We start from the raw sequence: 72,089 nt of genomic DNA on the forward strand, positions 1-72,089 counted from the left end.
ATAATTTTTGGGAGTTTTAATGAAAAATCCGCCGTACTGTTCACTTTAACGAAAAACCACATTTTTACACTAAAAAGTCAATCCTAGTACTATTCACTTTACCTTTTATTTTTTCCTTATCGTTAAACTCAAAGTTTTTAAGCATTTTTCATTAGTTTTCCTATAATTTTTCCTGAATCCGCCGCTAAAGAAAATGTTATAGAATATTTGGATGCAGTATAATCATATTTTGAGCCCTGAGTATATTTATTATGAATTTCTAAGCAAGTATAAAAAAAGAAAATAAAAAAAATTGAAATTGATAGCAGTAAATAAAATCTCCGAATTGTCCTACAATATGACTACTACATAACTATTACAAAGTTTAAAATGCGGGTAGGAATTTACCCTTTATTCTGAAGGTGGCAGCTAGTGGAGGTTAATTATTTGGAAACATCAAACTAGGTAGAGATCAAATTAAAGCCTGATCAATCATCAATACAGAGAAGACTCAGAAGAGAGAAGTAAATATGATTACTGTTTTGTAGTGCATGCATGGTTGATTTTAATAGTCAGGCCTTGTCGTCGTTGCTGTATATATGAAAATCAGGCTGGTTGGTGACCGATCTAACCCAGGCCCATTTGTGGTCTCTCGTGTCGACTTCATTTTTAGCCTTGGCAACCTCTTCCAGTGGAATGTAAGCATAGTTTCCGTTGATGGGGCCAGACACAAATCCAGTATACCCTGCCATGACTCCGTGGATTGCTGAATGCGCTACCAGTGTGCAGTACAAGTTATCTGTTGAATTTGCAGCAACCGCGCGTATCATGTATGTCGGATCTATGTACTTGACAGTGAAGAGCTCATTTGGGTGCTCCCTCTTCCACCACTTGTTTAGCTCCGACTTCAACCACTGCCCAACGTCAAGGAACACTGGGTTCCCTGATTCATCCTTATTATTATCAGCATGATGATCATTGTTATTAGCCTCGATCATTTGATCCTGTCCAGCTCCCTCAGCCACTACTAACACTGCGTGTCCATTCTCCCTCAATCGCTGCTCAAGGAACTCAAATAGCCCTCCTTTTCCTTCCAGGTAAAATGGAGTTTCAGGAATTAGGCAGCAGTCCACGTCACGGCTGCTCAGTGTTGCATGTAGAGCAATATGCCCTGTACTTCGACCCATTAGCTTCACCAACCCTATTCCATTCACTGCACTTTCCGCCTCCACATGAGCTGCGCTGATTGCCTGCTGCGCCATTTCTACCGCTGTCTGGAACCCAAAAGACCTGTCAATGATACCTACATCATTGTCCACAGTTTTTGGAATTCCAGTCACCGCAATTTTCAGTTTGCGCTGACATATCTCATGATATATCTCAACAGCCCCGCGCATCGTGCCATCTCCACCTATGATGTACAACTGTTTGATAATATGCATATTAGTTATCTATGGAGATTATCAGAGCAGATAAAGTTAATAACTCAACTAGCTCGGGTCATTCATAACATAACCATTTACCATTACAATCATGTTTTGTTGGTACACATATATAAAAGCGATGGTACTCGGTACCTTCAAATATAAATATAAATATATATATGTGGCAACTGAGTTTATTAGAACACAATTCATGGTTTTGATAATTCTGATAGAAAGACACAAAACAAAAAATTAAGTTTTGCGACACTTTTAGTCATCACTTATCATCGTATCAGGCTAAGAAATTATTAGACAAGTCACTTATAGCTGTATTTTGTGACACTTCTAGCCATCACTTGTAGCTGTGTTTGGGCTAAAAGTTGCTACATTCTCTACAAACATAGTTTTAAACCTGTTATAGCAAATGCTTAGTTTTTGTGTAGTCGCATACAAATACGCCCCATCCTCTCGAACTAAAAATTCTTAATACCCATGCCTACTATTGAATTTGACATGAGTGTTTGAGATTAAAACACATCTATTTATAATCCCCCTTTGATACCAAATTGAAAAATGGGTGACCATCCATTTATTCTCTATTTTGATATCAAATCTTAAAATGGGTGCTCATGAATTCTTTGGTAACCTGATAACTAAGAGAACACTTCTGATCCAAATACATCTAGCATCAGCTGGGCATTAAACAAAGTTACTTTTACATGTGTAGCTAGGTTAGGTAGTAGATAATCATCATCAAGTCATAGAGAAATCACCACCACACAATTTTCGTTTAATTTAGAAATAAACTAAAGAGGGGTGGGGTTGCGTACTAGAGGAATATATAACTCAAATAGTAAAGGAATTAATTCAAATTGATTGGCATGAATGACAACCTGATTATAGCCGCGATGTTGGATGGCATCGACAATCTTTTGAAGATCAAAACCACCTCTGGAGGTCTGGAGATGGGTGCCACCGTTCTTGTGCCAGTTGTGAACAAGCTTGGGGTTGAGTGGGAGGGGTTCCGTAGAGTAAAAGCCACGGTAGCCAGCCTTGATGCCAAAAATGTGGCGGACTCCGTAGAGATCCCAGAGGCCAAGAACGAGCTCTCGGACGACGGTGTTGAGACCCGGGCAGAGGCCACCGCAGGTCACAATAGCCGCCTTGATCCTGGACGCATCGAACAAGATTTGGCGTCGTGGGCCGGCGCGGTGGTATGCCAAGGCACTAGTAGTAGTACTAGAGTAGCCTTGTTTTTCTTCTTCACCGCCACCTCCACCTGCTGCTGCAGCTTTCGGTTGAGGGTGTTTGTAGTCGTAGATGATGTGGCGGAGGACGACATCAGATGGGGCTATGTAGAAACAATCGGACTGGGAGAAGAAGGGGTTGTGTTCTAGTGGGTTGGTGTTGATGAGGTTACTTTGAACTAGGTCTAAATCTGATCCGAGCGAGAGATGATCAGTTAGGAGGGGTAGTTTCTGGAGCTTCACACGATTAGAGAAGGGCAAGTATATCATCACCCGATCTTCATCATCATCATCATGTCTTCTCGTTGCTGCTGCTGCTGCTGGGTCTGTCTGCGCCACGGCCATCGTCTTACCTAATTCCAGGCTAGTTTATAATTATAACCAAATATATCACAAACAATTAAACAGCCTCAAGTTTTCCGCAAATATCTCAAATGAAGAATGAATCATCTCCCTGAAAGATATATATATATTTAATAAGAGCATGCAACACTCAGCTGATGACGTCCTCTACCGTTCAACATCTCATCTGATCTGATCAGACAAAAACAAGACTGCACGTGGCGCCCCCTCTTGCAAGACAGTAGACACGTAACCCCTCCACGTTGTCAAATGTCAATTACATGATCACGATATTTACATTTACAAGGTTTGAGTCACTCAACGAATTTGGTTTGACAAATTCATTTTCAAAATATCTGAAACACAACTGCATATCGTTATTACAGCATGGTGATGCACAAAATCAATGAGAATTTTAGTATAACAAAAAACGTTAAGTTTGTGACTTTCGTTAGGTTGATTCGGTCACTTGTGTGAATAAGTATGTAAATGAATAGAGACAGGGAAGCAAACACAAGATGTACGTGGTTCACCCAGATTGGCTACGCTCACGGAGTTGAGGAGTTCTCATTAATTGTGAAGGGTTTACACAAGTACATAGGTTCAAGCTCTCCTTTAGTGAGTACTAGTGAATGATTTAGTACAAATGACATTAGGAAATATTGTGAGAGAATGATCTCTATTTATATAAGATAGTTTCTAGTTTCATTCTGACATTGACACGTGTCGTGTTGTGATTGGCTTCTGATGTTGACATGTGTCGCGCTATGATTGGCTTCTGATGTCGACACGTGTCGCGCTGTGATTGACCTCCTGGTTGGAGGAAAACTCTTATGGATTCTTGACGGTATAACATTGACGGGTGCTCACACCCTTTTAAAGAGCTTGTTTTAAAATTGTTTCGTTTTTATATCTTTCTTTTTACTTTTTATATTAAGAAAAGTGTTAGGGTGACCTCCTAGTACCATTCTTGTTTTAAAGATGGAAGAAGAGTGCATGCAAGAAATAGTAATATAAAGAAAATTGAAAAATGAAGGATAATTGATGATACTATGAGACTATGTGCAATGATTGGGGTTAAATTTTTAAAATATTGGGGTTAAATTTTAATTTTAAAAATTTAACCAAGAGAATTTTAAGTTATAACTCTTTTTTTTTTTTCCGTTCAATAAATATGACAAATTTTAAATTTGATATTATAGAATGATGTCGATATATGTAACAGCCTGTCCCGAATTATTATATATTTTATTCCCAAGTATGTAAAATGTCGATAATGCCCTCGTGGTTTAGTGACGAGGATGGATATATATATAGTTTTAAATTATTTTCTCGATCATGAAATTAAATGGTGCTCGACGTCACGAGCACAATGGCATGAATTAAGAAGTGGAATGGGCGATGTTTGTACCATACTTGACCAATCCCGAAACTACCGAGCACCGGCCAACGCTATACTGTCAAGGACCCAGAAGAGTTCCCCTCCGACCAGGAGGCCAATCACTACTCGACACGTGTCAAGATTAGAAGCCAATCAGAGCGCAGCACGTGTCAACATCAAGAACCAATCATAACATGACACATGTCAATGTGACAAAGCTACAAGTTTTTCTATAAATAGGGGTCATCCCCCCACAATATTGCCTAATGCCATTTGTGTTAAATCATTCAAAAGAACTCACTAAATTGAGAGCTTGATCCTTTGTACTTGTGTAAGCCCTTCACTACTAATAAGAACTCCTCTACTCCGTGGACGTAGCCAATCTGGGTGAACCACGTACATCCTGTGTTTGCTTCTCTGTCTCTATTCATTTACGTACTTATCCTCACTAGTGACCGAAGCAACCAAGCGAAGGTCATAAAACCTGACACTTTCTGTTGTACCAAAGTCCTCGCTGATTTTGTGCATCAACATTTGGCGCCGTCTGTGGGAAACGACACTTATTCCTACTCTCTTCAGCTGTGTCAAGCTGGTTTCTATCATTCGTACACTTTCTTTTGATCAGGCATCCCTCTCCAACATGGGAAGCGAAGGAAGCCACAGCACACAGAATGACACCCCCCTTGCACATAGTGCGAAACAACGAAAGAAGGAAGGAAAACGAGTTCTTCTTCAAGCTAAAGTCGATGAGTTGGAAGCTCAGAACAACAAGATAGCAATGAGGAATGAGGTCCTCCAGGAGCAATATGAGAAGCTCTTCGAGACACTCCACGAAGCTAGGCAAGCTCAGACACGCGAGCTTGTTGCCCCCGTGGAAGTCAACCATCAACTGGGTGCCCTCCAACATGGAGGGTCACATGCATTCGACATAGATATCCCTGATAGGGAACAGATTACCCCTCGACTTGATAATCAACATGAGGCTTCTCTTAACCCAGTTGCTTCGACCCGAACCATGAGAAGTGGAGGGAGACACCTCTTTGCTGAAGGGGCAGAAGGATCGAAAGCCGTCTTTCGCGATTGTCGGGATTTCCTGAAGCAACGTCGAGAGAATTCCATCCATATAAGCTCAAAGATTAATGACCCAAGGATTTCTGAGAGACTCGGTCCCCTGCCACGGCCCAAGCCGGCCACCAATTTGGGGAAGGGGCAACAAGTCCCAGAGAGACATGAGGGTACAGGGGACTCAGAGGTGTTCCGACAGACATACCCTGGAAGCCAGTACAGCGAGTCCAGGGAAAAATCACATGCCCTTGATCAAACCTTCCTAACTCCAATAAGAGATGGAGATTTACGAAAGAAAGCTCCAGTGACACATAACTCCGCTCAGGACCCCCTTGTCCTACAAATTCTTGAGGAAGTAAACAAGTTGAAGGCTGAACGTCAGGCTGAAATACCTGACTGGAACCAACCCAGGCCTGGCCCTCTTACAAGGAGGATCCTCAACACCCCCCTTCAAGCAAAGACAAAGCAAAAGCTTGGCTTGCAACTTTATACTGGAAAAGAGGACCCGATTGAGCACCTTAACCTCTTTGAGTCCACCATGGCATACCGGATGCACACCGACGAAGAACGATGTCTTCTCTTCCCCTCCACCCTCTCTAGTGGAGCTCTAAATTGGTATTGTCGTCTTACACCTGAGACGGTAGACTCATTTGAGGAATTGAGGAAACTATTTGTTTCCCAACACATTTTCCAAACCGATCGCTTGCACTCTGCAGATGACTTGTACACTATCCGCCAGAAGCCAGACGAGTCATTACGTATGTATGCTGGCCGCTTCAGCCATGAATACTCCCGGTGTGCCGAGGCAGACGACAAGACTGCCCTCAAAGCTTTCACGGCAGGCCTACGTGATTGTTTCTTTAAATACATGATCAATGCCAATACTTGGAAGACTTACTCTGAGGTGATGGCGCAGGCTTATAACCATGCCTCCGCCGAGGCAAAGACATATCAGGAGAAACCCCCTACAACCATCCTTTATCAACAAGTGGGAGGTGGAAGCCAAACTCACCTAAATGAGAAGACCTCGACTTTCCAAACAGCAGTGGCACCTCCCCGTGCCTTGCATAATGCTTCGCCGAATCAACAGACATATCAATTTCAAGGCAAGAGGAAGGATTTCCATCCTCACCACTCTCATTTCAGTAAAAAGAGTAAGGGACACTATCCCGATAACCAAGGGCATCGCCACAATAACGCTCGCCCCCAGGCAGTCAATGCAGTGGGTCAAACCCGCGTCAAGATACCCCCTACCCCAAGGTATGAGACATACACGCCCTTGAATGCCACATGCGCGGCCATTTACCCCAGCATAGCTCACCTGATACCAAAGCTAAAGCCGAGGCACCCAGATTACACGCCCCCGAATAACGCGGGCATGTTTTGTTGCTACCATGAGCATAACGGCCATGATAGCGAGAAATGTATCATCCTCCGTGATCGTATTGAAGCTTTGGCACGAGAAGGAAAAATTGATCAATTCCTCCTTCACCCTCAAAGGGATAACCGTAACCAACGCCAGGTGAATGTCATATATTCCATAAGCGGCGGCACACCCATATCTGAATCTTCCAATAGGGCCATGAAAAACAGTGAACGAATTCTGAGGCCTGGTCACCAAGTGTTTCACGTGGAAGACATCAGGGGAGGGAAGTATCAAAAGCCTAACTGGGATCCGATATGTTTCTACCCTGAGGAAGAAAGAGGCATCATCTACCCTCATAACGACCCATTGATCGTGGAGGCTCACATAGCCAACTTTGATGTTCGACGAATCCTCGTAGACACAGGGGCTTCGGTCAATATCATGTTTGCCGAAGCTTTCAGGGCACTCAGTGTAGCTGAACACTTGCTCGATCGCTCGATTTCTCCTCTGATAAGCTTCTCCGGTGATATCGTGCAACCCTTAGGGAGCATACATTTACCCTTTACTATTGGTACAGGCCCTTACACGGCTACCATTACCACTAACTTCCTAGTGGTTGACTGCCCAACGGCATACAATGTCATCTTTGGGCGCACAGGCATCAATGATCTCAAGGCTATGGTATCCACGCATATGCTGTTGATGAAATTTCCAACCCCCCATGGCAACGGCTACATCAGAGGAGATCAGCTTAGTGCACGATCATGTTACAACACTTCAGTTAAGCAACAACACTTGCCCGGACCCAAGGAAACCCTGTCTGTACATGACCAAGTCACAAAGACCAGTCTAGATGAAGCGAACTTAGATCTTCCTGATAGCAACAATCAACCAGATGATCCTCGAGATGACTCTTTCACCCAGCAAGCCCAACCTGCTGAAGAGTTGGAGAAAGTACCTATCTCAAGAGATCATCCAGACCGCATGGTGAATATTGGCACCACATTGTCACCACCCCTTCGGTTAGCATTGGTATCTTTTTTGAAAGAGAACACTGAAGTCTTCGCCTGGTCATACGAGGACATGCCAGGCATCTCTCCCGATGTCATCTGTCATCGTTTGAGTATTGACCCCAAGATCAAGCCGGTGAGACAGAAGCGAAGATCTTATGACGCTGAACGATACGAGGCAATGAAAGCAGAAGTTGAAAAACTCAAAGGCATAGGCTTTGTCCGCGAAGTCAATTACCCGACATGGGTAGCAAATGTGGTCCTTGTTAGGAAAAATCTGACCAAAGAAAGTCTTTCGCTTCAAAAGGTCTTGTGGAGGATGTGTGTTGACTACACCGACCTAAACAAAGGGTGTCCGAAAGATAGTTTCCCTCTTCCTCTTATTGACAGGCTTATAGACTCTACGGCAGGGTGTGAGCTCTTGAGCTTTATGGACGCTTATTCAGGATACAACCAAATCCTCATGAACCCCTCAGACCAAGAACACACGGCCTTCACTACTGACAGGGGACTATATTGCTATAAAGTCATGCCTTTCGGCCTAAAGAATGCAGGAGCAACTTATCAGAGACTGGTCAATTCAATGTTCGCCGAACAAATTGGGAAGAACATGGAAGTTTACGTTGATGATATGCTAGTCAAAAGCAAACATGCTGACCAACACATCACCGACCTATCTGAAACTTTCACCATTCTAAAGAGGTATCGAATGAGGTTGAACCCCAACAAATGTGCCTTCGGCGTGGGCTCTGGCAAATTCTTAGGCTTCATGATTAGCCAACGAGGCATTGAAGCTAACCCTGAAAAGATCAAAGCAATCCTCGACATGAAAGAGCCAATAACTTCAAAAGACATCCAAAGCCTTACTGGCAAGGTGGCAGCCTTAACCAGATTCATCTCTAAGGCCACAGACAGATGTGCTCCTTTCTTCAAAGCACTCAAGGGAAATAAGAAGTACATTACATGGACGGAGGAATGTGCCAAGGCATTCAGGAACCTCAAAGAGTACATGAGTAAAGCCCCTCTGCTCTCCAAACCAGAAGTTGGTGACACTCTCATCATCTATCTATCGGTTTTGGCTTCAGCAGTCAGTTCTGTTCTTATTCGAATGGACAGTGGTGTCGAACGGCCCGTCTACTACGCTAGCAAGGCCCTACAAGATGCGGAGACATTATACTCCAACATTGAGAAATTAGCTCTAGCATTGGTCATGTCTGCTCGGAAACTTCGCCCTTATTTCCAAGCACACGCCATCATCGTGCTTACCAATCACCCTCTTCGACAGATACTCCAGAGTCCTGACACGTCTGGGCGAATGATCAAATGGGCGATAGCATTGGGTGAGTTTGACATCTCCTACCAACCAAAGCCAGCTGAGAAGGGCCAAGCAGTGGCAGACTTCATTGCCGACTTCACATATCCGGTTGACATTGCTTCTACACCTGAAGCAGTGGCTTCATTACCCCCGGAAGCTCAGAAGGTAGAATCAACGACCTCAGCATGGAGTCTGTATGTTGATGGCTCATCCAACCAACAGGGCTGTGGAGCGGGACTAGTCTTGACTACGCCCGACAAAGTAGCAATGGAGTATGCTCTTCGTTTCAAATTCAAGGCATCAAACAATGAGGCCGAGTATGAAGCCCTTCTAGCAGGATTACGTTTGGCCAAACACCTCGGGGTTAAACAAATTGATATTTTCAGTGACTCCCAATTAGTGGTCAACCAGGTTACCAACAACTTTGATGCTAAGGACAGCTCCATGGCAGCATATCTTGCGCAAACACAACTTTTGCTCAAGCACTTCCACTACCAGATCACCCAAGTTCCTCGAGCGGCAAACAGTCATGCAGACGCCCTGGCTCACCTCGCCTCAGCTGTGGAAGACAAGATTGGAAGAAAAATTCATGTCGAACTGTTGGCAACGCCAAGCACCATGGCCGCAGAAGTATGCAACTTACAACAGGGGGATAGTTGGATCACCCCGATCTATAATTTCCTTGCTCATGGCACCCTCCCAAATGATAAAGTCCAGGCTAAGCAAATTCGATACAAGTCTACCCGCTACCTGATCATCAATGATCAACTCTATAAGCGAGGTTTTAGCCTGCCATACTTAAGGTGTCTTACGCCTGCCGAGGCGGAAATCGTCCTTCGGGAAATACATGAGGGAGTCTGTGGAGATCATGCTGGATCTCGGTCCCTAGCACACAAGACTTTTCGCCAAGGATATTACTGGCCAACACTCCACCAGGATGCCATCAAAGTATCCCGCTCATGTGACAAATGTCAACGATATGCGACTATTCCTCATTCCCCTCCATAGCCTCTTACTCCTATGATCAGCCCTTGGCCCTTCGCCCAGTGGGGACTTGATTTGATCGGCCCAATGCCGGCAGGGAAGGGCAAAGTCTGTTACGCAGTCGTTGCAGTGGACTACTTCACAAAGTGGGCCGAAGTAGAACCCTTGGCAACCATTACTGAGGCAAAGATAGAAGACTTCGTGTGGAAGAACATCCTTTGTAGATTCGGCATTCCCAATGCGATAGTCACTGACAATGGGCGACAGTTTGACAACAAGAAGTTCAGGTTGTTCTGCTCTAAGTTCAACATCAACTTATGCTTTGCCTCTCCAGCTCATCCCCAGTCTAATGGACAAGTTGAGGCCATCAACAAAATAATCAAGCGCACTTTGAAAACCAGCTTGGACAAAGCTAAAGGCTGTTGGCCAGAATTTGTACCCCAAGTTCTTTGGTCATATCGCACTTCATATCGGACTTCAACAGGAGAAACTCCATTCTCACTTGCCTTTGGCACAGAGGCGGTTGTCCCTGTTGAGCTCGAGCAAGCAACATTCCGAGTCCAGAACTACATTCAAAGTGAAAATGACAAACAACTCACCCTCAACTTGGATTTAGTCGAGGAACACAGAAACCAAGCTCACTTGAGGAATGTCGCCTACAAGCAGCGCATCTCCAACTATTATGACTCTAGGGTCAAGCCTCGTTCTTTCAAAATAGGAGACTGGGTCTTAAAGAAAAGATTACTCTGCGACAGAGTCCCGAGTGAAGGCACACTTAGTCCAAACTGGGATGGACCGTATGAAGTCATTGGCATCAGTCGCCCTGGCTCTTACACACTTAGAAGCTCCGATGGCAAGACCCTTGGCCATCCATGGAACGCTGATCACTTGAAGTACTACTACAAATAGACTCACGATGTACAAGTGTTGAGCTATAGCCGTTCGGCATCCTATGTAATGAAGGCCATTTGGCAATGAATTCAATAAAGAGGTAATTTAGCCAACTCAGCCCTCACTCTTTTACATTCATAGCAAGCGATGCCGGAACCCTTCTCAATCAGAAAGCAATCCGTCTTCCACAGTCATTACAAAACAAGCAAATGAAGAACGTGTCAAGCGCAAAAAAAAAAAAAAAAAAAAAAAAAAAAACAGCTTCATCCAAAAAGCTTCACCCGAAAAGCTTCACCTCCAAAACTTCACCCACAAAGCTTCACCTAAAAAGCTTCACCCAAAAAGCTTCACCCGAAAAGCTTCACCTCCAAAGCTTCACCCACAAAGCTTCACCTAAAAAGCTTCACCCACAAAGCTTCACCCAAAAAAAACTTCACCCGAAAAGCTTCACTTAAAAAAGCTTCACCTACAAAGCTTCACCTAAAAAATCTTCACCTAGAAAGCTCCCTCTACATACTTTCATCTACAAAGCTTCACTATCAAAGCTTCACCCAGAAAGCTTCATCTACAAAGCTTCACCATCAAAGCTTCACCTCGAAAGCTTCATCTACAAAGCTTCAACACCAAAGCTTCACCTACAAAGCTTCAACACAAAACCTTGCTCCAAATAAACAAATTTTGTTCACAAAACCCAAGATGCCCTTGAACTTGTACAAAAACACTTGGGTAAACATAAACATTTTTTGTTTTACACCCACAAGGGCCCAAAATTTTCCTTCTTATTTATTCACTTATATATGTTCCCAAACATATTATAATAGATCCAACAACAAGCCAAAGTCCCAAGTTTCATAATGGACAAAAGTACAAGCAATTCATCAATAATGAAGGTGCTACAAAAATTGGAATCTGCCCCAAAATAGAAATCCAACCCAAGAGACTTTTTCTCTCTCTCCCTCTTCCGCCTCCTTTCATCTATCAAATTTCTGCAACCTCTGCTCTTCTCCAATGGAGCTGAATTTTGGACACCCTATAGTTCTTGAGCATATGAACAACTTTCAAGAAGGAACCATTTCTGTTTGAGCGACGGAAATTAAAGTGTTGAAGCTCCAAACATGACAGTCGGATTCTTGCAGATTTCGAAGCTGCTGTGATGTTTCGAAGATCTGGAAATATTTAACCATTAGTTCATTCTGAATTTTTGATATGTTATGAAAGAGACGATGAGGAACAACTTCAATGAAGAAAGCATGCCGATCTGAACAATAGAAAATGGAGTTTCGAAGCTCACAACAAATCTGACGGGTTGACAGAAAAATAATAACCAGTCATTCATCATACCTGGATTTCTGGAGTTATACTGCTCCGAGGGATCTCAAATTTGGATATGTTGTAGTTCACGAGCTGAGGAACAACGTCAATGAAGAAAGCATACCGATCTGAACAAGAGAAAATGGAGTTTCGAAGCTCACAACAAATCTGACGGGTTGACAGAAAAATAATAACCAGTCATTCATCATACCTGGATTTCTGGAGTTATACTGCTCCGAGGGATCTCAAATTTGGATATGTTGTAGTTCACAAGCTGAGGAACAACTTCGATGAAGAAAGTATGTTGATCTGAACAAGAGAAAATGGAGTTTCGAAGCTCACAACAAGTCTGACGGATTAACAGAACATTGATGAACAGTTACTCATCATACTTGAATTTCTGAAGTTTTACTACTCCGATGGATCTCAAATTTGGATATGTTGTAGTTCACAAGATAAGGAAAAACTTTCATGAAGACGACTTTGCAATCTGAGCTATAAAGAAAGGTGTTATCTTGCATCCACTCAGGCTGATTAGTGGAAACGAAAAGCAATTCCACCAAAGAAAAGATGAAAAAGAGAGAAAAGCTACTAATTGCACTTGATCTTGTCTAGTCAATAGCATGCAGCATCAAACACACAAAAGTTGGAAATATTTTTAGATAAAGCATATACGAATGTGTGACATCGAAACAAGGATTCGTTACTTTGACAAATTAGTAACACGCGAGACACCTCATTCGGCAACTCTCTTCGCCTGAAGACTTGGGGGACTCCCACCATATGCTACTGCACCTTGATACTCGGCAGTCTCACAACCACTCAGTGACTTGGATTTTTCAAGTCTCCAACCGAGAAGTTTTCCTCACTCGGGAAATTAAGGGAACACTACCTCAAACTACATGCTTCACTCACAAAGCTTCAACAATACAGGTTTCAACAAAAGCAAAAATTCAAAGAACTTTATGAAGAAGGCTTTGGTGTATTTAACACAATATGTTGAAATGAAGCAAAGCTTATTTATTAATATTTTCGATAAGCCACAAATATGTACATATACATGAGTCAAAATAAACAAACAAAAGGGAGCCTTCACAAAGGTTGCTTAGGGGAAGTCTCAGCAGTCGGTAGAGCCCCAGAAAGAGAAAGCACCGGAGGGTGGTTATCCGGAGCCTCAGTACTTGACAAAACCCCAGAAGGAGGAGGCATTGGAGGTTCATCATTTGAAGCTTCATTACCAGGTACAACCCTAGAGGACGAAGGCAATAAATGCCTTTGGAACAAACCCACAAACCGCTGATGATCAAGTAAAACCTTACCATCAGATTCCTTCATCTGGTCAAGCTTCCTCTTCATGTTTGTAGCATAGTCATGGGCGAGCCGGTGCAACTGCTTATTCTCATGCTTGAGCCCTCTAATCTCCTGTTTGAGACTCATCACTTCAGCAGCCAATGATTCAACTTGGCGGGTTCTAGCAAATAGGCGTTGGGCCATATTAGACACAGAACCTGCACACTGAACACTAAGAGCCAAAGAGTCCTTAACAGCCAACTCATCAGACCGTTTGGAAAGTAGTCTGTTATCTTTGGGAGTGAGAAGGTTCCTGGCCACCACTGCAGCGGTCATATCATTCTTCATCACAGAATCCCCAACGGTAAGAGGACCGGTAGGGGATATGAAGGATGGGCGCCATATGTTGTCTGGAGAAGGCGTGGATGTCTCTTCTCCAAGGTTCAAGTCAAAACGACGGTCGGAGGGTCCAGACATTTTCAAATTTGTTGAAGAGGGAAGAGGTCAGACAAATCAAGATCTTAGAAGTGCAAGAAATGAGCTTCTACTGGTAGAGATTCAAGTGTGCTGTGGAACTTAATGTCAGCCTCTATAAAAATCTGCACTCGACGGAGCTTCAGAAATCGAAGAGGCGTTTGCTTTCTCAAAAGCTGGGCTGCTCAGAGACCACGAGGGCCGATCTCAGAAATCGAAGAGGCGTTTGCTTTCTCAAAAGCTGGGCTGCTCAGAGACCACGAGGGCCGATCTCAGAAATCGAAGAAGCACCTGCTTTTTCAGCCTCGTCAGCACCTGTCACATGCACAATCAGCTTTGCGGAAATTACGGGCACTCTGTCGAAGATTTCTGGTGAAGTAGAAAGCACGTGAATCTTACTATTCAATCACCGCTCTCCATATGCACCATCAACTCCTCGGGTACCACATATAACTTTGTCAAAGATCTCTGACAAAGTTTAGGCACGAGAATTTCGAAGTTCCAGCTACCCTACTATTACCCATAAGGGTAAAGGAACAGCACCACTGCTTGACAACTGGAAAGTCCCTATGTGTGTCGACCTCCGTGTTTTGCGGCAAGACAGGTTGGCAAGAACGTCCAACCTTTACTCACATTCGAGAAAAGACTCCCAACATAATTACTTTCTAAAAAACCGGAGTAGCACCGCTTTCCGAATCTCGAGAGTCAGATCCTCGACGGGATTGCTTGTTCGAAAACCGAAGAGGCACAACTCTCAGAACTTCGAGAGCCAGATTTCCTTAGATAAAGCTTGTCTGTAATCTTCACACGTAACATCAGCTTTCCAGATACCACATACCACTTTTTCAAAGTGCTCTGACAAAATTAAAACACGTGAAGCTGGCAGCTCCCACTACATTGCTGTGACCAAGAAGGGTAAAGGAATAGCATTACTACTTGTTATTGGGAAATCCCTATATACATTGACCTCCCTCCTCAACGGACAGAAAAACCTGCAAAAATGCTCAACCCTTTCTCGCATTCGAAAAGGCACCCTCAACATAACCTCTCGAAATACTCAGCTTTATTTCCCCCCGATAATGCCTCAGCAAATAAGCCACACCAAGAACAAGAGTATCTCATATCATCAGGGTCGAAAGCAAGAGTATCCCATATCATGCTTTCTCCCTGTCTTTGTCTTTGTCCTTGTCCACACCTGCAGAACAAGGAGAAAGAGAGCAGTCAGTCGGAACCTGAAATCAAACCTCCAATTTGGAACTGACTGCCTGGAGCCTTTGCCTGGTTGCTTACTTAGCATTGCTCTCGAGTACTCATCCTCAACTGCTGTCAAGGTCACGAATTCCACCGGCAAATACCTCATGACAGTTGATCAGATATTGGCTCTTTACACTGAAGCTGTCAAGCGTGGATGAGTCACTATGAAGGAATGTTCTGAAGGACCATTTAAATGCAAAGGTTGCACACCACTTCTGCCATGCAAAAGATTGAAGCAGAAGGTTCAACGGTGAGCTGAAACAGATCACTACAGCACGACACCTTTCCATACCACATTCATTATTCCGTCAACAGCAAAAGTATCCCATATCATCAAGGTCGAACATACTCTAGATTTGATGGACTTGTTTTGACCCTCAAATTTTTTAGTCGGCCTTATACTCTGAAGGGCACCAGAAAACCCTCCAGCACAGTTCAAGAATAAGCCTGTGGAAAGTTACTTCTTCAAAAGCAAAAGTATCTCATATCATCTCTTATCCATTTGCTTCTCCTTATCCTGGCAGTTGAATGAGAGACAAGGAGAAGGAGAACAATCAACCGGAAGCCGAAGTCAAACCTCTGATCCTGGGTTGCTTACTTGGAAGTTTGACTGCTTACCTTGTCTGTCACCTCTTTCGGCAGATCTCCTAGCTCGGCGACTTGGGGGACTCCTACTATAGGGTTTGTATCACACTTGACTAAGCCCGAAACTACAACTAAGCTTCAAGTGAAATTGATACATTACCTTGTGCGTCAACATCAGCTAAATACACCATTCCCGGATGGAGGAAAGGTACTTCCAGAGAAGGGCAGATGAAGATCAGACCACACTTCGGTACTTAGAAGTTTCGTGATTACTCAAGGGATTGGATCTTGCAAGTCCCCAACCGAGGAGTTTCCCTCACTCGGGAACTTAGGGGAGCACTGTTTGTACCATACTTGACCAATCCCGAAACTACCGAGCACCGGCCAACGCTATACTGTCAAGGACCCAGAAGAGTTCCCCTCCGACCAGGAGGCCAATCACTACTCGACACGTGTCAAGATTAGAAGCCAATCAGAGCGCAGCACGTGTCAACATCAAGAACCAATCATAACATGACACATGTCAATGTGACAAAGCTACAAGTTTTTCTATAAATAGGGGTCATCCCCCCACAATATTGCCTAATGCCATTTGTGTTAAATCATTCACAAGAACTCACTAAATTGAGAGCTTGATCCTTTGTACTTGTGTAAGCCCTTCACTACTAATAAGAACTCCTCTACTCCGTGGACGTAGCCAATCTGGGTGAACCACGTACATCCTGTGTTTGCTTCTCTGTCTCTATTCATTTACGTACTTATCCTCACTAGTGACCGAAGCAACCAAGCGAAGGTCATAAAACCTGACACTTTCTGTTGTACCAAAGTCCTCGCTGATTTTGTGCATCAACAGGCGAAATTCTATTTTGGGTTGGGTTATTTCTTCTTTGGACCGATTTTTAGGGTTTAAATCCTATGGCCCAATTAAGGGCCTTATTATTTACCCATCCTACCCATGCCTTTTCCCCCCCACTCCAGAAACTTCTCCTTTTCTCCCTCACACTCTCCCACACCTCTCCCTTTCTCGGTGCTCTTGTCCCCGACGCAACACACACACACATACTTGCAGACACGCTACAAGTCTACAACCATCAGAACCTTTCCCTTTTCTCCCTCACGTCCTACTCTCATCCTTTTTCACCCCCAATATTGTGTAGTCACGGTGTGGTGACTCCAACGAGATCTTGAACCTTTTGATTAAGGTAAGCACCTTAGACCGCTATAAAATTATGTTTAGACTAGATAAGGATATTTTGAGACATTTTGGAGTGGTGTGGATGCAAAACCTTTGGGGAAAAACATTTCTAGAATTTTTCTGGCGAGTGGTCGTGAGTTTTAGGGCTTTTTCGGACGATCTCGACGGCAACATCACTCCATTTATTCACATTTTCCACATCACCATACTTTATGGCTTCGTCACCTTCCAGGTGTCAGCCAGCACAACTCGATTCGGAATTCTAGTGGACATTCCGAGTCGGGGTGTGTCAATATATTTTTGCCTTAACGTTAAAAAAAATAAACTTTATATATATTCTAATTTATTTTTATGAGCATGTTAACAAAAATTAAATTGGAATTTAGATTAATAATAAAAAAATCACACAACCTATACATTTTTACTTCTCACACACCCCCCCCCGGTTAATTTCTGTCATTAGATTTTCTTCAGCTCATTCTATCTGACGTCCGAAATTAAGAGGATGTGTGAAAGGTAAAAATAGCGTATGGATAGCACCACCCTTTATAGAGTTTTTGGGTGATATTTGAGTTAAATATAGTTTGTATTTGTTTTAGCACTGGATTTAATTTTGTGCCTTTAGACTTTTTTTTTTACTATTACATTTGCTCATATTCTATCATAGTCGTTCAATTTAATGTAATATAAAAAAAAAATTGAATCTAAACCGTTAGATCAACCAATGGCCCATTCATGGTTGAAAGAGCCATTACTCATTAGGCTCATAGACGGAGCCACCTTGGCCCCAAAGGGGGCGGATGCCCCCACTAGGTTTTGTAACAGTGTGCATGGAAAAAATGCAATGCATATAGCAATCCCATGTGATACAACATTTTTGGATATGAAATTTATGAAGAATTGATTAAGAAATTGAATGGAGATTAAGAGATGAATGATAATACGGTTATTTTTATAGAGAGTGATGTTTGATAGTATTGGTAATGAAATTGTCATGCAACACTTTTAAAAGATGAAAATGTGTCGAGAGATATTATAATATGTTGTATGAAAACCTTATGGATTAATATATGTGTTTTGTTTGATAATTTCATGAGCTTCTTGATTTATAACTTTATTGTTTGAGGATGCCCCCATCTATATAGATTTCTGACTTCGTTCCTGATTATGCTCCCGAGTAGTGGCTGAAAAAAGTTGTCAGCCACTGGGACCTAGTGAGTGCAGCTTTGTCGCGTGTTAAGCTTCCGGAGTAAAATTTAGCTGCACCCCATTTGTTCAACGCGTCTACACATAATGCGGGCCTAGATCTTTAACCCAGGCTTAAAACTTGCGTGGAATATGGCCCACATTTCCCCACATGGGTTATTTAAAGGACAATAGTTGGAAAGCAATTGGGGTGGGTTTAAAGCTTAAATTTTAAACTTTAACCCAACCATTACACATGGCCTAAGACTGAAATAATTATTTAACCAACCTAAAGTTTCTATTTCTAGAGAAATTTTTTGTGTTACTCAAAACACAAGATGGTACACCATATGTTTCGTATCGTGGTTTATATAACTCATTACTCATCCTTTCCTCTTGTATGCTTCAATCAAGAACACATCAGCCAAATACATCTCAGATTCTCAATTGCATATAAACTACATTTCAATCATGATATATGGTTAAACATAAGTTTAATATATAGAATCTCATTCGCATATAAAATACATCTTTGTTGATGCACAAAACCGGAGGGGTCTTGGAACAACGTAAATCCGACCGTGAATATGCAAGAAATGTAAATAACACAAGATGTATCGTGGTTCACCCCAATGTTTGGGCTACGTCCACACTGATATTGTATTTCTTTAAGAGGACTGTGAGGGAGAGAACCTCTGTAATGTGAGAGGGGATGTGAGAGGGTGAGGGGGCTTCAGGCCTAAGAGTTTGCCTCCTCTAATGAGGAGTGTGATGAGTCATTTTATAGAATAAGGGCTCCTCACTTATTACATATTTGCCCCTTCCTTTATTACATAATTACATTTGAGTCCCTCGAGTATTTATACGAGATCTAAATACGGAAGCCTTAAGTATGGTACAAATGGTAATCCCTCAAGTCTTCAGTCAAGAGATTTTTTTGGCTGGAGACTTGAAATTCAGTCCATATGTGGGCCGAAGTAACTAGATGTCGTCTTGAACTGATACTTGATATGAGGCGGTACTTAAAGTGAAATGATGCTCAACTAGAAGTACCACATGTTGAGAGGTTGCTCTGTTTATGGCTTATGTTGCCTTGGTTAGCTCGGCTTATGGCGTTGATGGTGAGGGAGTCCCTTTTATAGAATAAGGGTTCGCTCCTCAATACATAAGTGATGGGCTAGGAGTTGATGCTCGTGGTGAGGTGGTTACTCAGCAAGCGGCGATGCTCTCTAATGATGGTGAGGGAGTCCCTTTTATAAAATAAGGGATTGCTCCTCAGTACATGAATAATGGGTTAGGAGTGATGCTCGCAGCGAGACGGTTGCTCAGCTGGCGGTGATACTCTCTAATGATGGTAAGGGAGTCCCTTTTATAAAATAAGGGCTCGCTCATCAGTACATGAATAATGGGTGCTCTCTAATAAAAGTGAGGGAGTCCCTTTTATAGAATAAGGGATTGCTCCTCAATACATAAATAATGGGCTAAGTCCCCCAAGTATTTTTCATGAGGCCCAGTTGAGGCCCAATATATGGTACATAATGTAGTCCCCAAGTTTTCGGTCAATAGAGTCTGTTGGTTGGAGACTTCAAATTGAATCCATGTATGGGCCGAAGTGGCAGTTGTTCGAAGGCGGTATTTGTATACCCTGCACTGAAGCTTTGTAGGTGAAGCTTTGCAAGTGAAGTTTTGAAGATAGAGCTCTGTAAATGAAGCTTTCGAAGTTGGAGCTTTGTAAATGAAGCTTTTGAAGCTAAAGCTTTTGTAAATGAAGCTTTTGAAGCTATAGTTTTTGTAAATGAAGCTTTTGAAGCTAGAGCTCTGTAAATGAAGCTTTCGAAACTAGATTGACATAGTGATGCCCATGAATGTTTATGTTGATTGACATGAGTGATGCTCATGGATGTTGACATGAGTGATGCTCATGGATGTTAACATGAGTGATGCTTATGAATGTTAACATGAGTGATGCTCATGAATGTTAACATGAATGATGGTCATGAATGTTTATGTATGATTGACATGACTAATGTTCATGCATATTTATGTATGATTGACATGAGTGATGCTCATGTATAATTTTTGGAGTACTGAGCGTACTTTTGATCACCTGGTTGGTGATAATAGCGGCGGGGTGCCGAATAATTTTGTGTAGTACTAGGCGTACTTTTGGTCACATGGTTGGTGATAATAGCGGCAAGGTGCCCAATAATATTTTGTAGTACTGGACGTACTTTTGGTCACCTGGTTGGTGCTATTTTGGGCTTATGGGCCTTCGCCCTCCACACAACATTCCAATCCTTTTTTGTTATTATTATTATTACCCTCTGATGGGGTTTATACAGATATCTCCGAAATATAAGAAAAATAAATCACATCATTCAAAAATAAATCTGACCCTCTGCTCAATGGGTCACGCCCATAATTCCTTTTTCTGCATGTCATCACTACCACAATTATGTCTGCTTCTTTTTATCTTCTTTTGTTTTCTGCTTTTGCTTTTGCTTTTACTTTCTCTTTTCCATTTCCTGCATGTTCTCTTGTAAAACGTAACAGCTGCCTGGACAGCCTTGACACCACCCACTTGCTTTTCTTGCTTTTCTCTAAAGTGAGCTGCCAGGCATCACTATGAACAGCAACCAAAGATAGCCAGTCATTTTCTACCATGCCATGCCATCGGGTTTCCCACTGCCGAGTGGATCAAAGGCACCTCCTGGGTAAAGTGGGTCAAGTCATTCAACGAGTGGTCATCCACTAACTCTGTATCCCTCAATGAATCCCATGAGCACAACCTGGACAGCCCAGATAGCCAAGATGCTCTGAGCATGGATAAGGTTTGGGTTGCCAAGGTAGTTAAGGCCGTCCTCAGAGAAGATTTGAGATCCAGCCTTGAACCAAACTGCCTCGCCGAGCTTGACCCCATTCTTTGACAAGATTTTTGGGAAGACGCATCTCTATGCACCAAGTATGGCCCATCTGGAGTGGATCACCTCAAGCTCATGGTTCTTGGCAAATGTCTCGGGGTCTGCAGATAGTCCAGTGGTTCTTCACCTCAAGCTAAAGATTGAAGTAGTCGCCCTCGCTTCTCTGACAGCTCTCTCCGTCTTCTTCTTAAGAAAATGAAGCCGTTTAATAGAAAACACTATCCTGCTCGTATCATAAGCTTTCTCGATCGGTGGCAGATGATGAGAACGCGGTGAAGGCATCAGGTTTCTCGAAAGCACTCGAGCCAAAGCAGCATGGCTTGCTTTGATTTTGCTTCGAAAGCATTTATCCATGGCTTCGTAGCTTCCATTTTTTGTTGTGTCTGTGTCTGTGATTGTGAGAGAGACGGAGGATGAAGGACGGAGGAGCTTCTGATTTTTTTTTTTTGCGGAAGGAATCGTCCATGGCAGTTAGTTCTGGGTCCAAAGCTATATTCATGACGTGGCCCACGTACAACCTACCATTCAACGGTAACTACCATTCTTTCAAAACCCGTGAGTTGAGTCAGGTCACGAGTGACAGAGACGAAGAAAGATGAGAGAGAATGAGAGAGAGCTGAGGAGTGTTTCAGATTTGGAACTTTTCTGTTTCTGGGTTTTTGTGATTTTATAGATTCACGGTGGAGGTTAACTTTTCTTGTCGATTCCCACAGACAACGCCAAATGTTGATGCACAAAACCGAAAGGGTCTTGGAACAACGTAAATCCGACCGTGAATCTGTAAGAAATGTAAATAACACAAAATGTATCGTGATTCACTCCAATGTTTGGACTACGTCCACACTGATATTGTATTTCTCTAAGAGGACTGTGAGGGAGAGAACCTCTGTAATGTGAGAGGGGATGTGAGAGGGTGAGGGGGCTTCAGGCCTAAGAGTTGGCCTTCTCTAATGAGGAGAGTGAGGAGTCATTTTATAGAATAAGGGCTACTCACTTATTACATATTCACCCCTTCCTTTATTACATAATTACATTTGAGTCCCCCAAGTATTTATACGAGATCTAAATACGAAGGCCCTAAGTATGGTACAAACAATCTTAATGCCACCCACATATATATCTTAATTAATTAGTAGCGAGCTAGGACGTACTAGGTAGTCTCTTGGATGATCAATTATTCACTTGACCTCTGCGACGGTGATAATGTCGGCGGCCATGAATTTCGTCCTTAAGCTCTTGGCCAACTTAATGGCGTCCACTCCCTCCCCAATCACCACCACTCTCTTTTTCCTCTCCCAACGCCACAGACCTTACACCTGCATATTGCATGCATCCCATGCCAATAATAATATTATTAATCACAATAAACTAAAACTTTAGTTAATTAATTTTACAATTTGATATCATATCAAACCCGATATTCTTCATCTAATTTAGTAAAACTGCCTTTAATTAATATAATCAGTGAACGAAAGTGAAGGGCTGCCGGAGCATACAACACACACAAAACCTATATATACACACACACACACATACTGTTGGATATATGTCAACAATCTACGGACGTCTGTTTCACCAGGATTCAACGATCAAGTTAGAATTCCAGCATCAGAAAACTTAACTTCTGACGAACTTTTGTGTGGTTCTCTCAGAAATGATGTTTGAGATTGTAGAATAAGAATATTGATTTTCTGTGTCCTAAATGCTATGCAGATGAATGTATATATAATAGAAGGATGTCTGTTCGCAACAGGTATAAGAATAGAATGTGTAGGTTTGGAGATATCTTCTCCAGAGGGATGCTTTGCTCTGTGTTCTTTCTGAACTCTTCAGACTTCATCTGAAAGGATGAGTCTGTTGGTAAAAAAATAATAATAATTAAATTCGAAATTAATTAATAATAATTAATTAAATATGAAAATAATTAATTAAATAATTTAATTATATATTAATTATAATTAATTACCAATTAATTAGTGCACCCTAAAGCCCAACCCTAAGGGTGAGCCCAATTTTATTCTCCAGGCCTATTACTCCAATCACTTTCTATAAAAGACAAAGCCTTATAAAGTGATAAAATCTTTTGGGAATGGCCAATGTGGGACAAAGAAATTTCTACTCAAACTATTCAAATTTCCAATACATACAACAGCGAGAGCACTGTTCTAAAAATCTCCGCTTAACGCCGTCTAGGCCGAGGCGCTAGGCGGTTGGCCATCGCTTCGATTAATGCCTATGCGTTTGAAAATTAAGAAAGGGCACCTAGACCTATTGAGGTGCCCACCTAGACTGCCTAGGCACCTGCCTACCCCCCCCCCCCCAAAAAAACACCTGCCTAGACACCCACCTAGGCATCCGCTAGCCCGCCCAGACCCGCCTAGGTTGTGACTCACTTAGACAGAAAATAGACAACTTTCATTTTGCATTTTATTTTTTCAATAAATTGTAAGAAACTTGTTGAATACTTAAAGGAACACACATTATATATACTTGTTCCCCATGTTTTCATTATATTCCAATAGCTCATAATATATATATTATTCCATTTTATAGTTCATGATGAAATCATATATATTTTAAGTATAAATAGACACTTATTTACATGAAATATAATATATTTAATTAAATTCGCCCATATCTCGTCTAGCTGCCTAGGCACTAGGCCCCAACCCATCACTCGACTAGCGCCTAGCGTCTTTTAGAACCTTGAGCGAGAGTCATTCCATATCGGTGTCTATGAGATACCTAAGTACCAAATTAATAAACTAGCTAGCAAGCAAACACACGCACAATCTACTTTGGCAGCAATTTTGAGCGCTTTTGTTTGACATTTCCGGCAATTCATAGTTACTTTCATCACAACCTTACGCTGCTAAAACAAAAACAAATCGATTGGGAACGTATAATTGGGGGAGGGAAGGCCGCTGAATTATAATTTATGTATATATTCCTATAAATGCAATTTATTATAAGAAGAAACTCTACTTTAAATCAAGTGGTGACGAAGACGACATATTAATATATATACCTTCATTTCCTTCGAGTCTTTGCCCAAATTTATACCGATCGTCGGCGATCTGCAAGAGCCAAGACCAAACTACCGAAGGTACTTAATATTAAAGCCAACACCATTGGGGACTTTCATATTACATGTATATATTTTTATGGCTAGAATGAATAGAATAGTATGTCCGCAGTAGCACGCTATGAAGATAAACTTTTGTTAAATTAAAGAAACTGTTATGAGTCTACCTCGCAGACTCGTTGACGCCGTGTCATGACTTATGACTACCCCACTCCCAGTTAGTTATTTCGGGAAGAGCAGGTGCAACCGCTTCATTGAGAAGGAACTTGTATGGCAAGTTAACCCTAATCTCTAGACCCTATCTTTTCCGTTGACCATTTAGTTTTGCACATGTATAGGCCAATAATGGTTGTGCTTTAGCCTTGAGAGTCAGAGACAAATTAATCAAATTGTTTCAAGGCATATACTGTTATACATACCAGAAATATATGCCTGATGGCTGTGCGCTTTGCTATCTTTATATTGCACATATGCAAGACGACACGATAGTGATGGTTAACAACAATTGTTCTTTTTAGAAAATTTTGACTTTTCCCCTTCAACTTCAACTACCCATCATATTTATATTCACGGGACCCATTGACCACACTTGAGCTAAGCAAGCTATTTAACTTGCTTGATGACTCAAATTATGTATAGTTTCTCTTCATTGCAGTTTATGATATGCTGAATCTGTAAATTTAGAATTTTTGTTGCAAGTTCTATTTTATTATAGTCAATTCAGTTAAATATAATATTCAAATTTTAATTGTAACTAGTAAGACCATCTCCAAATAAGATGCTAAATCTTTGATGGAATGCCAACTAATCACTTTTGACAGTAAATATTGCTCCAACTGAACAATCTTTTAGCTGACCTGGAATAGCAGCCAAGCCTCGAACTTCATTTCTACTTATTATTTTTTTAATTCGTGGGGCCCATAATCCACTACAAGATAAAGCTTTAAAAACGATTTTATTGTTTATTTTATTTTAAAGTGAGCCCTATATAATAGTAAAATAATAACTATCATACAGGTTGAAATATAAAGAAATTTGACATCATGGTTCAAAATGTAACATCAGCCATGAATAAAGAATTTGATAGAAAAAATTGACATACCCATTGAAGATGCTCTAAAAGATGTCCGCATCATGCTGCGGGATTGAAAACTGTATGGAATTTTGTGTATAGCACTATTTACATACAAAAATACTTGATCTATATGTACATACTATTTTATGTGCAAAAGATTTGGTAGATAATCCTATTTATATACAAAAGAGAATGCTTGATGCATATGTATATGTATATAATATTTACATACAAAAGATTTATGAAATTGTCCTATTTACATACAAAAGATGGTCGAAAGATACCATGATAAAGAAATTTAATGAACTATTTGAGTTTTAAGCGAATGAGATAAAGAGATCATGTTTAATAGGTAGTTAATAATTCAAAAAATATAGAACAATGAAAGGGAATACATACTCTGTTTTGCAGCCATAAATATGGTTTCAGAAATGCTTGGGGAATCTGATACATTTCTTGTTGGAGCCTTTGGAGTAAGAGTTGTGTCTGATATTTCCTTTGCTGCAACATCACTAATAAAAAAGTAAATAGAGGAAAATAAAAGTGTTATTAAACATTGAGTTGTGTGGAATTTCGAACAATGAAAAATTACGAACTTGATATGAACGTTTGTGAGAAGAATAAATTTGAGATGAAGATATACATACTGTATTTTGGGACACGTAAAAATGAATTCGGAATTGCTCAAACCCACTGATGTAATCTCTATGATCTTATAAATACAAGCTACCCTCGATTGAAAGGGTGTGCAAAAAACAATTGAAAACCTAACCTACTAAAGTTTTACACCCAGTACCCTTCAACAACCCAAATCTTGCTTGAAATTTGAAGTTTTTTGGAAATCTAGTTTTGGGTTGCAGTGGCATCTTCACTAACAAGACGACCATGCAAAGAAAAAGAAGGTTTTTTTTTTTATTTTTAATAAGGACTTGGCCCAAAACGACGCCTTTTTGGCCAAGCCTTTTAATTTTTTTAATGAGTTGGCCCAAAACGATGTTGTTTTGGCAAAGTCTTTTTTTTTCTTTTTTTTTCTTTTTAATTTTATAGGAACATTTGGTCCGTATATATAAGCATCAAGCAACCCAATCACAGGAGATCCCCTCCTTCTTCCCCACCAAATACCCAGTACTAATTCTCTCTATTTCACCCAATCCCTTAAACCCTAAATTCTCAATCGCAATCTTATATTTCAATTTTACTCCATTCTCATACCTCAATTTGCTTCAAAATTTTCCACACCACCACAATTTGTTTCAAAATTCAAGTAATTTTTTTTAGTATTCTAATTTTAATTTGGTCATTAGTAGTTTGGCTACTTGTTTGATTGTTGATTAATTTGTTTTACAAGTATTGTGCTTGTGTATATACATATACATATATATAATTTTAGGTTCCGTGAGGCTTTGCCTCACACCTCACGCCTAGGCGAGGCTATCCATCGAACACCTCGCCTACGCCTTCGTCTTTTAATACATTGCAATCAACATAGAAACACTCATTTGAATGACTACACATAAACATCGCAAAAAAATCCAAAACAGCAGCAGAGATAACAAAACTCTAAAAAAAAAAATCAAACAAAATTTTAAAACTTTAACTCACATGAAGCTCTGTAACTAGTTGCACTCGTTGCTCAGTTCACAATTGTGAAGTCTGAAGAGAACCCAAAATTTGAATACTGGAATCTTGAGTTTTCTCAGACGGTGGCAGATTTTCCATAGCTGATTTCAATAACCCCAAATCAACTTCAAAAGTAAATAGACTTAAATTCCAAATTGGGCATGAAATTACTTACCTTGAGTAGAGAATAAGGATGGGCAACGGTTATGACGGACAGGTAACCGCGGTTATTTACCCATAACCGTTTATGCTCATACCCGCATAACCGTTTACTCGTTGGGTAATTGCCTAAATAGTTATACTCATACCCATAACTGTTTATAAACGGTTAACCATATCCATAACCGCATACTCATTTAACCGTAACCATTTAATACCCGTTTTGCCATTTACCCTTTTTTTTTTTTACCATTACCTCGTTTTCACATGTCTACATGTTTTTTAACAACTTGAAAATTAAAAAAAAAATTGTCATAATTTTTTTTTGACAATTAAACACAGTTATAGGTACATTCATCATACATTTCCGTATTTTAATTTTTTAAGTCCGTATATCATTCTAATAATTGAAATAATAGTACGGATGATATTTTTAACTGTCACCAATGAAGGTAATATAATATTTGCTAAGTATTCTTGGGTTACGAAAACTGTTTAGAAGACAGTTATTTAACCCATAATGTAAAGTATTAACTTAATATATATAATGAGCTACATTATTTTATTATTAGCTATATAAACCATGTACTATAGTCAATAGCATTGATCTAAGTTTTGTCTGATAGAGAACATAATTTGTGTTAATTTTACATGTTAGAGTTAATGTAGAAATATAGAGAATAATCTAAATGATGACTTTGAGGTACGACTTGAATCGTTTCCTTAAAGTGTTATTTGCCCCAACTCAAATGAGTTTGCTAAAGGGTTCTTAGCAAATCACTTACAGGATACAACAAAGTATGAAATATTCGATTAGCAAAACTGAATTGTATTCCCTTAGAAATAACTAGAAAGAAATAGTATGAATGTGATGGAGAGATGAGAGAGCAAAGAAATTATGTAGACAACAAATTTAATGAATGATTTTCTTTTCTTCCAATGGTATCAATATATAGAGAGAATTGCACCTGTTCAAGTTAATTGAAAATACATAAATTTTGAAGTCATATTAGTTCAATAGGTCATGTATGTTTGAACATATACAAAGCATTATCCAAAACGCATTTTAATGAGTATGCCTGATGGAGAGCACCAATTACCTAAGGGCCATATTTGTTAGGAGAAGGATTACACTTGTTGACTATGAATCATGTCTTTTCGGCAACAATCAAAAGATGCAATATTCAAATTGAAGAGATGTGATTGTTGGGTTAATAACCAAACTTCCCATCCCCTGTCAAACAGCCGTGTGTGTATATATATATATATAATTTTATTTTTAAAATATTCAACATTACATATATAAAATAAATTTGTAAACGGTTACCTGTTTATAACCGCAGTTAATACCCATAACCACCCATTTAAATTTCACGGGTAAACGGTTATACTTATAACCGTTTATTTATTTAAACGGTTACACATAATCGTAACCGTGAAGTTTAAATAGGTGGGTAACTGTGGTTACCCATAATCGTGAGTATTTTGCCAATCCCTAGTAGAAAATGTTTTACAAAACGACGCCTTTGGAGACCCAGCCTTTGAGCGGCTGCAGCGCCTAGTGGTGGCGATGCAAGACAGAGAGAGTTTGAGAAGTAGCGATTAATTTTTTGGATGAGAGAAGCAGAATGAAGCAGAAGAGTCAAGAAGAGGCATCTTCAATGATGATGGACACATAGGTAGCGAGCAAAGCCAGAAGATGCAACAATGATCAACAGGTGGAGAGGAAGGGTATAAGCATCTTTTTACTATGGAAAAAGAAGGCAAGATGATGATAAAGGAAGAGAACGGTTTAAGAAAAAGGAAAAAAAAACGAAATAGCCTTAATAAGTGACGTGGCACAAGACATAGATTAATTCTAATCACTAATGGTAGAAAAAGTAGTTTTGGTTGTAGGCATAATTTACTGAATAATTATAGAGACCATAAAGAAAGAAAGGGTGCAGCATAAAGAGAGAAAGGAGAAATGTGTAATTGTGAGGTGTGTGTTATTCCACTCTATTATGCCTTTATTTATAATAGTAAGAAGATAAATTCCTTACCCCAACAGAATTACAACTCTAATGAGATAATATCTAGTCTAAGAGATATGGTAAAATTCCATAAGGATATCCCAAATATGATAGGATTTACACGATCACATTCATAATCTAATAGGACTGCAACAATATTGTTATTGTTATTTATATTAAATGGGCTTGAAACCACCGTGTTAGCGTCCCGTTGTGATAAAATAAATACATGTCCAAGTTTTTGTTCATTTATTTTTGTTTTATTTGCATGGAATACAATATAATTGTGTATTCGTATCATGTAAATTGATTTAACAAAAATTATAATGTTAGTGTTCGGGTCGGAGCCGCTCAAAGTTTTTTTTTTCCTTTGAACGATGAGCCCTTCAAAGTTGAGTAACTCATTTTAAACACGTGACTTGGAGCTTGGTCCAAGTTAAGCCAACTCAACCTTCCAGGTAGTATTGAAAACGAATGGGATACTAATTGAACATGTTTGCTCCCTAAATCTGCCATAGGGCTCGCGGGCAAGCTTGGGATTTACTTCACATACGAGATTGGTGGGATGCGGGCGTGCCACTACTAGATGCCGCTAGTAGACGGGATTTGAATGATTGAGGTTGCGCCTTTTGACTTCAAATCAAGAGATTGTGTCATTTGAGTGGGAGTTGCTCAAATCAAGATTTTTTTTTTGCCTTAAAAATAAGGACTTTACTTATATGGAGAGATAGAACAATATGTAAATGACAAGGTTGCTCGGAAATGTAAATGACAGAGGAAAGTGGCTAATATTGCAGATTGCTTGTAAATTAAATGACTGAAGAGGAGTACATAAAAGCTACAAAGGATATCGATACTACAAGTGAGTAGCAGAGCTAATAAACTAGACAAAAGTTGGCTTTTGTGAGGGCTGGTCCTAAAAAGGATGAAGGTTTGGGAGCTGACTATAGCTTCGTGAAGGCAAATCTGGTTTGAGCAAAGTTTGTGCTTGTATTTGTTTGTTTGATTAAGTGTTCATAATCCTTGTGTTTGGGCTCCTTTAAATAGAGATATGGAGGAAACCCCCTGCTGAAGACACTGCATCTGCCTGAAAGAAACTTGGGCAGTTTGTATTTCACTTGCCAACTTGCATGGAGAAATAATATTAAAAGGGGAACTTGCATTTCTACCACATACTTTCATCACATGTCTTTCCACTTGTAGTAAATTAACATTTAAAAGAAGCAAGTTGGCTTCTTTCACATGTTCTTTGCATCCACATCCGTATGTTGCCTTCCAACCCATTTGCAAGTATGCAATTTGTTGATTAAACAAAAGCTTAACAAACCTCCACCACCCAAACAAATGGGAGAAACAATATTATAGTGTCAAACCCCTTCACTTGATAGCTAAATATCTTCAAAGTTAGTCTTCTTGCTCATTAATCCTCCAAATGCCATATTTTACCCAAATTGCCCAAATAAGTAAAAATGAGTATATTTTGAGTACAAACAGAACCCAACTTTTGTATCTCTAAACCCAATTATAAAAATTTATTCACGTAAAGTTCCAAATATGCCCTTATTTAATGGAACAAAAAAGTAAGAACCCCAAAATCCACAACAGCAACAATACTCTCTACACTCTCTTCGATGTCGTCAGCGACCACAATCTCTACTATTTTTTCCCATGTCTCCTCTTCGGACAAGGATTATCTGCCTTCCCTGTTCCTCTGCTCTCTTGTTTTGTGTGGTTACGGTTCAGTCACGTCAATATTTTATATTGTTTTTTTATAGAGATAATAAGACAAAAATAAATAGTAATATAAAATGTTGACGTGATTTAACCGTGACCACATAAACATGAGAACATAGAAGGTCACGGGAACAAGGAGGATAGACAATCCTCGTCCCTCCTCTTCTCTCTTGAATTCCTTACTCACATCTTCGCTTTCTCTCTTGATTCTGAGACTCGGCAGTAATTGTAAAATGAGTAAATTACACACATTGGGTTCAGTGAATAAAAAAGCAAACCAAACCTCACAGCTGCAAGGGATATGTGCATTCTCACCAACCCACCTTGTTGAACATTTATTCAAAGAAATTTTTTATTAATATTTCAAAAAAATTTATTTATGCTTCTTATAAGTGTATTTTTCTTTCTAATTATAAAAAATTTGGAATGCCAAATGAGATTTTTGAAATACTAATAACAATTTCCTTAAACCAAATTGAAAATAGAAATTGTTAGCCATTAGAGAAGAAACAGAGATTTAAATGAAGAATAAAACAACACCACCTAACAAGTGCTTATGAAAATAACTCAATCAAATGAAGAAAAAGAGGGTACTTTAGAGTGGAGGAGGATGGTGGGTGTCGATGACATCGGAGAAGTGTTGCCGACAGGGTTGAGTTCATCGGATAAAATAAAAAGGTGTAGGGGGAGTACATTCTTGTTGTTTGTGTTTGAGGTTATAATATTTAATTTTTTTTTTTAAATTTTATTCAAGGCTAAATTTGAAAGCTTGCCAGATAAATTTTTCTAGTTGGGCATAGAGATAACAAAGTTGGGTTCAAATAAAAATTTTCATAGCAAATTGACCTCGTGTGAGCTTTACAGAGGCTTCTTGTCTCTACACTCAACTGGAATTTTGAGGGATTATAATGAATTTATACATCCATGGAATTTGATGGGGTTTAATTGAGTTATAGAAAGGGAGGGATGGGGAAGGTGAGATTTGTGATTGTGAATGCCTAAATGAAATTCCTCAAATTCTCTCAATATAGATTTCAAACTTCTTTAAAATCAATTCCCAATACCATTTAGTACTACGGTCTAATGGTATTCCGAAGTTTTAGGTATGATATTTGCTAAAAACAAATTTGAACTACATTAAATTAATTCTACGAAATCTCCGGGAGGCCATCACGGGATTGTTTGTTTGTTGACCCCGTTACAGACGGGAAGAGGTATGCGATGTCCCTCCCAATTACCTTGTTAAGTTGTTCAAATAATACATGATATTCCTTTTCTAACAAGTAATAGTCTTCTCCTCTCTGATTGTTGATGTTATACATAGCCTTCTAAAGATATGAAATTTGAACTAATGCAATGGAGTTTTAGGCATTTTCAATTGCCAAGGAGCAGGGAATTGGCCTTGTCTAGAACATGTTCCGGTAGAAGTTAGTGCTGAACTATCTGGGAAGGTGTCCCCTGCCGATATTGAGTATTTCGATGAGGTTTCTGGCAAGCTATGGACAGGAGATTGGTGCAGTCTATTCCTTCGCAAAAGGTAGTATTATACATGATACATCTCGCCTTTTGCCACACCAATACACCAATTAATTCATCTCGCCGGCACCCAGTGTTAAATTCATTGTATTTTGATATATGTTTCATACAATTTTAGGGCGGTCTGTCTCGGTTACCAAAGGACAAGTCATTTAGCGTAGCATTAAGAGTCATCCAGTGCGATGTCTTTACTATATCTCCTATTAAGGTTGACTTCTGAACGTGTTTCCTGAGAATCGGGATTAAAATTATGTAATGTACGTGTAGTAACACAGTACACTGATTACTCTTAAAACATAAATTTGTGCGTGATTTCCACTTCCACAGGTTTACAAGCAAAACATTGAATTTGCAGCGATTGGATTATTGAACATGTACAATTCGTGTGGAGCTGTTGAAGCAGTTGAGTGCTTTATTCAAAATTCTAGCAGTGAAATACACATCTAGGGACGATGAGGTGGTAGCTTTGGAGCTTACTCGAGTTTAAAGCCCAAAGCTTGCACAGTGAACTCCAAAGACGACGAGGAATTTGAATTCAGAGGTGAAGATGACAATCTTTTGACAATAACAATTCCCGCCACAACTAGTCGTTGGAAAATTATTCTATGTTATTGATTCAGATTTAAGTAATTTAGTTTTAGACAGATTCAAAATTTGAAATCTTAGACAATCTTTTTAGTCATAGTTAAATAGCTTGAACAATATATGTGAATTTGTATTTACGTGGGAAAAATATAAAAGAATGATACCAGGATTCCTGTGTATAATCATTTCAATTTCAAGATTGTGATGTGGCTGGCTGTAGAATGTCGGCGGGTGTTTTTTTTTTTTTTTTTTGGTATGTGGTCGGACAACCATGTGATCGAGTCATCCATACCAATCATCAATGAAAAATCCCATAGTTTGCTGCTCTATACAGAATGGCTGGAAGAAATACTGTATGAACAAGTACTAATAGTATAGATGTGATTTTAGGGCAACCATCAGGCTTGGATTTTCCCTGGCAGACGAGAAACGCTTCCATATGCAAAAGCACTTACACAAAAAGGACTTTTGTGTGAGGGGTAATGTCTACATACAACTACTCACATGGAATAATGAAGGGACAGAAACTATGGGAGAAGCTCACGACCATGTATACATTGATAATCGTATGTTATTCAAAGTTTTCCTAAGACTCAAATGTCCCCTCTATAGACTATAAGTAATTAGGTACTAGGTACCGACTCCAGGACTCAGTTATTTTGAAAGACAATCATGTAAATCTACTGGGAAATTTCAAATCGAAGGTAGCCACCATCGGTTTTCAGCAAGGAACATATAGAAACGCCAATATGAACACCAATAAATAACAATGAGTCCCTGTCTATTCAGAATCCGCACTTTCATTCAACTCACCTAACTTTAAATGACTAATTTACAATCAAATTAGAACATGACCAAGAATTATACACGTATTTCAATTTCGTTTATATAAAGAAAGGATCCATAACCTTCATATTTAACCACAAAAACTTAAAAATAAAAATAAAAACTGAGAATGTAAACAAACACCAGATAAACTGCCTTCAACATGGCACATGAGATCAAACTTTCAACTACAACAGCCTCCAGCTTGAGAGGAAGCGCCATCTCTGCCTCCTGATGGTCCTGGAATTCCACCATATCCAACTTTTATGCCATAAGACTGCAAACGAGACCAAGAATCGGGAATAAGCTCATACACAGCTCTCTTTCATTCAATATAACAAACTGTTCAATTTGTCTCTGAGCATCCACAAGGGTTTTTGTTCATTTCGTATTTTATAACGATATGATATCATTTTATTTTTTCAGAGAGTCAATACAATGAGCATGAGGCAAGACCCAGCCTCGTCTTTATATATTGCAAATGTGAGCTTACCCATTACATTTTCAGGTTACCATAAATTTAAGCAACTATAATTTGCAATCACAGAAGAAAATTATTATGCAACCCACCAATATAAAATGCATTCATATAATGGCTCCACGAAACCATATAGTCAATCATTACTTGGCATTCACAAAGTACTCTGCGATATCAAAAACACACTTTTATCCTCCCCACCAAACAGAAAGCACTAATGAGAACACAACTATACCGCAGAAATTTTCTACATATTTTAATAAATATCAAGTAATAGATAAGGACATGTAAGGAATAATTCATATAGAGAGAAAGCTAACCTCATTTGATACATCAAACACTCCATCTTGAATCTTTTTGTATATGGTTGCAGCAGTTTTTATAAATGCCTGAATGGATTGGAAAATGTAACTATTATTAATATAGGAAAGGAAAAAAAAATAAAAAAACATGATGAAGATATCACAGTTTTCTTAAAAAACAATGGCCATCAAAAAGCCAATATTTTGTCACCTCCTCAACATTCTGAGCAGTTTTAGCAGACGCCTCCATGAAGATCAAGCCGTGCTCCTTTGCAAACTGCTCCCCTTCCTCTGTGCTCACAGCCCGTCTGTGAGCTAGATCGCACTTATTACCAATGAGCATAATTGTCATGTTTGCATTTGCATGTTGCCTCGCGTCCTCCAACCAGCTAGCCAAGTGATTAAAAGTTTCCCTCCTAAGAGTAAAAGAAGGAATTATCGTCATTGCCAGTGCCTTAACATGGCATAGTAAGGTGCTTAATGCTCTTCATCTACACTAGCATATGAATCCAGTAGATTACTGGGATCTCGCCTGAGCTTTTACTTGTCTAATGCAACAGGCAAAACACAGCAAGAGCATTTTTAAGCCTAACCTAACTGGATAATAGAAGTATGAGGTGTGATTTTCCATGTGAATTGTGATGGAAATACCTTCTCGGAAAACAATTTATTTACAGTGAACAATACACTCTGAGAAACTTTTAGGGAATCAAAGCAGACGGGGTTATATCTTACGCGAAAAACCACAAAGCAAAATTGAATATGACAAAGTGGTGTCCATAGTACATAGTTCATAGTCCGTCGTCCAAAGTAAGAGATGCCGCAAGGCGATAGTGCAACAAAGAATCCAAAATTATTATGTTGAGGATGAGGTTAGAATTGAAAGAATACCTGGTGATGTCATAGACAAGCAAGGCACCAGCTGCCCCTCTATAGTAGGACCGTGTTATGGATCTGAAAGACTCTTGGCCAGCCTAAAAATATATAAATATAATATTTTGTAAATTTATTCGCATGCACGGAAAATCGTAAATCGAAAAGCTTAACAATTGAATTGAATTGAATTGAATTATTATGTCAATTCCATAAAAAAATTAATTAAAATGAAAGAATGAAGGAATTTGTAAGAAAGAAAGAAACCGTGTCCCAGATTTGGAGCTTGATAGGTTTGTTGTCGATGGTGATCATCCTGGCTCCAAACTCAACGCCAATAGTTAAATCGTGCACTGGCTGAAACCTCTTGTCGGTGAACTGAAGAAGAAGGCATGATTTTCCAACTCCTGCAACACAACACAACACAAATCAAATCGCAATTTATCAAAACGAGGACAAGGACAGAAGAATAATTAAATTAAATTCGATTAATGCACAAATCAAATCAAATAAATAAAAGAATAATTGAAGGAGTACCAGTATCGCCGATGATAATGTACTTGAACAAATACGCGTAAGACATTCTCTGTCTGTCTTATCAACAAAACACACACAAACAACAAGTTTGATCGAATCCAATGATCGCAAATTGAATTCTAATTTCAAAACTAAAACTAAGGTTTGTCTGTCTGTCTGTTGTTTAATTTATTGACAATTTTAATTGTAATTTGTACACGGAACGGAATCCACAAGGGAAAGGGAGTAGGAGTGGGGTAGAAAAGAAAACCACCGAAACAAAACAAGAGAGAGAGAGGGGTCAAACCAAATCAAAAGCGTGAACAGTTTACAGCGAAGCTGTGCGTCTTCTCTTATACAACCGCTCTCCGTCCTCGCTGTCATTTCCTCCTTCACCAACATCACTCCCCAACCCCCAATTATTCTTCCCATTTGGGCCTTCTCCCATTTTGTGTTATGGCCCATTTCTTTAATGCACACCAAAACTGTAATTTAAGTTGCACATTAAAACAAGACCGTTGATTCAGTACTCGGTGAAAGAACCTGAGCTTCCATGTTAGTATATGTTTGAAAACTATAAACAATGGAGAAATTGAAAGGAAGCATTCACTATTCCATTTCTGTCTAAAGATGACGAAAACAAGCGGCTACATTCTTTGGTATGAGAAAATGTCTTGTACAAATTCAAACCTAAACCAAGATATCATGAGATTGTGACATATGGAAATCCAATGACATGTAAATCTAGTTAGGAATGAATCTAAGAGGTACACTTGCATATGAGCTCAATGACCTATCCTACACATTGAAACAAAAGGAACAAAAGGACAAAATTTTCAAAGACTAAGTTCAAGAAGCTAAATTGTTTTGTCAAACGATAGATTTGTTAGATTTTTTTTGTCAAATGATAGATTTGTTATATTAGATGTTATATTAGGAAGCCAATGGGGTTCGAACCCACACCGTGATGCAAGAACAACACTTCTTTCTACCATTGTGATAAAGGGTCACTTACAGTTCAGGAAGCTAATTAACTCTCACACTTTTGGTGAGTACTTTCATACGTATTGTGTAATCATTAAACCCGAAAATCAAATCAGAAGAGGATCATTGCACTTGTTAGCTCTCCCATGAGTTTCTTTCATTGTATTAACCGTCCTCTATATATCTGATATTGATATATATATATATATAGGTTATTTTTCATTAGCAAGGAGAAATAGTGACGGTGACAGTGTACACTTCTAGAAATAGTAGCAATGTTCAATTTTAGAATTAGTGACAGTGTTCAATTCTTGAAATAAGGACATGTGTTTACGATTGATAATTTTGTCTCACTTGTTGAAAAAATTTAGCTATTTGAACTTCTATTTTTTTACTTGACGAATCACAAAGTATCAAATTTTTAATACGATATCAATGCATTTTCTATTAATTTATTTTCAAGTTGTTGATGGATATTGTTGCAGTCTAAGACAATTGGTTCACAGATATAAAACATAATTTGATGGGATATTGCTGCCATGTAATATTAGTTTGATGAGATATTGCACGCTACCCTTTCCAGCTCATATGCCCTTTATTTTAGGCTTGTTCTCTTTTATTTTTATCTTTATTATATTAACTTTTTATCTTTTTCATTAAAGTGAAGCTTTTGTCATTAAATTGTTTTTGGTTTAAGAAAAAGTTACTACTCCTAGACTTTCCAAAGGACAAAGATTGAGGAAGATGTGCGGCGACCTTGAGATCTTGACCAAGATGATGTATCGGAGACTGAGGCCGGGGCGGATTGCAATTGGAGCTTTCTGCTCGATCAGCCTCTTCGAGAGCCCAACTAAGTTTGCATCGATTAATTGTCACTGCATAAACTAGTTGGGTATCTAAGGCCATATCCAAGCGAGGGTTGGCATAAAGCTTGTTTTAACCATTTGTTTATCCAAGATATTAATATTTTAATGAACAGTACATGGTCATATTTGTCTGTCTCCAACCGAAGGCCAAATGGCCATATGACTCGTTTTAGTCCTGTCACAAAAAACCGTCTCCAACCGAGGGTCAAAGGGTCATAAGGCCAAACATAATTTATTATTTAAAAACTATAACTTAAATTTTGTGAAATAGAAGTTATAGGGAAAAAAATAGAATTTAAAATAAAATGAAACAAATTTTGTGAAATAGAAGTTATAGGAAAAAATGGAATTTAAAAAAAATATGAAACAAATTTTGTAAAATAAAAGTTATAGGAAAAAAATAGAATTTAAAAATAAAATATGAACCAAATTTTGTAAAATAGAAGTTATAGGAAAAAAATAGAATTTAAAAAAAATATGAACCAAATTTTGTAAAATAGAAGTTATAGGAAACAATAGAATTAAAAAAAAATGAAACAAATTTTGTAAAATAGAAGTTATAGAAAAAAATAGAATTTAAAAATAGAAAAAAAAAGGTTTAAATTCATAAAAATAAAATAAAATTTGAATATAACGGCTAGCTGACTCAGCTAGCCGTTGTATTCAAAACTTTCATACTATTCGTGTCGGTTATAAAACCGACACGATTGCAATTAATCAAAATTATTCTTGTCTAGCCGTTATTATTCGTGTCAATTATAATCGACACTATTGCGATAAACAAAATTATTCCTGTCGGTTATATATGACAGTTTTAAGCAAAATTATGGCTAACTTGAGGCTAGCTGGCTGGAAGAGGCCAACCCTCTGGCCCTTTCAGATTCCGTGGGGTCCACGAGCCCTCTAGCCTAGCCCTCGGTTGGAGATGATTTTCGGACTATTTTCGGCCCTCTGGCCCTCTGGACTTTTTGGTTGGAGATGGCTTAAGAAACCAACAACTAACAAGTCAAGGGCATCATATGTAGCACCAGAGGCCCATATGGGACTTCATTGGCAATGCCAATGTACGTATTCGTCCCTTCTGATGTTCATTCTTTTCTTTGTCTTCCTCTCTTTCTTCTTTTCTTTTTCTGGTTGTAATTTTTTGTCCAATTCATGTATATAGCCTTAGCCTTATTGCAGGTCGGGCAGCGGAGTCGAATTGCAGGCAAGTACAGGATGCTCTAATGGTTTATGAGCATGCTTCGGGCCAGAGGGTGAATCTTGAAAAAAGTGAGACATGTTTTAACATAAATGTTAAGCGTCCTGTGCAGCTTAAGCTTGCCGAGATCCTTAGGGTGAATCACGTGGATCGACATGAGAAATACCTTGGTATGCCAACACTTGTTGGGAGGAACATGAGCATGTGCTTTGGTTATCTTAAGGATCATCTATGGAAAAGACTAAAAAGTTGGAAGGGTAAAATATTAAGCGCAGTAGAAAAATAAGTGCTGGTTAAGTCAGTGGCGTAAGAAATTCCTAACTACTCAATGAATTACTTTCTTCTTCCCAAACTATTTAGCGATGACCAAAACAAGCTGATTGTATCTTATTGGTGAAGTGGTGATGAGGGAGAGAAAAAATTACATTGATGCTATTAGGAACATCTTTGTAGTCCAAATAGTGAGAGGGGGACTTGGGTTTCGTCTTTTATATGCATTCAACTTGGGAATGTTGGCAAAGCAGTGGTGGAGACTGTTATCTGATCCTCACTCTCTGGTTGCAACGGCTCTGAAGGCAAAATATTTTCCAAATAACTCATTTATGGAAGCCCTGTTGAATTATGGAGCATCATATGTTTGGAAAAGTATTTGTACTGCACGAAAGGTCCTGAGTTTGGGTCCAAAATGGCAGGTGGGTACTGGACAATCCATTCGTATCTGGGAGGACCCTTGGATCCCCATCCCATCTCGGTTTCGCCCGTACTCTCCTAAGCCAGTGGGAAGCACGCTGACAACAGTGAATAAGTTAATTGACCCTGTTACAAAATGCTGGAAGATTGATGTGTTGGAAACTTTATTTTTGGCAGAGGAGGTTAACTTGATCCGCGTAATTCCGTTAAGTGTTCGTGATCCACCAGATTATTTGATTTGGCACCATAAGAGGCACATGAAATTTATGGTCCGTTTGGCATATCATGCCGCAAGGAATTGGTTACAACCCATAAATCGGGGGGCATCTTTCTTGAACTTTGATGGTAGCACTGTTTGGGCAAAAGTATGTAATGCAAAAGTGCTACCAAAAGTTAAAATATGCGTATGGCAACTTGCAAACGAATTGGTCCCTACTAGGGCTAATCTAGCGGCAAGACATATTACCATGGATGTAGAGTGTGTATTGTGTGGTGCTTATGGTGAATCTACCATCCATCTAATGAAGGAATGCCATTACGTGAAGTGTGCGTGGATGAGTTCACAGGTGGGTCCACTTTTGAGGAACAATCATCCTCCATCCTTTATGGTATGGATCAGTGAGGTTGTGGATTTAATACCAAATGCATGGTTTGATGTTTTTCTGATGGTTTGTTAGGCACTATAGGGAGCACGGAACAAGAAATTTTGGGAAAATAAACTAAAGTCACCTGAGTGATGCATTGCCCGAGCTATTCAGTGGTGGCTGGAGTTTATTAGGACTACAAATGTAGTTATGAAGCATGGTAGCATGCTGAGAAACACCACTATATGAATTGTCCCACCTCAGGGCTGACTCAAGATGAATATTGATGGGTCTTGGAATGCAGGAAGGCTTGTTGCTGGGTTGGGTGCCATTATCAGGGATAGTGATGGTCTATTTATAGCTTCCAAGCTTTAGAGATGTATCATCCCCGTTGCCATCAGAGGTTATGGCAGTTAGGGCAGGTTTGCTATGTGCGATTGATAGAGGTTATCAATTCCTTATGATCAAAACTGACTTTCTTCAGATTGTAGAGGCACTGAGGAATCCCATTCTCAATTTGTCATCCATTGGACAAGTTGTGGAGTGATCACTCATATATTTCATACATTTTTACCATCTATTTCTAAAGTCTTTGTGATGTTTTTGTGTTAAAATTGTGGCATTTTACCTTACCTTGTGTTAATGTACAGTTAATTTTGTTTTAACATTGTTTTCAAAGAAAATGGGCTAAAAAGTAAATAAAAGAAATAGAATACAGAAAGAAGTGGAGGACACACTGGCATAAAGAAAACAAGAAGGGAGTGCAGCACTGACAGAATAAAAGAATGAGGAGTGGGAGAGCACGGCATGAATAAACAAAGGGAAAAATGGGTTGATGGGGGAGACACTGAAAAGAAAAGAAATAAAAAGAAACGGAGAGACAGAGAGATAAGGGAGATAAGAAAAAAAAAAGGAATAAAAGACTAAGAAGGAAATATAAGAGGAAGGGAGACTGACGCGACAAGGCAGACGACGCAGAGAAGACGGAAGCAGAGGCGCAGCAGAAGCAAAAGAAGTCAGGAGCAGAAGAGGAACCAAAAACGGGTGTTTTATTTCTTGTTATTTTTTTATGAATAATTTCTTATGTATGAACATAATTATGTGTAACTAATTTTATTATGCTAGAGTAAGGCCATGAGCCGCAACATGAATACGTAGATTTATTTTCAATTGCTTAAGTATTGTTACATGCTTGCTTTGATATTTTCAATCACCGAATTAAACTATCTATGTACCTTGATGCTTGATCACCATTAGGATGCTTAGAAAAGTTATCGGATGCAATTTTGAACGAATGTCACGTTAAAATTGGTTGTGCTTCTTGTGATTGAGGATTGTATTCTCCTAAGGTAAATATCATGCTCTTAGGAATTATATGGTTTAACAAAAGGATTTTCACCAAGATTAATGAATCACTCATGTTTATATTTAATCCAAATGTCATGGATAAGTTGCATGTAGTGGTATGCGTTTTAGCTTGAATGTCACAAGTAAAACATACACAAGGAAAATCCAACCTTCAAAGCATATGTGTTTTCAATTATTTAAGCAATTGGAATAGCTACGTAGGAGTGTTGTTGGTAAAGGTTGAACTCTAGCATATTGTCAATATATTTTTCTTAAATCATTTATTTTATCTTGAATTTCCTTATTTACTTGTTTTGTTTAAGTTAAATCACTGTTCCTAAAAACCAATTCCCATTTTAGATATTTGTTTAAGTCACATCCAGTAATATTTAGTTTCGTCAAATTAGTGTAATTCTTAGAGTTAAATAAGTTAAATACACAAAAACTTGTAAATTGTTTATATCAGTCCCTGAGGAGATCGACCTTGCTTGAGCCATTCTATACTACAAACACTTGTTCTCTTGCAAGAATTTTCTATGGTTTAACCCCTTGTTTTCCAAGTGGTAAAATCGCTATCAAGAAATTGGCGCCGTTGCCGGGGACTGTGCCAACAGTTCCCGAGCTTTTGTGTTTATTTTTCTTATGCTTATGTTTATGTCTTATTTTTATTAATTATTAAATTAAAAAAAAAAAAACAAATTTTTTTTTTTTTTAAAGAAACCTTTTTGATTAAGCTCATTGATGGTGAATTTAACTTTGGTACCGTAATATTGCTGTATATTTGCGTTAGAAATCTGTTTATGTATCCATTTCACAAATTTCTGTTTTAAATCACATATTATTAAAATTAAAAAAAAAATTATTATTTAAAATTAAAAAAAAAAAAAACAGCAATTAATTTAGTTGAGTTTTGATCTTTGATTAAGTATAGTGGATGTGTGGTGTGAGATTTTTTGTCTTCGTTTAATTAACTAGTGGTTGCCAATTTGCATAAATTGTGTTTTTAATTCATCTAGGTTTACTTACTTTCTTTTTCTTTTTGTTGTTTAGTTAATTTCTGTTAAGTTTTATTTTATTTTACTTTTATTTTTATTGTAGCTTAATATTTCTGTTGTTTGTTCAGGTGTAGTATATGGTAATTGGAACAAGGTCCAAGAATCAAGTGCTTATTCCTTACGACCCTGAACCAGAAAGAAGTGCAAGGAAGTTAGCTCGAGAAAAATATTTAGCACAAAATTTCAACATTGGTGATACTTTTCTTAAGGATTTGTTCCGTGATCCTGAGAGCAGCACATCTATTTCTATTAAGGATTTGTTCCAACCTTTGACACCAGTTGCACACATGGCCCTAGCCTTACCTGCAGCAGGTCAACCTTTAAGGAATTCATTGGCGGCGAGAATCAATGCAGTGCCGAGGTGCATTATATATCCAGATGTGGAAGATGGGACATCCTTTGAAATCAAACCTCACATCCTCAACATATTGCCATCATTTCATGGGTTGCCAAACAGTGATCCCAACATGCATTTGGTTGATTTTATTGAGGCATGTGACAACACTATAATCAGAGGTTTCTCTTCTGAAGCTATCAAGTTACGTTTGTTCCCATTCTCTTTGAAGGACAAAGCCAAGGCGTGGCTGCATTCTCTGCCTGCCAATAGCATTACAACATGGGCAGAATTGCAAGAAAGATTTCTCAATAAGTTTTTTCCTTCATCCAAGACTCTTGCACTCAAGAAAGAGATATTGGCTTTCGCTCAAAAGCCGAACGAGTCTTTCCATGAAGCTTGGGAACGGTATAATGAGATGTACACAAAATGTCCTCATGCTGGGTTTGATTCTAACCTTCAAATGAACATATTTTATGATGGCCTCAATGCCACCACCAAAAGTCACGTGAATGCATCTGCTGGAGGGTCATTAATGTCAAAATCAGCAAGGGAAGCATTTGAGTTGTTTGATATGATGGCTTCTGAATCCCAACAATGGACAGAAGAACAAACACAAAAGAGGGGAGTTTTTGAGATTTCTCAGAGTTATCCTAATGTTTCTGCTCAAATTGCTAAAATGGAAAATAATTTTAATGCCAAGTTTGCTGCCTTAATGCAGGTCTCTTCCATGCCCAATGTTCAAGAACCGTGCATCATTTGTAGTGAGACAACTCATGACATCACTCAATGCCCCAACAAGGATAGCTACCCTGAGCTTGTGCAAGAGCATGTGAATATGGTGAATAATTTCACTAGACCCAGAAGTGACCCTTATTCCAATACATATAATCCTGGGTGGAAGAACCATCCCAATCTCAGTTGGGGTGGCAACCAACAGCCACGTCAATACCAACAGTCTTACCAATCAACTAGTGAGACTAAGAAACCATCTCTTGAAGACCAAATGTCACAGCTAGCTCAACATATGTCTGCTCTCTCTAATACCACCAACAATTTTGTCCAATCCACACAAACTAGCATTCAGAATCTCACGGCATCAGTGGGGAATTTGGAGACTCAAGTTGGACAGCTTGCTACCATGTTCAATGAAAGAGAGAAAGGAAAGTTCCCGAGCCAATCTGAGCAAAATCCAAGAGGGATGGAGCATTGCAAAGTAATACGGACATTGAAAAGTGGCAAGAGCTATGACAACAGAGAAGTGGTGCACCATGAAGCCGAAGTGGAAGAAGAAGAGCTTACTGAAAGTGCACCATTAGCTGCAAAGTCTCGATCAGAGGCTATTTCTGAAGCAGGTATTCCAGATCCTAGTGCAAGTGACAAAGTGCAATCTCGACGCAACTCTGATGCAAACAAGGAAAAAGGCCTTGGTATTTTATTTGCACCTTCTGACAAGCCACCATACAAGCCACCTTTGCCATTTCCACAAAGACAGCAACAACGTTCCAAGGATCAACAATGCATTGAATTCATGAAGACGTTGGCTAAGGTTCAAATTAATTTGCCTCTATTAGATGCTATTAAACAGATTCCATCATATGCCAAATTTCTGAAGGAGCTATGTTCTAAAAAGAAAAAGTTCTCGGAATATGAGAAGGTGATTTTAACTGAGCAATGCAGTGCTGTCCTCTTACATAAGCTACCACCCAAGAAGAAAGATCCGGGGAGTTTCACTATCTCTTGTACTATTGGTAGTCTTGATTTTCATAAAGTATTGATTGATTTAGGAGCAAGTGTTAACCTTATGCCTTATTCTGTTTTTCAAAAATTAGGTGAAGGAGAACTCAAGCCCACATCTGTGAGTCTTCAATTGGCAGATAGGTCCGTGACCTATCCTTTGGGTATTCTGGAAGATGTGATTATTAAAGTGGATAAATTCTACCTCCCAGCTGATTTCATTGTACTTGACATGGAGGAAGACAAGGAAGTGCCTCTCATTTTAGGCCGACCGTTCATGGCCACCGCCCGGACACTTATTGATGTGGAAGCAGGTACTTTAACCCTAAGAGTGCAAGGAGAATCAGTTGTATTCAAACTCTTTGAAGCTGTCAAGCGTCCTTTCGAACATGAAGAGTGTTTTCGTGTTGATGTTTTGGATGAGATTGTGCATGCAAACTTTGCCTCACGATCATCTAATGATAAGCTGTTAACTTGCCTCACCAACCATGATGCTACTTTATCTATGGAAGAAAATGTGGTGGACGTCATTACTGCATTAGATAGTGCACCAATTCATAATCCAAAGTGGCGACATGTTTATGAAAGCTTTGGAGTGCCTAAGCAGCCTCTTTTTCCTTCAAGTGAGCAAGCTCCAAAGTTAGAGCTCAAGCTACTGCCTAGCCACCTCAAGTCTGCTCATCTCAGGGTGAATGAGACATTGCCTGTTATTATTGCTGCTGATCTTAATGACACGAAGGAAGACAAATTACTAAGAGTTCTTCGCAAGTATCAAGATGCTCTGGGGTGGACACTTGCTGACATAAAAGGCATTAGTCCAGCTTTGTGCATGCATAGGATTTTTATGGAGGCTGGGACTAAGCCAACTGTTGAAACTCAAAGACGTCTAAATCCGATCATGAAGGAAGTTGTAAGAGTTGAGGTGATGAAGTTACTCGATGCAGGTATCATTTATCCAATCTCGGATAGCAAATGGGTGAGCCCGACTCAGGTGGTTCCAAAGAAAACTGGTATTACTGTGGTGAAGAATGTGAGATCTTTCTTGGGAGCACTCATACTAGAATTTACACCATTGCCGGATCACTTCAAGTATCACCTTCCATTCGAAGATCACTTCCATGCCATGGAACCTAGGGGAATGTAACTGGAGGCATCGTCCGGCTGCAAGACGTTAAAGAAAGCGCTTCTTGGGAGGCAACCCAAGCTTTCTATCTTTCATCTTTATTTTGAATAATTTTAAATTTTCTTGTTCTGTTTTTCTCTTGTTTTTTTTTGTTTTTGTGTTTAAGTCCTACTTGTGTTCCTTTATGCAGGTAATGATTTTGCAATATCTACCACAACTTCTTGCAACATTTTTTTTTCATTCATAAAAAAAAAGGGAAAGGAACATTGAGCAGATAAATAAAAAAAAAAAGCTTCGAAGGAGAAGCTTTCACATAGGCTGCGAAGGAGGAGCTTCAGTAGTCGGCGGAGCCTCAGCAGTTGGCGGGGCCACAGAAGGAGGAGGCATCAGAGGTTGATCATTTGGAGCTTCACTACGCGGTACAGCCCCAGATGTCGAAGGCAAATGCTGTTGGAACAAACCCACAAACCGCTGATGATCAAGTAAAATCTGACCATCAGATTCCTGCATCTGGTCGATTTTCCTCTTCATGTTTGTGGCATAGTTGTGTGCAAGCTTGTGCAACTGTTTATTCTCATGCTTGAGCCCTCTAATCTCCTGTTTGAGACTCATCACTTCAGCCGCCAACGATTCAACTTGACGGGTTCGGGCAAAGAGGCGTTGGGCCATGTTGGACACGGAACCTGCACACTGCACACTGAGAGCCAGAGACTCCTTAACAGCCAATTCATCAGACCGTTTTGCAAGCAGTCTGTTATCTTTAGGAGTGACAAGGTTCCGGGCCACCACCGCAGCTGTCATGTCATTCTTCATCACCGAATCCCCAACGGTAAGGGGGCCAGTAGGGGATATGAAGGATGGGCGCCATATGTTGTCTGGAGAAGGCGGAGCTGCCTCTTCACCAAGGTTCAAGTCAAAACGACGGTCGGAAGGGCCAGCCATTTTTCAGAGGTGTTAAGGAAAGCAGAGGTCGGACAAGTCAAGATCGTAGAAATGCAAAAAGGGAGTTTTTGAAGGCAGAAATTCAAGTGTGCTTTGAACATCCTGCATACCTCTATAAAAATCAGCACGCGATGGGATTTCGGAGATCGAAGAGGCAATTCCAGATATCGAAGAGGCCAACTAAAAAAGCGGCGTTCGCTTTCTCAAAAGCTGAGCTTGCTCAGAAACCACGGGCCATCCTTTGTTCCAGATTTGTCCGTACTCGTCACATGCAACCTCTGCACTCGACGGAGCTCAGATTTCGAAGAGGCAAGCTCGGAAATCGGAGAGGAATCTGCTTTTCCAGACGTGTCAGCATCTCTCACACTACTGCTCTCCTCGCCTACACAAATTGGTGTGTTCTTTCCTTTTCTTTTTGTGTCTTTATTTCATTTTATATTTATTTCCTTCCATTTTTATGTCTTATTGTTCAAAAATTCCTTTCATTATCATTGGGGACAATGCTATAATTAAGTTTGGGGGTGGAAATATATTTCGTTAGTTTATTTATTAAATTAAAAAAAAAACAAAAAAAAAAAGTTTTTGCATTTTTATTGTTGTTTGTAGCTACTTCTCAATTCAATGATGAGATTTGATTTAATTTCCTTCTTACTTTCAAGAAGTCTAAGTTCTTTTCGTTGTCTTTGTGTTAGCTGTGATTTCCAAAAATCAACTTGAAAAATAAATGTGTCTAGTCTTGTCAATGTGAAACTTGAGCATGATTTAGCGTTTCATATGTGAATCATGTGAGATTATGTAAACCTTGTGAGTTTTTGAGCCTATACATGATTGAACCATTATGCATCAATCTCATTCCTTCTTGTGCGTATGATCTCATTGTACATGTATCTCTAGAACTTGCTTTATACTACTCGATTCATTAATCAATTCATGTAATAACTTGGAAGTGATATAGGCCATCTTTGGATCGTTTGAGCCTTTCATGCCTACCTTATATGCTATGTTTATCCGTAGTAGCCCATTGAGACTTTAACTAAGCCATTTCTTTGTTAGTCACATCTCTTTACCTTGCTCCAATATTGGAGTTGAGCCCATACACAAAAATCGATTCCTTATTGTTTTGAGAAAGTATTACATGGGTTGTGCTTTTGGGGGTTTCATTTATGTAGAAAGATGGATGGAGCATGTGTATTATAATGAAATGTGAATTTGATGGGTGATGTAGCTTTTGCAGATTTGTTTCTCTCTCAAAAAAAAAAAAAAAAAAAAAAAAAAAAAAAAGAGAAAAGAGAAGAAAAAAATATATATATATATATATATATATATATGAAAATTGGAGAGTGTTGATTAGTTGAAAATGTGTCGGTAGAGTATAAATTTCCTTTTGAAGTTAAATTTGGGGAGTAACAGGTGCTCGAAGTTTATTATTTTGCTTTCAATTTGAGGTGGTGTGATATTGAGGTGTTGGAAAATTAGCAAAGTGTACTTTCTCAAAATTTTTGATTCCCATATCCTTTCTTTCATTAGCCTATCACCTTTAGCCTCATTACAACCGTAATAAAGTCCTATTGATCCAAGGTATTACTTAAATATTTATAGCGAGTTAGGTGGACAAGCAAGCATATGGCGGCATGTACAATGAGATCACTTGAGTGAAACACATTAACCAAAACTTATGAGTGAATGAGTGTATGTCTTGTGAGAAGCTCACATGTTTGCATATGATGATTTAAAGGAGTTTGGAATTGCATTGACATGGCTAGCTCACACATGGTTTTTCAACGTTTTGTTTGAAGGAAATTTGGTTAATTATTGGATGATGTTTTGAGCTCTTGATTAATTCTTGGTTGTTTGTTTCATGATTAGCACTTATCTCTGAAATCTTAATTGAGAAGTTGCCTACTAAGTTGTTGAATCTAGTCTTATTTGAGTTTGTTTTGTTTTGTGTTTTGTTTTGCTAGAGGACTAGCAAAAATGCAAGTTTGGGGGTATTTGATCACTCATATATTTCATACATTTTTACCATCTATTTCTAAAGTCTTTGTGATGTTTTTGTGTTAAAATTGTGGCATTTTACCTTACCTTGTGTTAATGTACAGTTAATTTTGTTTTAACATTGTTTTCAAAGAAAATGGGCTAAAAAGAAAATAAAAGAAATAGAATACAGAAAGAAGTGGAGGACACACTGGCATAAAGAAAACAAGAAGGGAGTGCAGCACTGACAGAATAAAAGAATGAGGAGTGGGAGAGCACGGCATGAATAAACAAAGGGAAAAGTGGGTTGATGGGGGAGACACTGAAAAGAAAAGAAATAAAAAGAAACGGAGAGACAGAGAGATAAGGGAGATAAGAAAAAAAAAAGGAATAAAAGACTAAGAAGGAAATATAAGAGGAAGGGAGACTGACGCGACAAGGCAGACGACGCAGAGAAGACGGAAGCAGAGGCGCAGCAGAAGCAAAAGAAGTCAGGAGCAGAAGAGGAACCAAAAACGGGTGTTTTATTTCTTGTTATTTTTTTATGAATAATTTCTTATGTATGAACATAATTATGTGTAACTAATTTTATTATGCTAGAGTAAGGCCATGAGCCGCAACATGAATACGTAGATTTATTTTCAATTGCTTAAGTATTGTTACATGCTTGCTTTGATATTTTCAATCACCGAATTAAACTATCTATGTACCTTGATGCTTGATCACCATTAGGATGCTTAGAAAAGTTATCGGATGCAATTTTGAACGAATGTCACGTTAAAATTGGTTGTGCTTCTTGTGATTGAGGATTGTATTCTCCTAAGGTAAATATCATGCTCTTAGGAATTATATGGTTTAACAAAAGGATTTTCACCAAGATTAATGAATCACTCATGTTTATATTTAATCCAAATGTCATGGATAAGTTGCATGTAGTGGTATGCGTTTTAGCTTGAATGTCACAAGTAAAACATACACAAGGAAAATCCAACCTTCAAAGCATATGTGTTTTCAATTATTTAAGCAATTGGAATAGCTACGTAGGAGTGTTGTTGGTAAAGGTTGAACTCTAGCATATTGTCAATATATTTTTCTTAAATCATTTATTTTATCTTGAATTTCCTTATTTACTTGTTTTGTTTAAGTTAAATCACTGTTCCTAAAAACCAATTCCCATTTTAGATATTTGTTTAAGTCACATCCAGTAATATTTAGTTTCGTCAAATTAGTGTAATTCTTAGAGTTAAATAAGTTAAATACACAAAAACTTGTAAATTGTTTATATCAGTCCCTGAGGAGATCGACCTTGCTTGAGCCATTCTATACTACAAACACTTGTTCTCTTGCAAGAATTTTCTATGGTTTAACCCCTTGTTTTCCAAGTGGTAAAATCGCTATCATGGAGGATTGCAAAGCTCTACTCAACACAATCATTGAAGTAAATATCATCCACATCCGTCGCAACACAAACGTTGTCGCTCACTGCATTGCAAAAGTCGATCTATCTTTTTATGCAAAATTATGAATGGATTGGTTCCCCGCTTAGTACTATAACTGACATACTTGTTAAGGAATATGCGTAGCTCTATGCTTAGAGATGGATAAACTTTTGTCATGCAACTTTTGACAAAAATGAAACCTACTATCGTATCTTTTTTTTCAAAAAAAAAGCCTTAGCCTTATTGCTTTGGTTTTTTATCCAAACCAATTGGGAATAATAAAACATGGAGACTTCGAAGTTTTTACACTACATTTTATTATTTTTGAAATTAATCGTCATATTTTGATTTATTTTCAAGTTGGAATGGTGCAGTGCTGATTTAGTCTCTGAATTATCACCTTAGTGAAAATGAAGTCCCTGAATTATTTTTTCGGTAAAATAAATCTCTAAATTCATTAAAAATTGATAATTTCATTCCTACTATTATATTCAAAGTTATTGTATCCAATTTTTTGTCAACTTAAGTCACTTAACACACTTTATAATGTAATACCATAATTTTCTCGACTATAAGCTCTTAACATTTCACATAGGTTGCGATTTAACGTCTAATTTACCCTCCGACGTTAACTTAACTATTTCTTATGAAAAACTACCAATTACCCTCCAAAGTTAACTACATACACCTTTTTTTTTTTATGAAAAATTATCAATCTACCCTCCAATATGTATCACATGCAATTAACGTGACTTAAATTGATGGAAAGTTGAATTTAGTAGCTTCGAATATAATATTAGGGATGTAATTGGCATATTTTTATAATTCAATGACTAATTTTTCGAAAGAAAAAAAAAGTTTAGGGACCTAATTTTCACTGAGGTAATAATTCAGAGACTAAATTGGCAGTTCACCTTATATGTTATGTAACATATGACTACTAATTATCATGGAGTAAGATTCTCGCGCCTCATATTCTCATCTCCTTCATTCCCCTCCTATCTCATATTGTTTTTTTGTCTTATTGTCTCTATAAAAAAAATCAATATAAGATGTTGACGTGGTTAAACTGTAACTGTTCAAATAGGAAGGGAGGGAAAGGGAGGGATATTAGGATAGGAGAGAAAACTCATTCAATTAGCATAACGACTCTATCAATAATGACATTTTTTTTTGTTTTCTTCACCCTTCCAACTCCAAGGAAACAGAATGTAAGAAAATGCACAAAATTTAATGTAGAAGCTCTTGGGGATCTCTCAATTTTATCTCATCCGTACTCCAATCGTGAATGTCTAAAGAAATACCATAATAATAATAATAATAATTATTATTATTATTTATTTATTATTACTTTTTATTATTATTTAGAATTTTAACGGTACACACCCGTATATTTAGTATATTTTTTATTTTTTGAACTTCAGACACCTGTAGGTTTAGGTTTAGTTGTGGTATTCATTTGAAGATTATTAAGCTAGTACATTATTGTGTCTAGATTTAGTGCACTTTCTCATAAACTGGGAAATAGGTTATGATCAAGGATGTGATACAAGCAATCCATGCATACCCAATGAACATCTTTAAATTTCCAACTACTCTGTGCTTGGAAATGGACTTGTTGATTGCCAATTTCTGGTAGGGTTAGAAGGGAAGGGAGAAGTGGATCCATTAGGTATCCCGGGAGCTTATGGGGCTATCGAAGCATGTTGGGGGTATGACTTTTGTAATTTTAGTGATTTTAATGATGCCCTTCTTGCTAAACAATGTTGGAGGCTATTACAGGATCCAAACTCGCTATGGGCACAAGTTCTCAAAGTCCGTTACTTCCCAAATTGCTCATTTTTGGAGGCCAAACGTAGGGGTAGGGCTTCATGGGGATGGACAAGTCTTTTGGTGGGTCTTGATATTCTACTTCAGATGGCTTACTGGCAAATTATGAATGAGAGCAATGTTTGACTTTGGCAGAATATATAGATCCATTATCTTCCTCTCAGGCACCCTACTCCTCAAGGAAATATGTTGGTGTCTAGGAATATGTGTCGTGGATTCCCTAATATGTGGGCCTACATGGACTTGAGATATTGACTTTCTTAAGCTCTTTATTTCTGATGAGAAATGTACGGTGATCCTTGATACTAGTATTGGTGACCAGTTGAGAAATGATAGGCTTATGTGGTCGGAGAATAGGAACAGGATTTACACTGTGAGGTCTGGATACCACTGGGTGCATTCTTTAGTGGTGCACTGGTGCCTGTTGTTACAAGGGTTACTTCCACATTTTTTTTCAATTCCTTCCCACGTTTGGAGGCTCATATGAAAGCTGAAGACCCCCTTCCTCCCCAAAGATCCGCAGTTTTATGTGGAGGGCTTTGAATTAGGCGATGGCCATAATAGAGGATCTCTATTGGCGTTGATGCTCACCTTCTCTTTTATACCCTCTCTGCAATGCTCATGATGAATCTGTCGAACACCTACTCTTTCTGTGCTCGTGGGTTGAAACCATCTAGTTTAGTGGTTCTCTAAATTACAAAGTGGATAGGACTGAAATCTCGACATTGGCAAACTGGTTATCTTCTCTCATTAACTCTAATCTGAGGTCAAAGGAATAAGCTAATTGGTTTTTTTCATATGTTGTCTTCACTTGTTGGCACATATGGAAGGCTTGGTGTAACTACCTCTTCAACCAGAAGGTTATTGCTCCACAACAGGTCATTATATCTATTTCTTACCTGGCTGAAGCTTTTTTAGAGGCTTCCCGTAACCCCATAAGGAATTTTCAGCCTGTGCAGTCGGCCCCTACATGGCTGGCCTGTTGGTTTCCCCTTCGTTCTCCGTTTACTAAGTTGAATGTGGACCCGAGCTGTGCTGCTGCCAATGATGAAGGTTATGTTGGGGTCATTGCTAGAAACGATGAGGGTAGGTTTTTGGTAGCAAGAAAACTGAAGATCAAAGCTTTAAGTGCCGTTGCGGCGAGGCTCTTACAATTTTATATGGTTACAAATTTGCTAGCTCGCTGGGTTTATAGATGATTATAGTTAAGTCTGACTCGAATGAGAACATTTCCTGCTTGGTGAATGCCTCATCCATTGGCAGCTGGGAGGTATTCCTTACATTGACAAAAATCTTTGCGGCTTGGGGAATCCTTTCAGACGTGACGCTGGTTTTGGGTTCCGAGATCGGCCAACATGAAGGCAGATTGTTTGGCGTCGAGATGCAATACAGAGATGTGCAGTTCCTGTTGGGTTAACCATTCTTCATCTTCGTTGGTTCATGTTTTGAACAAAGATGGGCTACCTTGTCCTCTGTAAATTTTTGTTTTGGGTAATGGAAGGGGTGACGTCTTTGCACTTGGTGCAGCATTTTTAGCCTTTGTACCCTCATTCGCTACTTTATGTATGTACTTTTCCCTGGTTTTTACCTCCTTATGGGCTTCCCTGTACTCTTGACTCCAGCCCTGATTATGCATATTTCCAGTTCTCCAAAAAAAAAAAAAAAAAAAACTTGTCATGATCTCCAGACAATAATTATGCATATATATAATCGGCCCCACTCCATTGATCTTATTAGCAAAAACTGAGAGATGAACAAAGAGAGACCCGGATGATTGCCAATTTGCCACCGCTTTAAACCTAAAAAAAATTAGAGGAAATTGTAGCAATATCTCAACTTTTAACTAATCAGAGTCATGGCTTATCAACTAAAAATCTGTGATTATTGGTTTCTTAGCCCATCAAAACGTGCAGTTATGGTTATTTTCGTCAACTCCTTTAGAACGTTCATCGAAATGAATCATGTATAGCGCACATGAGGCTGAACCAAGGGAAAAATATGAAAAACCAAATGAGAAAAATTGTAGCAACGATCCCTAAACTTTTATCCAATTTGAGAAATGGTCTCTCAACTTTAACCCAATTGGAGGAATGGTCCCTCAACTTTAACTCAATTGTAGCAATGATCCTTCCAACAAGACTCATTTTGATGGAGTTGATGAAAATGATCATAGTTTCACATTTTCATGAGTTAAAGGACTAATTGTCATTGATCTTTAGTTAAAGGACTATTGCTCCAATTGGGTTGGAGTTGATGAACCATTTCTACAATTTTCTCAAAAAAATTATAAACTTCTAGCTGCTAGCTAGCTAGCTAGAAGGGAACTAAAGAGAGTTAGTTGGGGGTGTTGTAAGAAAAGAATAAGAATATTACTATAGTTTATTAATTCATTTGCTCCTGAAACTATCATTTAGTCTCATTTTACCCTTTGAAATTAGTTTTGTCTCATTTTGCCCCTCGAAATTGTCATTTTTGTCCTATATGGTCTCAGTTCACCTTATTTTCGTCTACTTCATCCAATAAACGTTAAATTAAAGTGTAGTATGGACATTTCATTTTTAACCCGTCTTTGCCTCCAACTTGCATGCTAATTAAAATTTCGACCTAAGCTTGCAATAAATTAGTTGCTCTTCTCTAAGTTTACGATGAATGTCAATGTCGCCAAAAAGATTAACCGTCAACTGAGCTCAAGGACTGGATTCGCAAGCTTAAATGCCTTTCTGTCTCTTTCACTTTAATTTAACATCTATTTAACAGAAAAGACCAAAATGGACAAAACTGAGACTAAGTGAGACAAAATTGGCAATTTCAAGGGCAAAGTGAGACATAATTGATTTCAGGAGATAGTAATTAGTTTTGTTAAGAAAAAAGAGGAGCGTAATGCATTATGCATTGCCTCCACTCTCTTCATCTATACCTACCTTAAGAGTAACTCCACCCTTTAGGGTGATAATAGTCCGAGCTATTGCCCAATTGGTAATTATTGCCTTAATGAACATTAATTGCCCAAGTTTATCTTCATCCTTACATAAATTGTCCTGGCTATTACATTTTGAAATTATGTTTATTAGAAAAAAATTCATATTATGTTTAAATTAAACAATCCCGTAAAGCTACCTATTGCATCAGAAATTATAATTCCGTCATGGTCAAGCCACAATTCATATTCTCTTAGTTTTATTTTTTTATTTTTTTGCATTTTTTTAATAATTTTTAAACATTTTTAATAACATAATTACTATGGATCGCTGGATAACTTTTTTTTTTGGAATCCAAGAGTTCAAGTCGTACCACTTAGAGAAGAAGTCTTTTACAACTATATTTTTATTTTTTAAATTAAAAGAAAATGATTAAAAAGGATTGTCGAATTTGAAAAATGGAACTGGCCAAATTAATAGTCTGTTGCAGCACGAGCGTGCTGCCTAAATTCTTGTCAGACGACTCGCGCCCACACACGCATGAAGCATAAAAAAAAAATTATAACGTGAGTGACGTCAAATAAGCTCAACTGACACCTTAAGCTAATCTCGCTTAATTGCTCAATCCCTGGGAGATGGGCCCACCCAATAGCCCTATTGATTAACGTGGAGCTGGAGTAGATTTTAGAGAAATTGAGGGATTCAATCAACCAATAGGTGGGACAACTGAAACCGGGTGGAAATGCTACAACAATAAAGTAAGCGGAGGAAAATAGGGAATGGCCCAGCACCAGGAATAACTGATGTTGAGGGTTATGTTAGTTGCGCCGACACTCCAGGGGCAACTCTAGTCTCTAGCTCCTGTCTTTGGTGGGTAATGTCATATATATGATTTTTTCAATCTAATAATGTATTTATTAATTATGTAAGGAAAATTGAAATGATGTGCACAATATGTATATAGGCTAAGTAGTCGATCCCTAAGATTTGCATAACTCATCATTTTGGTCCCTAACATTTCAAATCAATAAAAATGGTCTCTGAGATTGTCCACCATCCATCAGTTTTTTGTCATTCTGTTAAAAACTCCGTTAAGTGTCTCGGAGCTCTTGGCCGGAAGTTTGGGCAATTTTCAAAGCTTCGTAACTCAATCGTTTCTTAACCAAAATCGACCCATAATATATCAAAATGAAGATAAGAAAGTTTAAAATAAGATTATACCTATTTGGAAGCTCAATGGCTGCCGGAGATGGCCGGAAAATAGCCTCAAAGTTGACTGGTCCGAGGGAAAACTGGAAAACTTGCCAAAAACTGGGTAAACTTTAAATGTTCATAACTTCTTCAATACTCAACGAAATCAAGTGATTCAAAAACAAAAATCATACTTATGGACGAGATGAAGAGAATGATACCTTTTTAGAAGGCTAAATCGACGTTTTTTGGCTGGAAAACGGCTTGAAAGTGGCTAACTTGAGACCAAGACAGCCACTTTCGAGCCATTTTCCGGCCAAACCACGGTGCGTTAGCCTTAAAAAAATGTACCATTCTCTTTATCTCGTCGAGACGTATGATTTTCATTTTTGAATCACTTGATTTCATTGAGTATTGAAGAAGTTATGAACGTTTAAAGTTTACCTAGTTTCCGGCGAGTTTTCAAGTTTTCCCTTGGACTAGTCAACTTTGAGGCTATTTTCCTGCCATCTCCGGCTATCATTAGGATTCTGAATAGGTATAATATTATTTTACACTTTCCTATCTTCATTTTAATAAATTATGGGTCGAATTTGGTTAAGAAACGATTGAGTTACGAAGCTTTGAAAATTGCCAAAACTTCTGGCCAAGAGCTCTGGGACACTTAATGAAATGACCAAAATGATGGATGGTGGACAATCTCGGGGACCACTTTTATTGATTTGAAATGTTAGGGACTAAAGTGCTGAGTTATGCAAATCTTAGGGACCATTTTGGCTATTTAACCTATGTATATATGGTGTCGAGTGCTGTTGATATGCTTAATGGAATATACATATATGCATGCATTTCGAATTAAAACAAATGGATTTGTTGCGATTTTGGATTGTGAATTTGTTGCGATCATCTCCTTTTGAGAAATTATTAGATGGTACCATCATGTGACATTGACAGTTGATAGTACCTACCAACAAGTGCATGATAGAGTAATGTTAAATGAAAATTTGACGTTTGGGTACAGTCTTTCTCTACGCCGTTAGGGGTTTCCCCTTATTTTTTGCTCCACCATATTGTGCCATCACAAGATGGAGAAGCTCCAGAGGCTCTTTTGAACTGAGAAAGAGTGTGCTTCCGTTCACCCAGGTCTAGCTCCATTTTTCTTCTCCTTTGATCTGTTTCAACCTATGATTGACTTGGAATGCGACTCTCCTTAGGTTTTTGGGTCCAACCCAGATCCGAAAATCCATATTGGCGTTAAAAATGGAGGTGGGTTTTGGGTCAGAATTGATGAAAGTTACATATATTTAGCTGATTTTGAACAAAAATTTGAGTGAGCCAAAAGAGACCAGGTCCGGCCCAAGCCCAGTGCTACTAGGGCAGTTGTCAAGGGCCTAAAATTGAAAAAGGCACCCAAAAATAAAAATCCATATAATTAGATATAAGAAAAAAAAAAATTATCCAGAGTCCAAAATAGGGGTTGGAGGGCAAGAGCCCAAGTTTGACAAAAAAGTTGAACATCCCAGGTTTTGGGTCATTTAAAAAAACAAAAAAAAAACATAAAAGGGACCACTTGTCTCCAGTTAACCTTAAGTTCCTAACACATCCTCCTTTTTCCTGATTCCCCACCCCACTTTGTTTCCCACTTTCCCCACTACCATGCATGCCGTCTCTGTCATTTTCTTCCATCCATTGGCTTCAAGTGCAGCAATTTAACTCTCAAAACTCACTGCAAGCTGCTGCGCTGCAGCTTCCAAGTCGGCAAGCCCGAAAGGTCCTTTTCATTCAATGCATTCACCAACTCTTTTGAGTTTTGAGGTAAACTAATTTTTTTAATTTGAATTATTAATTCATAATTTAATATAAAATTTTGCAAGTGACATAGAATTATATGATAATTGACGTATAGAATTGTTGTTGTTAATGAATTGAATTCTTGATTAATTAAATTATTTGATTTCATTTCAAACCCAATTTTTAGGTTCAATTTTATCAAATTTTCTAATATGTTAGACTATGTGTTAGTGCTTTTATAATATATAATAGATGTTAGGGTTTTTATAATATATAATATGTGTTGGAATGATAATTTTGATAGGAAATTTTTGTTATATCATGTGTAGGTAATTTTTGTAAACAAATTATCGAAGTCATGTCTTTTAGGAAACAACTCTCTGGTAATATGAAAATGAAAAAAAAGGCAAAGGATAATGAAATTGCCGAAAGTTTAAGAGGATCTTTTAATAAATTTTTTTCTACAAAAAATGAGTCGGTTGAAAATTTGAGAGAAAATGATGTTGGTCTTCACCAACATCATTTTCTCTCAAATTTTGTTGGGGAGTCTCATGATCATGAAATTGGTGGTTATGTGGAGAAAGATGTTAATTCGAGAGACTTACTTGTAGAAAATGGACCAATTCGACAAACTAATATCACTTGTCCTAAGGACAAACTCTCTATAAATATTTCCTCACACTACTATGATAAAAAATTACGAACGAGTGAAATTTATGATAGGAAATGGCTCGTGCATCTGCAAAAAGAAGTTTTTCAAAATTGAAATTATTAAAATCTTACTTGTGGACCACTATAACTCAAGATAGGCTAAATGGATTAGCAATTTTATGCATTGAAAATGATGAGATTGAAGACTTGGAGTATGATGATATAATTGATGATTTTGTTTCAAAAAATGCCAGAAGACAATTTCTTAAAGGTTGAAACTTCAAGGAGCTTTGCCAGGAGTGGTTGTATATGATTGTACTTTTGATTGTCGAGGTTTAGGTACTATGTCTCCCTATTGTATATTTTATCAAGTAATATAATTTGGGCATGATGGCCTAGCTCCTAGCTTCGTTTGGGTTCCAGCCTTCGTTAAATATTTTTTTTAAACATATGTTTCCATATTAAAAAAGGGCACATTTTGAACTTTCACACTGGGCACCAAAAAACTTAGGACTGGCTCTGGAAGAGACAACCCCAAAAGGTTCCGGATTCGGAGGTGGGTTTCGGGTCAAAAATCTTGTTTGAGGTCTGAATACAGGAGTTTTAGATGGTTTTGATCAATATGGTGGTAGTCGAGAAAGTGATGGTGGTAGTGGGTTTCCTGTAAAATCATTGGGGAATAGGAATTCAGGGCCTTTAGATTTCAGGAGCAAGAGTAATGTTAAAAGTAACGAGAAGTTTAATCCCAAGCTTATCTCAAAGCGTAGTTGCAGCAATGAAGTTGCTTCAAGGAGCGAATTTAACTAGAAATTGAAAGATGGTTTGTATTCAAATGGCACTGTCATTGAAGATATGAGTGGGAGTTCATCTGTTAGAGGGGTGGATTTTTTTTGGACAAGAGAGAACTTTTCATTAGGGGCAAAGCCCATAAGCCAAACAGCAATACAAGGAAATAAAACTTAACAAGGCAGATCAAAAGAAAGAAATACAAAATAAAAGAAAGACAAAAGAGGTCTCTCCTAGAGCTGAGATTGGGAAAAAGGCAGATCACGACACAAAAGCGAAGCTGAGGTCCAATCTGCTATCCTATCCAATCTCAGCTTCCAAAGGTTTAAGAGGGTAAGGGAAACCATCTTTGGATAAAATGTGAACTAGAGAGGATGGGGGCCTTATGACCCAAACATCAGAGCACATCCCTCTTTTACATTGCAAAGCAACCTAATCGGTTGCTCATTTTACTTGATGAGGAATCCATCGCCAGCTGATCGAATGAAAACGATTAGGGAGATTTCGAATTTGGAGTAACAAGGGAAACATGGTCCAATTTCCATTATTGAAGTCACCCTTGATGTTGTTGATGAGCTCTAGAGAGTCAAATTCAAAGACCACATCCTAAAAATTGTAGTGGATGGACATCTAGGAGGGCTGCCTTAGCCTCATTTTGGAGAGACGAGGAAGATAAGCAGCAACTTGAAGCACCAGCAACAATAAATCTGCTGGAAGAGCAGAAGATAACTGCCAAACTAGAATGAAAGTTTTCGCTTGACCAAGCTTCATCAAAGTTAGCCTTTGTGACTCCAATGAAGGGGGGTTCCCAAGGCTGGTGATGAGAGTTTAAAGTTTGAGGGGAAGGGAGCCTATATCTCTTAAGACTAGCATTTGCTCCCGCGAGGCCTTATCAGCGGTATATTCTGGTGAAGGGACTAAACAATTGAAAGTGCAATTACACCTTGCTTTCCATATTTCCCAACATATAAAGGAAGCCGTGGTATATACCCAAGATTGGGTATCAGAGATATGGCCCACAGTTCTCTTTAGAGCTAAAAACTAGTCATCAAAAGTTGTGATGCTTGATCTGTTAATTCAATAAGTGAGTGAGCTTGCAAACCAAACGCCGATAGTCCAAGAACATAGGAAAAGGACATGCTCCGTCGATTCTGGGATGATCTGATTGAAGCATTTAATATTCGGAGGCAGATTGTCCGCCCTCATGTTTGGGTGCCCTTTCCATCCCCTCCTATTTGTGCGGTCACGGTTAAGCTACGTCAACATTTTATATTCTTATTGTTTTTTGTCTTATTATCTCTATAAAAAAAATTAATATAATGTTGACGTGGCTTAACCGTGACCACACAAAATAGAAGGGGATGAGAAGGGCACCCAAACAGTAGGGTAGACAATCTCACTCCTTAATATTCTGTCTCGTGTCAGGTACTTATTGGTTAGTTCCAGTACCACGTGGTGGTACTGTAATATCTAATAATTTCTCCTCGTTTCCTTTGCTGTGTTCAATTTCAGTTTCACTCTTCCAGTGTAGGAGATTATCTCATTAAACAAATAAATAAATAAAGGAAAAAACAGCGCCCAGCTTCAATCACGGGTATCTTGGTGTTGACGTACGTGGCAGTATCTCACGTGTTGTTGAGTCGTTGACGCGGCCTGCTCGCGCGCTGGGATTATTGATTATTCTTTGCTAACTTGGCCAAAAACGCAAAAGCGTACAAGATCTCATGGTTAATGTGTAATATTGCAAAACCAAGTGGTATTTATTCTATATTTGTAATAAGTGGGCTTCTGTCTATCATCAATATTCCATCCAACTATTATAACTATTTTTGTTTTATTTATTAAGAGAGGACCCGCCAATTTTGTTGAAAATTTTGAAAATCTATATAGAATTATATTCACATTTCCAAGTTTAAACTAGTTATAGCTAAAAGTTAATATAAAAGTGAAAATTTAAATATATTAGCACTTTTTATTGTAATTATCCTAACTTTAAAAAAAGATGACTACAATTCTATATATAATTTAAATTTTAATTATTTTTATAAATGTTTCGACTTTTTTTTGTCTCTCTGCCGTCTGCACTTCTCAGTTCGTATCTTTCCGTTTTGTTGTTGAAGTTTTGAGTTGTAAGTTGTAGGAAGGGAAAGAGAGCGAGTCGAGTGACTGTTCGTCCGTTTATCATTTGCTCTCTGCTTGTTATTTGTTTGGGTTAGAACTTAGACGACGACGGCGGCGACGACTTAAATTTATATTGTTCCATTACCTTTACTTTTCGAGGGAGATCGGCGAGAGAGGGATCGAAGTCGAAGGAAGGATAATCAAATCTATCATTCAATCCACCACCAGAGGAGAAGGAGAAACCACTACCACCGCTGCATTAAGAAGAGCTGCGACGGCTGTTTGCCCCAAAAATCTCCCAACTGCGAGTGCCTCTGGGTGTCGTGTCGGTGACTTCCATTTCTTTTTTTATTTTTAGAAAAGAAAAGATGATGGTGAGGAATGTGGTGATGGTCATGTTGTTTGTAACGGTTATTGCTCCCATTACTCTTTACACTGATCGCCTTGCCTCCATCTCCATCCAGGCCTCTTCCTCCTCCTCCTGTAAGTCTGTCATCTAACAACTTCTTCTTCTTCTTCTTCTTCTTCTAATCCCTTTTTTCTTTTTAAAATTAAATAATCCCTAAATCCCAATGCTGCTCCTTTTCTTTTCTCTGCAGCTGGAGACGACGATTTCGTTGAAGATGTTACAGCCTTTGTAAGTTGTTTCCTTTTTGTTTTCGTTCTCGATGACCTCTTTCTTGTTGGTTGAGTTAATGTCTTTGAATTTTTGAAATTTCTTCACAGCCTGCAAATGCGGCTCATACTACTGCCCGTCTAAGTCTGCTTCCTCAGGTTTATCTCTAATTACATTCCCTTCTTCCTTTTCTAGCACCACACACATTCACATATTCACACACAAATGAAGGACTCAACTTTCAGATCCTTATTTGTGCTTTTTGTTTCTTGAGCATAGGAGTCATCCGCAACCACAAGGCTTAAAGAACCAGAAGGAGTCGTATATTCCGACAACTCCTCTGATTCATTACCAGGGGCAAAGGGGACCTCCGCCCACCCCAATCACTCTCATCCACATCAAGGTTATCATCATTTATTTTACTCCTCAACTGAGTGCCTGCCTGCCTGCCTGCCTGCCTGCCCCCTTTTTTATTTCTGTGATTTCTTCTTTTTAATTAGAGGATCTCCATTTACTTCTTAGATGGGCTGTTAGTCGACTCCATGGAGCATGTATCAGCTAGAATGTTATCTACCACCACTGACCCGGATCTGTCTCAAACATATGACCCGATCAGACAGGTCACTCAAACACTTGAGCAAGGAAATCAGTTTCTGTCGGAGTCCGAGTCCGATGCCAAAATAGGAGCTTCTGAGCAAAATATTGATGATGCCTCTCGGACTAGGGTATCGATTCTTCCATTCCCTTTAGACCAATGCTACTCCTGGCTCACTATTAGAAATGCTTGTCCTTTTTCAAACTTCTAATTGCCAAATGTGAATGTTTATGCAATATATAGAATCTATTTTTTTGTACTAACTTGTTTTAGAATTTCCTTCCTTCTTGGAATTAGATAAGAGATTGATTCATGCTTCTTGTTTCTCTCTTCTTTCGTGGCTCTGCTTCTTCTTTTAGGAAACAAAACCTGAGCAACAATCCACTCAAACCTCCAGCAAGGTTGATCGAAGAAGACCCACAAAAACTATGACTGCAAAACAAAATGATGAAACGGCTATCCCAAATGGACGGGTACGACATTTTAAAGACCAGCTTATCAGGGCAAAGGTTTACCTATCTCTTCCAGCCACAAGAAACAACCCCCATTTCACAAGGGAGATTCGGCTGCGGATAAAAGAAGTTCAAAAAACACTTGGGGATGCAAGCAAGGATTCTGATCTCCCAAGGAAGTATGTCTTCTCTTAAAAGAAAGTAGCACTGCTACCTGACCCAAGTTTGTTGTTCCTTTTTGTGCATGAATATATTATATACTTGTTGATATCCTTATTAGTTCCCTGTTTAAAATGTAACATTTTATCTTTCTATATTTCTATTTCCACCTAAAACTCCCTTTTCTTTGTTTTGTTTAATTTATTCCGTAACAATTATTGCTACTAATACAGCGCCTACGACAAGTTGAAGGCAATGGAACAGACATTGACTAAAGGAAAGCAGATTCAAGACAGCTGTGCTGCTATGGTGAAAAAGCTTCGGGCTATGCTCCATTCAATGGAAGAGCAACTCCGGGTGCACAAGAAGCAGGCTATGTTCTTGACGCAATTAACTGCAAAAACACTTCCAAAGGGACTTCACTGTCTTCCATTGCGCCTTACCACTGAGTACTATACCTTAAATTCTTCTCAGCAGAAGTTTCCCAATCAAGAGAAATTAGAAGATTCCCGGATGTACCATTATGCATTATTCTCGGACAATGTATTGGCTGCAGCGGTTGTTGTAAACTCAACTGTCACCCATGCTAAGGTGATGTAGTGAGATTCTCATGTTTTTTCTGCTGTCCTGGTTGCAAGTAAAAGAAAATTATAAAGAACGATTAAGTAAAAAGAACCTTAGTGTACCAAATCAAGAATCTATTGTCCATGTCAGGACCTATTCTTTTGGTTGACATCTTTACCTGACTACCCTGCTTGGAACATTGACAGGACCCTGCAAACCATGTTTTCCACATTGTCACTGACAGGCTCAATTATGCTGCTATGAGAATGTGGTTTTTGGTAAATCCACCGGGCCAGGCCACTATTCAGGTTCAAAACACTGAAGAATTTTCATGGTTGAATACAAGCTACAGTCCAGTTATGAAGCAGTTGGGTTCTGCATCCATGATAGATTATTACTTTAGGACTCATCGGACCAATTCTGATTCAAATTTGAAGTTCCGAAACCCAAAGTACTTGTCTATCCTGAACCATCTCCGCTTTTACCTTCCAGAGATCTTCCCGAAGCTCAACAAAGTTCTATTCTTGGATGATGACGTAGTTGTAAAGAAGGATCTTACTGCACTATGGTCCCTTGACTTGAAGGGAAATGTTAATGGTGCTGTGGAGACTTGTGGAGAAAGCTTCCATCGCTTTGATCGGTATCTTAACTTTTCAAATCCTCTAATCTCAAAGAATTTTGATGCCCATGCTTGTGGATGGGCATATGGTATGAATATATTTGATTTGGAGGAATGGAAGAAGCAAAACATCACAGAAGTGTACCACGGATGGCAGAAGCTGGTAAGCAAAATGGTTTCAATTTTTTTTTTCTTTTTTTTTTGTGGAAATATGAAATGATTGACTTGACTATTTAACTTTCGTTGGCATTTTAATATAAATGTGCAATAAAGTTTTTGAATCTTGACTGGAAACTAGTTGATTCTCAGAGCACCATAGGCATCAATCGACTGATGGTCATGTAAACTGTTGGGATAACATATCTATTCACACAGAGATTTAGAGCTCTAAGAGTGTATTAGCATTAATTAGACCAATATTATCATACCTCTAAGACGTCTTGCTTGTTGCCCCCTTCCAGCATTCTCTGATGAGAGCTATACTTTAATGACTTGAATTAAATTGTTTCCTAGTCTGAACGAAGTTTTTGTGCACAGAATCATGATAGACAACTGTGGAAGTTGGGAACGCTACCACCTGGTCTCATAACGTTTTGGAAACGCACATACCCACTGGACCGCTCCTGGCACGTGCTGGGCCTTGGTTATAACCCTAGTGTTAACCAGAAGGAAATTGATGGAGCAGCTGTAATACATTACAATGGCAACATGAAACCGTGGCTTGAGATAGGCATACCGAAATACCGAAATTACTGGGCAAAATTTGTTGACTATGATCATACGTACATGCGAGAGTGCAACATCAATCCATAGAATGGCTCTTGTGGTAATTTTGAAGTGTTTTGGGCAATTTGCTATAAAATGCCACAGGTTTGCCTTTCTTTCTTGGTAGGATTATTTATTTATTTTTGGTTCTAAAGGAACAGCTTTAAGGTTATATTCTTTCTGTATACATTTTGATTTTTCTTTTCCCTTTATCGGTTTCATTTGTTCCTAACTATGTATTTCATGTTGTGTACGAATACATGTCTGGAGAAGTCACATGTACTTGTAAATTATTCATCTTTTCAGGAATCAGCATCACCATATGAATAGCAGTTTTTTTTTCTTTTTCTGTGTGGTTGTGCTGCTGCATAGTGCATATATATATATAGAGAGAGAGAGAGAGAGAATCAATCAAGTAGATCGAGCAGGGAAACTTGTTTGCTTATCCCATTGCTGATATTCGTATGATGATTTTTTTTTTTATGAACAAATATTCATATGAATTTTATTCTTATTATAGGACCTGCTCTAACTCTTGAAGTAAGACTTAAATTTTAGATTCTAATACCAACTCCAACTCTTGGAGTAAGTCTCAAAATTCCTCTTCTATTTCTCCTCTTCCCCAATTTTATTTGTTAATGTGTTAAAACTAAAAAAAAAAAGTCATATTCAGGCCAGGATTTAGGCCGAATTTAGTGGTGTCTGAAGCCCACTGGCCAGGACTGGGCCAAATATGAGTTTTGACCCTACAATTACCCTAACTTGTTCTAACCCTTAGACCAAAAACTCTTTTCTTTTGACGAAATTTAGGTCAGAATTTTCCATAAGTATATATGTGTATTTTTTTTAGTTTTATATTTGTAAATTCATTGAATCCAACAGTTAAGATGTAATATGATTAAATTCAATAAAAAAAGATCTAACGGTTCAAATTTGAATCCCACAGCTAAAATAACTAAAAAAAATTTATTTCATATGTTTTATATTCTTTCATACCCAAGGATTGGAAATGGTCTAAGAAGCTTATTGCATATTCCTTTAATAGGACTTTATTTATTGTCATCCATTAAAATAAATAAAAATTAGGGGCTTTTTCATCTAGATGCTTGGGTTGAATTATTTAGACCAAACATCTAAGAGCATCTTCAAATGATATGTCAAATATAGTATGTCAAAATTTTATTTGATGGTTGATGTGGTAAATTAAATACAAGTGCTAAATCTTCTTCTTTTCCAATGGATGTGTCAAATATTTATTTTATTATTTTATTGAGCCTAGATGTGACACCCTGTCCCTAAAAATTATGGTTTTAAAATTTTAATGCGTGAAATTACGGAAACGCCCTACGGGCAAAGCGTGATTTTTTTCGAGGACATATGTGATTCTCGTATATTTTGTCATGTTTCTTGACGTATTTGGATAGAGCTTGATCGTACGGATGCGTAGGCACAGGTAGAAATGATTTTGGAGTTACTGTTAAAGTTTTATTGAGTTACAAACCCGAAAGTATTTGGAATGAAATACTATTTTAGTTATTTTACACTATTTTTCTTTTATTATTATTATTATTATTACTTGAATTAGGCTATTGGTGTGTGTGGGGGGGGGGGAAATGAGGGAAAAACAGAAAAGAATGAAAATGGGGGAAGAAGAATAGGGAATAGGAGAGAAAATGAGAGTGTGGCCGAATGGGGAGAAGAGAGAGGAAGGAGGAGATCCAATCAGAAACAAGAGAAGGAAGAGAAGGGAGAGAAGGGAGAGAGGTGTGATCACACCGGATCCAGTCGACCTGCACACCCAGTCCGTTTGACAAGGTTGGATTCCGGTGTTTTCTAGCCAATTTTTAGGCGAATTTCACCCAAATACCACATGTAATCACCCTCATACTCCTTCTCCTTCATCAGTCATTCAAGATTGGACAAAAATTAGACCAAACTATAGCGTTTTGCGACGGGATACCTAAAAGCTTCTATGGTGGAAATCCGTAATTTTTTAATGAATTACAGTCGATCTCCAGTACCATTAGGCTTCCCTTGAGGCCTAGAACAATGCCTAATCATTGGTTGGAGCGTCGGAGTCGAATTGGGAACGAATCAAGAACACCCATTTCTAGGGTTTCCAACGGGTTTTAGCAAAATTGGGGCTCTTCCAGGCCAAATTGGACTTGGCCACAGGTATAAAGTTTAATCTACTCATTGAGATCTTCATTCCTGTAAATTTTGATAATTTTTTGAAATAGTTAGATTTTCCAGTGAGTCAGGGCGGCCGACCGCCACCTGCGGCGGCGCGTGGCCAGGGGACCATCGATGTTATTCTTAGGCTAAATTAGATGTTTTGAGTTCATTTTTGGTGATTGTATATCGTAGGTTGATCGTTTGGACCTAAATTCATTAAGATACGTTACTCAGTAAAGATATGAATCGACGATCCGACCGTTGGATCGTCACCAAACTTTAATACATTATAGTACATAATATTTAAGGAACATAGAAACTTACGAATCGGTAATCCGAGCACGGATCTTCCCGAATTGGATTTGTAAGTTCATAAAATAAAATGTTGACCGCCACTTGGTTTTTGGCAATTGGAAGAGATCCAACCGTTAGATCATAATGAAATTTTACGATGTTGTTCTAGAAGCATGATGTGGATCTTTAGAAGTAACAGATCGGAAATCCGTAATGCGGATCTTCCGGATCAAATCTTAGGGGTGTGTTTTTATGTGAATTATGTATTTTTATCGATCAGAACTCTGAGATGTGATTTGATAATTGGTCATAGGCGACAATGGTTCGCAATGTCTCGATATGCGTGCCAGGGAGTCGTAGCGCGGACCTCATGTGAGTGGGTCTTTTCCTTTCCATCGTATATATATTTTATATATATATATATATATATATATATATATATGATTGATAATTCCATAAGCGTTTATAAATTGATTATGGCTTACGATTACTGTGAATGCTTTGAAGTAATTATTGTGAACTACGAATGGCTTGATCCCTATTTGGGTATGTAGGCAGTTTAACGAGACGTTAGATGCAGCCATACAATAAATGAGACCAAATAATTGAGACAATAGCCTTGTTTAGGGAATTGAGTAATGTGAGGGACAGTGGTGGAAAATATAAGATTTAACCTTATGATTTGGTGGTTAAATATTGGTCATAAATCAATGTGTGAAGAATCAGGAAATTGAAGTAAGGAAACGTAAGTAATGATAGTTAATTAAACTAGTATCTGGTTGGGCTTATCATCGATAATTATTTCCTAAAATAAGTAGTTCGGGAGTAAGGCGTTACGGATTATGCATTTTATGCCATATATATATATATAGGAATACTATGTTATGGTTGAATTCTGATTGCATCATGGCATATTCATATGTATATTACTTGCACATAATCATTGTAAATGCTTGGAAGCGCGAAGGTGAACTCAGGACACCCAGGTAAGTTTAGGTGAGTTTATGGTATTAGTTGACATGATGGGGTTATGGCATGACTATATTATGTCTTAAGCAACCCCGGCACTGTCATACGGGTTGCTCATGAATCATACATGTTATGTTGAGATGCATTGAGAGCTCATAAACCTGCACCCCGGTGTTAGTGCTCCCGTCCGTGGCCAGAGCACAGTCCTTCACGTGATGTTTACCTCCCGCACCTACGCTCACCTTGGATCCAAGGTAGGTGCATAGTCTTGTCGTATAGACCACTATAGGTGGTTCCGACTCATAGGTGACCCGCAATTATTCGCACAGTCTTCACGTGATCGTAGCACTTGAGCGTATTTATTTACACCAGTCTTGTCATATAGACCACTTTAGGTGGTTCCGACTCGTGTGCAGGTATACTTATTGAGCTATGGATAAGTCGTACAAGTCACTAGAGGTGACTCCGATTTATGAGTTAGCATATGTGATGAATATGTGATAAGCTAGCATATGTGATGAATATGTGATAAACTAACATATGTGATGAGATATGTGATAAGCTAGCATATGTGATGAATATGTGATAAACTAGCATATGTGATGAATATGTGATAAACTAGCATATGTGATGAATATGTTATGAACTAGCATATGTGATGAGATATGTGATAAGCTAGCATATGTGGTGATGAAATATGTGATGAACTATTATATGTGATGAGATATGGGTAATTTGTACAGGTCACCATAGGTGACTCCGACTTGCGTACTAGTATGAGTTATTAATCACATAATTATTTGATATTGCTGATAAGATGTTGTGTTATGGTATATTTATGATTTTTCTGAAAATTATACAGGTGTTGTAGCGAGGGGTTATAATGTTTTATATGGTTTCTATTAAAATTTTATTTACAGGGCCACTCACCTTTGTCTTGTTTTCACCTTCCAGGTTTTATTACCTGAGCTTTCTTATCGTCGAAGATTCGTGACGATTCTTAGTATTGGAGATTATTTCGAGGATAGGATTCTTAATTCATTTTTTTGTACTTGCTTATGCTCTAACGTCATGTGTGAAGTGTGTTCATTCTCACTCACCGGTGCACTCTTGTATTTAGGCACCTTTAGGTTTAAATTTATTCATTTTTCCACATCAGCACACTTTATGGCTTCGTCACCTTCCAGGTGTCGGCCAGCACAGCTTGATTCAGAGTCCTAGTAGACATTCTGAGTCGGAGCGTGTCACTAAAGTTGCATTATGACACACCCCGATCTTGATGTCATCGGGACATTAGGATAGTCACGTGTTGGCCAACACCCAAAGGGCGACGAAAGCCATTTAATTTAAGCAAATGCTGAGAAATATGCTAAAACATGCAATAGGAACTAATAACACAAAAATAAAGTTCAACTGCTAACTATTAAAATAAGGATAACGCATAACATGTTCAGAACATACGTTTAATACAGAATACAAGCGGAAATTTAAGATAGAGAAATGATATTACAATAGGTGTCGAAGCAGAGAAGATATAACACTGAATCACTAGTAGGGAAATTTCTCGTAGCTCATATCATATTCCTTGTTATAAGGTCTTGAAAAAGGCACAAAACAAACATGAGCGTACCAAGTTGGTGTGTATATATATATAAATAGTAAAACAGTTATCAATGTACTAACCCCCAAGTTTTATGAAAACACATATATAATGATAAACATAGGTTTTCCGAAACTTAGCATGTTGTGCAATATCTCAAATCATAACTTGTATATAAAATAATCACTAGTGAATGTCTGATAACCCCCAGGCCCCATGCCGGCTTCCCGTCTATGAGCAGACAGTCAGAGGAAAATACACTTCAAGCCCCATGTCAGCTCCCCATCCCTTTCCTAAATAGCTAGAGGAAACACACTCCATGCCCTATGCCAACACCAAACCATCGCCCGAGATGGACCAGAATCTATCCTACGTCCCGTAGTGGAATAAGGACCACTAGGTAAGTACAAAACCATTGAACATACATATATTGAAAATCAACTTCATAGTATAAAGTCATCCATCATCTATACTATAAAGAGGTGTTCTAAACATGATCTAAATATCATATCATCATCCATCAGATATTCTATAAGAACAAGGGTTATAGGCAAAATAATAGTAATTCAATCTAGTCTCAGTAAGCATATTATCTCACAAAACGTTTCATAAAACATAATCATCAAATCATGCTTTTCAAGTATGCATTTCTACTATTAAAACATGCATTTTTAGAAGGGGTCCACTCACCGTACACCGATGGTGCAAAGCTGTATAAAAAAGGAATAATGGAATCGCCACTAATAATTACACCTATTCACATAAAGGAGTACATTTAGTCGAACTCTACTCAAATGATGGAATTTGGGAAAATGAACTTCAAAAACGGGTCCAAGACGTCGAAATTAGCCTAAGAGAGGTCTCGGACGAAAACTAGAAAAGTCAACCGAAAGTCAAAGTCAACGGTCAACAGTCAACGGTCAGACCGGGTCAAACGGATCTGGGCTTAAGGTTGGACCGACTTTAGGGCTTTAGGGTTTGGGCTTAGAGCCTCCAACAGAAACGGCCTAAGGGCCTTTTTGATTTTTAAAAACAATTAACTTAAATTAAAAAATGAAAATGGGCTTAATGGGCTTAAAGCCCGAGTTCTTCCCGGCCCTAAGGCTTGAAAGCCAAGGGTTTTGAGCTTGGGTGTCATGGCCCTAAGGCCTTTTAGGTTTTAGGAATTTAAATAAAATTAAAAAGGGAAAGGGTTAGGGTTTTGGGCTGATGCAAAACGAGCCTAAGGCCCATGGGTTTGAGAAACGGCCTGAAATGCCTTAGTTGCATCGGAGAAGAACGTTGGAGCTTTCCCAGCTCCGGTCGGCTACAAAAATGAACCTTAGGCTCCGATCTAAGTACCAAAAGGAAGCACAAGGTGAGAGGAGTAAGTTTATACCTTTGGTTTGTCGTGAAACGGCCGATGGTGTTCAGAAAATTCCTCAACAACCATGGGCTTGCCGGAGATGGGTAAGCTTTCCCCCCAGCCGATCTTGTTCTAAAACCTTGATAAAAACGAGATAAAACTCAATAAATCACATCCACACATCAATCTAGAACGAATAGAGGGAAAACCCAAGGCTTACCTAACTAGAAAAATACGAAAAAACTCGCCGAAGAGTTCTGGGGTTTCGCCGTCCTTGTTGTGATGGGAGAGAGAAAAGACTGATGAGGGAGGGATGAGGATGGTGATGCTATCCTCCTCGAGCAGGTGGTGTA

At 38.5% G+C, this 72,089-nt stretch overlaps 4 protein-coding genes, 1 long non-coding RNA gene and 2 pseudogenes across 6 annotated transcripts; 2 read left to right on the forward strand and 5 right to left on the reverse strand.

Moving 5' to 3' along the window:
* Positions 1-282: 282 nt before the first annotated feature.
* On the reverse strand, positions 283-3,108 carry LOC126624437 (ATP-dependent 6-phosphofructokinase 2). Its single transcript, XM_050293499.1, has 2 exons — positions 2,297-3,108; positions 283-1,403 (listed from the first exon to the last, which is right to left on the reverse strand). Exons 1-2 carry the CDS (start codon positions 2,993-2,995, stop codon positions 552-554), a joined length of 1,551 nt encoding a protein of 516 aa, XP_050149456.1. The 5' UTR covers positions 2,996-3,108; the 3' UTR covers positions 283-551.
* An 8,727-nt stretch (positions 3,109-11,835) lies between these two features.
* On the reverse strand, positions 11,836-12,774 carry LOC126621267 (uncharacterized). The gene is made up of 3 exons (XR_007622871.1): positions 12,527-12,774; positions 12,346-12,443; positions 11,836-12,170 (listed from the first exon to the last, which is right to left on the reverse strand). It is a non-coding gene; the product is annotated as an uncharacterized LOC126621267 (long non-coding RNA).
* A 9,402-nt stretch (positions 12,775-22,176) lies between these two features.
* LOC126622983 (heavy metal-associated isoprenylated plant protein 41-like) lies at positions 22,177-25,191 on the reverse strand (annotated as a pseudogene).
* Positions 25,192-32,179: 6,988 nt separating this feature from the next.
* Positions 32,180-33,513, forward strand: LOC126624253 (probable galactinol--sucrose galactosyltransferase 2). 2 transcript variants are annotated; one of them, XR_007624030.1, is made up of 4 exons: positions 32,180-32,441; positions 32,559-32,648; positions 32,768-32,981; positions 33,416-33,513. XR_007624030.1 is itself a non-coding variant. In XM_050293278.1 (3 exons), the coding sequence occupies exons 1-3, from the start codon at positions 32,403-32,405 to the stop codon at positions 32,885-32,887; spliced, it is 249 nt and encodes an 82-aa protein (XP_050149235.1). In that variant the 5' UTR covers positions 32,180-32,402; the 3' UTR covers positions 32,888-33,433. The 2 variants fall into 2 exon arrangements, 1 of the variants encoding a protein (XP_050149235.1); XM_050293278.1 differs by having other exon boundaries at positions 32,768-33,433.
* Positions 33,514-33,807: 294 nt separating this feature from the next.
* On the reverse strand, positions 33,808-36,343 carry LOC126624252 (ras-related protein RABB1c). Its single transcript, XM_050293277.1, has 6 exons — positions 36,041-36,343; positions 35,771-35,910; positions 35,522-35,604; positions 34,842-35,046; positions 34,649-34,717; positions 33,808-34,127 (listed from the first exon to the last, which is right to left on the reverse strand). The coding sequence occupies exons 1-6, from the start codon at positions 36,084-36,086 to the stop codon at positions 34,035-34,037; spliced, it is 636 nt and encodes a 211-aa protein (XP_050149234.1). The 5' UTR covers positions 36,087-36,343; the 3' UTR covers positions 33,808-34,034.
* A 7,077-nt stretch (positions 36,344-43,420) lies between these two features.
* On the reverse strand, positions 43,421-43,527 carry LOC126624869 (small nucleolar RNA R71; annotated as a pseudogene).
* Positions 43,528-61,509: 17,982 nt separating this feature from the next.
* Positions 61,510-65,696, forward strand: LOC126623854 (probable galacturonosyltransferase 4). The gene is made up of 9 exons (XM_050292833.1): positions 61,510-62,066; positions 62,183-62,220; positions 62,310-62,357; positions 62,479-62,602; positions 62,722-62,924; positions 63,154-63,425; positions 63,639-63,996; positions 64,176-64,751; positions 65,126-65,696. Exons 1-9 carry the CDS (start codon positions 61,952-61,954, stop codon positions 65,399-65,401), a joined length of 2,010 nt encoding a protein of 669 aa, XP_050148790.1. The 5' UTR covers positions 61,510-61,951; the 3' UTR covers positions 65,402-65,696.
* Positions 65,697-72,089: the final 6,393 nt, after the last annotated feature.

The sequence above is a fragment of the Malus sylvestris genome, chromosome 5 (assembly GCF_916048215.2).
Source record: "Malus sylvestris chromosome 5, drMalSylv7.2, whole genome shotgun sequence".
In the NCBI taxonomy this organism is placed as follows: Eukaryota; Viridiplantae; Streptophyta; class Magnoliopsida; order Rosales; family Rosaceae; genus Malus; species Malus sylvestris.

Bases quoted from the DNA above. Each gene is read 5' to 3' on its own strand.
- LOC126624253 (XM_050293278.1), top strand. From the start codon at position 32,403: ATGGACAGGAGATTGGTGCAGTCTATTCCTTCGCAAAAG. The intron at 32,442-32,558 runs GTAGTATTATAC...ATACAATTTTAG, and splicing joins AGTCTATTCCTTCGCAAAAG to GGCGGTCTGTCTCGGTTACC. The intron at 32,649-32,767 runs GTTGACTTCTGA...CCACTTCCACAG, and splicing joins TTACTATATCTCCTATTAAG to GTTTACAAGCAAAACATTGA.
- LOC126624437 (XM_050293499.1), bottom strand. From the start codon at position 2,995: ATGGCCGTGGCGCAGACAGACCCAGCAGCAGCAGCAGCAACGAGAAGA. The intron at 1,404-2,296 runs GTTGTCATTCAT...ATTATCAAACAG, and splicing joins AACATCGCGGCTATAATCAG to TTGTACATCATAGGTGGAGA.
- LOC126624252 (XM_050293277.1), bottom strand. From the start codon at position 36,086: ATGTCTTACGCGTATTTGTTCAAGTACATTATCATCGGCGATACTG. The intron at 35,605-35,770 runs GTTTCTTTCTTT...ATATATTTTTAG, and splicing joins AGCTCCAAATCTGGGACACG to GCTGGCCAAGAGTCTTTCAG. The intron at 35,047-35,521 runs GTATTCTTTCAA...TTTTACTCTTAG, and splicing joins CTTGTCTATGACATCACCAG to GAGGGAAACTTTTAATCACT.
- LOC126623854 (XM_050292833.1), top strand. From the start codon at position 61,952: ATGATGGTGAGGAATGTGGTGATGGTCATGTTGTTTGTAACGGTTATT. The intron at 62,067-62,182 runs GTAAGTCTGTCA...TTTTCTCTGCAG, and splicing joins GGCCTCTTCCTCCTCCTCCT to CTGGAGACGACGATTTCGTT. The intron at 62,925-63,153 runs GTATCGATTCTT...TTCTTCTTTTAG, and splicing joins ATGATGCCTCTCGGACTAGG to GAAACAAAACCTGAGCAACA.